The sequence below is a fragment of the Dryobates pubescens genome, chromosome Z (assembly GCF_014839835.1).
Source record: "Dryobates pubescens isolate bDryPub1 chromosome Z, bDryPub1.pri, whole genome shotgun sequence".
NCBI lineage: Eukaryota > Metazoa > Chordata > Aves > Piciformes > Picidae > Dryobates > Dryobates pubescens.
Window position 1 is genome coordinate 54,423,598 of NC_071657.1, and position 72,089 is coordinate 54,495,686.

At 41.2% G+C, this 72,089-nt stretch overlaps 1 protein-coding gene across 3 annotated transcripts; it reads right to left on the reverse strand.

The window, feature by feature from the left end:
- Positions 1 to 3,708: 3,708 nt before the first annotated feature.
- Positions 3,709 to 54,231, reverse strand: RIC1 (RIC1 homolog, RAB6A GEF complex partner 1). 3 transcript variants are annotated; one of them, XM_054178011.1, is made up of 26 exons: positions 53,772 to 54,231; positions 43,217 to 43,324; positions 38,704 to 38,780; positions 24,717 to 24,824; positions 23,819 to 23,961; positions 23,442 to 23,575; positions 22,666 to 22,757; positions 21,352 to 21,440; positions 20,547 to 20,691; positions 19,990 to 20,038; positions 19,272 to 19,421; positions 18,729 to 18,932; positions 18,092 to 18,130; positions 17,716 to 17,826; positions 17,106 to 17,195; positions 16,393 to 16,553; positions 15,253 to 15,391; positions 13,565 to 13,681; positions 11,944 to 12,672; positions 11,467 to 11,625; positions 11,224 to 11,357; positions 9,177 to 9,463; positions 7,421 to 7,615; positions 4,767 to 4,944; positions 4,442 to 4,630; positions 3,709 to 4,087 (listed from the first exon to the last, which is right to left on the reverse strand). In XM_054178011.1, the coding sequence occupies exons 1-26, from the start codon at positions 53,910 to 53,912 to the stop codon at positions 3,802 to 3,804; spliced, it is 4,254 nt and encodes a 1,417-aa protein (XP_054033986.1). In that variant the 5' UTR covers positions 53,913 to 54,231; the 3' UTR covers positions 3,709 to 3,801. The 3 variants fall into 3 exon arrangements, with proteins under 3 accessions (XP_054033986.1, XP_054033987.1, XP_009907276.1); XM_054178012.1 differs by having other exon boundaries at positions 22,666 to 22,754; positions 23,442 to 23,578; XM_009908974.2 differs by having other exon boundaries at positions 23,442 to 23,578.
- Between the last annotated feature and the right edge of the window lie 17,858 nt (positions 54,232 to 72,089).

The window sequence follows — 72,089 nt, forward strand, 5'->3', positions numbered from 1 at the left end:
GCTGCCAGGTACCCACCAAACCACTCTCTCAAGCCCTCTCAAGCAGCCCAGGAGGAGAAAAGAAGATGGAAAAAAAAAAAATCATAGGTTGAGACAGAGAGATTACTCACAGGGGAAACAAACTGACCTTGGGAAAAAATTAACTTGATTTGTGGCCAATTAAAGTAGGACAGAAACAAACAAAGAGAAAAATAACCCACTCCACTTTCGTCCCAGTCTGAACTTCATTATGCTACCTCTTCTTTCACATTGTCCTAAATGGGATCAGGGATGCAGTCAACAGGTCTTTTCTGCTGCACCTTCCTCCTCGGGGAAAGTCCTTTCATGAACTGCTCCAATGTGGATCCTCCTCTTGAGGCATTACTCCAGAAACAGTGCTCCAACATGGCTCCCCATGGGATGCAGTTTATATGAGAAAACTTGCATCTGCCTGAGCTTTCCATGGGCTGCAGCTTCCTTCATGGATCATCCATCATCTCTGCTATGGGGTCCTTTATAGGCTGCTGGGTGGATAACAGCTCCTCTGTGCTCCACAATGGGTTGTGGGCACAGAGCTTGCTTCACCACAGCCTAAAAAAAGATTTAACTGCTAATCAACACAGTAGTAAGATACTAAGAATCTTAGTCCATCAGTTCATATATGCATTTACTAGTACAGTCACACAGGCTGGAGGGGATCCCTGCTCCAGTTCCTGGAGCACTTCCTCCTTTCTGGGCCTGGCTAGCTGTGGGAGTGTTCCTCACCTCTTTTGTTTCTACACTTACCTCTCTCACAGCTGCTGCACTGCATTGTTTTACCTGTCACTAAATATATTACAGAAGGGAGGCAACAGCTTGGCTGGTGGGGCTGTTCAAACTGGCTATGCCTGACACAGGGGCAGCTCCTGGGCTCTGGTCACAGTGGCCACATCATTGCCACCTAAACCCAATACACATCTTTTCAAGACAAGAGATAGATGTAGCTTCAAAGGCACATTCATAAGATAATTTTTAAACTTAGGAGCTTGATACCTTCATCCTGTGAAACAGACCAGAGAGGTGTAAGGTGACAAGCTGTAGCAATCTTAATGTGTGATGGGTGAGAACAACCCCATCACTACAGGATGGGGGCCAAACTGCTGCAGAGCAGCTCTAGGGAAAAGGACCTGGGAGTCCTATTGGACAAGTTCACCAGGAGCCAACAATGTGCCTTTGTGGGCAAGAAGGCCAACAGCATCCTAGGGTACATTAAGAAGAGTGTTTCCAACAGGTCAAGGGAGAGTCTCCTCACCTATTACTCTGCCCTGGTGAGGTCTCATCTGGAATACTGTGTCCAGTTCTGGGCTCCACAGGTCAAGGACCAGGGATATACTGAAGAGTGCAGTGGAGAGCCACTAAGTTGGTTAGGGGACTGGAACATCTACCTTATGAAGAAAGGCTGAGAGAGCTGGGTCTGTTAAGCCTGGTGGAGACAGAGGTGGGATCTGAAGGACAAGTGTCACACTTGTATCAGTGGTATCCAGAGACACAAGGAGCAACAGACACAAACTGGAACTCAGGAGGTTCCATCTAAGCATAAGGAAAAAATTCTTCACCTCTAGGGTGGTAGAGTACTGGAAGAGGCTGCCCAGAGAGGCTGTGGAGTTTCCATCCCTGAAGGCATTCAAAACCTGCCTGAAGTGTTCCTGAATGACTCAAGCTGATCCTGCTCTGGCAGGGCAAGCAGGCTAGATGATCTTCAAAACTCCCTTCCAAACCCTAACATTCTGTGATTCTGTGATTCAGCAGGTAGTTTATTTGAAAGTTTTGTTTCTCAGCAACAACCTACTTGAATTCTGGTAATTTACTGTCAATGGCTTGAAGTCAGAAACTGTTATTTTCCAGAGGAGTAACCTCAAGTAAAGTTGAATACATTTTTAATTGCAGGTATAACAGCAGTGAAATTGAAATACAAAATTAGCACATAAGATTTGCATAGAGATAATTACTACTAAAGTACAAACTTCTAAAATGTCACAACTAAAAAGATTTAACTGCTAAACAACAGTAGCACAGTAGTTAGATACTAAGAATGTCAATATATCATTAATGTATGTTTTCGCTTGTTCAGATCCAAAACCTGAACAGCAGAAAGCTATCAGGTTGTGCTTGGCTTACATCATTACCACAGAACCACAGAAAAGTATTAACTTGAAGCACAGTTTTTATTTAACATAGATTAAGCAGGTTCTTTTTAATCATAAAAAAGCTTTTAAGTATCCCCTTTATAACAATAATGGATTTTGATGTGAGATCACAACAGGCTTGTAGGTATGACAGACATTACCTGTAACCAGTAGCTACAATGCAGACTAATCGCAATGCTGGATCTCTTCAGTGAGATTTCTTTCCTGTAACTTCAGTATTAGCTTCAACTCTTCGATGTAAATGCAAGCTGCATTCACTAAAATCTCCAGCTTTCCAAGTAACACTCACAATTATTGCACTTGTACTGGTTGTATTGGCTTAGTAAAGCCATTCTAGAGCAACATTTTAATATTTGTACATTTTAAAGCACTTTATTTTATCTACAAAGGAAATAAAGATGATAGAACCACAACTTCTTTCAACTTAACTGTGAATAGGCTTAATTTTCAGAGTTAAAATGGATGTGCATTTAGAAACTACATGAGAAAAGCAAGAGATGCTCTAACTACCCTACAATGACTACTTTGGTCCATGTCAGTAATCAAATGATGTTACAAAAAATAAACTAGTTTATTTTGTATAAAATGAGTAATGTTGCATTTTTGTTCAGATTGCACAGTACAAACAAGCTAATATCTAAATTAATACTGTTACAGGTAGTTATTACATAGGGACAGCAGCTAGAAAAAAATAGTACCTCGAAGCAACAGACTTCTGCAGCCAGCTTTCCTTAACATTGTATGAAAGTTAAATATGTCTTAGTTACAAGTATGCATATTATAAAATGTATGAAAAAATGTTTAAGTGTGAGCTGTTAAACTAATTCTCCATAGCAAGAGTATACGATGATTATTTACATTTTAAAAATCAGTTTTTCAGAAAAGAATTTACAATGAAATAAATAACCTTCAGCAATCCCTTAAACCCAACTACAAGATCTGTGAGTGGCAGTAAAAAACACCCAGGTAAGCCACCTTGTGTCAATGTTAGGTCAGTAAAGTATGCCTCATCCAGGAAGAAGTGCAACTCCGCTTTGACTTTACTAGTCGCCTAGGAACATGCACAATACATACAGGCACCTTCAAGTAAGGTACAGTCTTGAGTATTTGTACAAGAGTATTCACAAAACCATACAATATATTTTACAGTCCTTTAATACAAAATACCAATATCAAACCAATCTGAACTGCATTGATCAGACATTTCTTAGGCAGGCAAGCTGCAAAGCATAAATTTAATCCCCTTTTCGCCTTTTAAACTCAAGCAAAAGTTAAGTAGTTTCCTCAAAACATCTGTTGGTGATGCAAAGCTACTGATGCACATTAGCTGAACCTGTCCCCATATGTAGTCAATATCTCTGAACACTATTAAGAATCAAACCCTAAAGCTGCAGTCTGAAGATTGCATCCAAAAAACCCAGTAATCATAATCTTGCCTCCTTTTGAAAGTAATAAATGGAACTGCTGCTTAGTTATCCCCACTAAAGTTTTCAAAGGTTCAAATATTAAAATAAAACTAAATGAAAACAAAACCAAAACCAACCAAAGAGAGTTCAAATCCAAAACATGGAAGCATGTGTAAGAGCTGGTTTGCTTCCTTTCACACCTGATGCTTGGGAAGTTGTCCATCTTCTGTTTAAGACACAACACAGTCATAACTGCCTTCTTGGAAGGAATCCTCATCCTCTGTCTTAGATTTGTCCTCTTCATGCCTGCTTCCACTGCTGTTGCCAGCATCACTCTGAGGATTACTGCCGTGACTAGATGAAGTCCTGCTTTCTTCAGCTCTAGGGCTCACTTGTTCGATAACCTTAGAAGGATTCATAGGTTGAAAAGCTTCTGGCTGTACTTGCTCTTCTACTATTTCACTTAGTTTCTGGATCTGTGGTTTGATGATATTTAGAAATGGCTTGTACCCAGGGCTAGGAAAATAATGGTAAGGAACACCATGAGTGAATTAGAAATTAGTACCTCTGTCATATGCCTGAAAAGCAGCACTTCTTGGGAGATGTTTGATATAAATTAGTACCTTCTATAATCCCTCCTGTACAAAACCTCTTTTTTATTTTTAACAGAAGGGAAAAGGGAAGCACAATCACACAATAAAAGCTGGGACATTGGTGGGTTTGGGTTGGGTTGGCTTCGTTTTTCCCAGTTTGAACACAGTTGTACTTAGTGACTGTCCTGACATCCTCTGCAAACATGCTTTTAAGTAATTATTTCAGGTAGGGCTGAGAGAACTCTAAGTTATTTTTCAGGTAACTAGTACCACTTACCAATCTGTAGAAGCCCACTTGTCAACAGCATATAGGCCAGTCTTGATATTCTGACAGATTTCTCCATCAATATCAGAAGACTGCATTATACTGAAAACCTGGTTGATTACTGAAGGTTCTCTGAGAATAAGGCCTATGACAATACACCAATCCAGGCATCCTGCTTCCATGAAGATATGTAGCAAGTACCTAAATAGAAAAACAGTCTATTTATTTTCTTTTCCACTCTGAATACAAACCCTCCCTGTTACTCTGCAGAGAGTCTTTCTTTCTCCCAAGGCTGCATACGAGCTGTTGTTTCAAATGCAAAGCTCATGTTACTTACCGCAGCTGGACCTGTGACTTGTGCGGTCCTTTACTGGCCAGTTCCAGAGAGAGATGCTCAAGCTCTGACTGAGTTAAACTTAAACTGGAGAGGTTTTCATCCACCATGGTCCAGTCGCCATCTACCATAGAACTTGTTTCAGTCAGGTCTGTTGCTGAACCAATGCTGCATTCATCACCTGTCAGAAACAAACATAAGAGAGAAAAACTGAAGCACTCACTTCAGTAAGGACTTCTGAACTGCTCGCTGTTGGCACCGCTACATCCTGCAGTGCTAAGAAGTTACTTCAGGAACACACCCACCCCACTTCAGCCTTCTTGTTGCACTATAGAGTAGAATGACTACTACAGGAATTAACAGTTTTTCTATCAAGTAAAAATACTTCTGCAGAAAAATATCAATAAAGGAACCTAAAGATGTGTTGGCAGTCACTGCAAGAACACAGTGACAGCTCCCTACATACTGCAGTCCTAGAATGAAGTCTATAGTCAGGGTTGCAGACTGTCTAAAGATACTCCTTTCTTAACCTTTAGCTTTGTTAAAAATATTGCTATGCAATAGCAAGTTCTTTTCTGCATAGAAACCCCCGAAGATTCTGAATGCTTGGCAATGTAAATATTTACCTGCACTAACTACGAGAAGAAATGTCTATCTGTACATGCAGAGTAGATGTAGCCACAGAATTTTCACAGAACAGTGACAGCAAAGCTAGAACTATTGCAGTGGTAAGTCATGAAGGCACCACCTGCCAGAAGAGTTTCCTTATTGAAGTAGATGCATCTTTTCTATGGAAAATATTTAGGAAGTCAGAAACTTGTTTTATTAGCCTCTCGGGTTACTTACTTATGGAATTGCTATTATTAGACTTCAGCTCACACCATTTTCGAGACTATTAATTTAGTTTCAGTCTAGAAATAAAATGCTTCAAAATGTGTATCAAAGTCCATTAAATTCAAATGCCCTCATCTGCGTCAGAAAGCAATGAGGTACTAGTTTATAGAAACAGTGGTAGTGGCAGCCAGCAGCACAATATAGTGCAACAAAAAGGGAAATACCTTTTCCCCATTTAAATTATGTGGGGGTTTTGAGTGTTCTACAATGAACTTACTTAAACCCAATGTATTCTTGCAGTCTCCATAAGTAATAAAAAGACAAGCAGGAGTGAAAACGGAACAAGACAGTACCAAAGGCAAGGGAGAGAACCTGACTCTCTTAATTTTTTAAAGCCTGCCAGTTTGCTAAACAGCAGCAACAAGTGCTTTGACTCTCACAGGAGGTCCTAGAATTTCAGGGAGATTGTAGGTTCTTAGGTCTTTCACCTACTGAAGTTGACATAGACACTGCTAAAAATGCTACTCTATACTTAAGAGAGTAAGAAAAACAGATGAATGGTCAGACAAATATTTCTGGTCTCTGACTGTGGTTAGGAAAATGCATAGAGAATGAAATTCCCCTTTGTATTTTCATGAGTTGATTGTATGTTTGAACTTTTATATTTGAGAGCAGCCCTGAAGAAAAGGACTTGGGGGTGCTGGTGGATGAGAAGCTCAACATGAGCCACCAGTGTGCACTTGAAGCCCAGAAAGCAAATCACATCCTGGGCTGCAACAAGAGAAGCATAGCCAGCAGGTTGAGGGAGGTGATTCTCCCTCTCTACTCAGCTCTGGTGAGACCCCACATGGAGTACTGTGTCTAGTTCTGGAGCTCCTATTACAGGAAGGATCTGGATGTGCTGGAATGTGTCCAGAGAAGGGCCACGAGGATGATCAGAGGGCTGGAGCACCTCTCCTGTGAGGACAGACTGAGGAAGTTGGGGCTGTTCAGTCTGCAGAAGAGAAGGCTCTGAGGAGACCTTATTGTGGCCTTCCAGTATCTTCAAGGGGGCCTACAAGAAAGCTGGTGAAGTTCTGTTTAGGGTGTCAGGTAGTGATAGGGCTAAGGGGGAATGGAGCAGAAATATGAAATGGGTAGATTCAGATTGGCGATTAGGAAGAAATTCTTCACTGTGAGGGTAGTTGTCCAGGGAGGTGGTAGAAGCCTGGAAGTTTTTAAGGCCAGGCTGGATGTGGCTCTGAGCAACCTGATCTAGTGTGAGGTATCCCTGCCCATGGCAGGGGGGTTGGAACTAGATGATCCCTTCCAACCCTGACAATTCTGTGATTTTAGAAAAAATCAAACAATTAGACAAAGCCACAGCAAAAAAAGAAACTATATTGGATTACAATTTCCTCAATTTCTGCAATAAACAATGTCCCTAATATCTTTCTAAACAAATCCAAAACTCTGCCAACCCGTAAAAGAGGCCAACCTGTGCAAGAGACAAGTATAAAATGCTTAGAACACTCCTCCCAGCCAGACTGCAAAAATACTACGTTTCAAGTTACCACCACAGACAGTAAATTCAGCAAGTAACAGTTTCATATTCTGCTTCAAGTACTTAAAGATGTATGGCAGGCGTTATCCTTCCGTCATACAAATTTCAGTTCAATTTTCAACATGACATCTCTTTTTTTCTTTCTTTTTTTCTTTTCACCTCTCTGAATCATGGTTATCAGTAGCTGAGAAGCAACAATGCAGCAGTGACATGTAAATATCAAAGTAGAATGTGTACTTCCAGGTGCATTTTTCCAATGAGCAGATGAAGAGCAACTAACCTTTACTTAGCAGAGGAGAAAGGAATGCATCTTGCATGTGTGGTCCATGGGATGAAACAGTGTCAATCTCTCTCTGAGAGGAGCTGATAGTGCCAAGCCAGCTGCGACTCCTAGGTGTGTTTGAAGCCTCTGTGTCCATTTCCATATTTACAAAGGTATCTGCAGACTGAGATTTTAGCAGCTGCTCCCCTATAGCTAAAAAACAAAGTCATGTAACCATCACAAACTGAATTTGTAAAGTTATCTCCAGGCATCTAAAACTTATATTTAAAAGTAAATACTCATTTGCTGAGGGATCACCAAAAGTGAAGAAATGCAGCAAGTTTAGGTATTTCATGAATTTCTGATCAGCTTATGTCAGAACTAGTACAAAAGAAGTATCAGCTGGCAAGTGTTAGCATCAGTAGAACAAAACAATGGCTCTGTTACTATCAAAAAGATGAAGACTTGGCAGCTAGTATAAACTTTGCTCTAAGGAGATGAACCAGATGAGCTGATAAATTAATAATACCGAAGGGGTTTACAGCATGTCCCCCAAATTCTTAACTTTTAACACAAAGCACGTTTCAAATATTAGGAACATTGCTTTTTTAATGCAAAAAAGTATCAAAGCAAAACCTCATCTACAGACTACATATAAATGTTGATTCTAGTGATGTTCTGTAGCAGAACTTGCATCAAAAAAGCAGTATCGACATTCAACTCAACACCCACACAAGTGACATCCCACTCAGTGCACCTGAGAAAGCAACAAACCTCAACAGAAAGGGGAGACTACACAAGAGATGCTGTCTCTGGCAAACCAAATGGCATGGCGTTTAACAAGTCCAAGCACCGGGTGCTGCACTTTGGCCACAGCAACCCCATGCAGAGCTACAGGCTGGGGTCAGAGTGGCTGGAGAGCTGCCAAACAGAGAGGGACCTGGGGGTGCTGATTGACACCCGCCTAAACATGAGCCAGCAGTGTGCCCAGGTGGCCAAGAAGGCCAATGGCATCCTGGCCTGTATTAGGAATAGTGTGGCCAGCAGGAGCAGGGAAGTCATTGTGCCCCTGTACACTGCACTGGTTAGGCCACACCTTGAGTACCGTGTTCAGTTCAGTTCTGGGCCCCTCAATTTAGGAAGGACACTGAGACACTTGAACGTGTCCAGAGAAGGGCAACAAGGCTGGTGAGAGGCCTTGAGCACAAGCCCTATGGGGAGAGCCTGAGAGAGCTGGGATTGTTTAGCCTGGAGAGCAGAAGGCTCGGGGTGACCTCATTGCTCTCTACAACTACCTGAAAGGTGGTTGTACACAGGAAGGGGTTGGTCTCTTCTCCCAGGCAACCAGCACCAGAACAAGGGGACACAGTCTCAAGCTGCGCCAGGGGAGGTTTAGACTCGAGGTGAGGAAAAAGTTCTTCACTGAGCGAGTCATTCGTCATTGGAATGTGCTGCCCAGGGAGGTGGTGGAGTCACCGTCCCTGGAGGTGTTCAAGGGGAGATTGGACGTGACACTTGGTGCCATGGTCTAGTTGTGAGGTCTGTTGGGACAGGTTGGACTTGATGATCCTTGGGGTCTCTTCCAGCCTTAGTTATACTGTGATACTGTGAAATCCCTTTGAAACACTACACCCTATGTGAAAAAGCTGTGCAGGTGGCCAGCTTCAGCCTGTTCTTTGGTTGGCTGAACTGAGGAAGGACAGCCTCAGACTGAGGGGTTTTAGAACTGCTGGAGTGAAAAACCTAGGACAAATCAATGCAGATGTTACAGCACCTGTCTTGCACTTTCCATTCTTGAAAGGTGAATTAATGGATGGAGCTGGTATGACTGGAAATGGCCAGAGGAAATCCTCGTGCAACTTTTTCAGAGCAAACACAAAGTCCTCCACGCGGGCAGCTCTGGCTCGCTCCTTGCACAGCCAGCCGATCAGCTCAAAGCCCAGCTGTGCTGCAAAGCAGCCCAGGTCTTTCAGCTTGATTTCTTCCAGCAGGTGCCGAGCATGCCGCCAGAGCATCATGTCAATGTACATGTTCTCTGCACAGTCACTGTCCTTGCTCCACCTATAGACAGACCAGAGAACAGCGACATTCAGGCTGACAGTAAAGCTCAACTGGAAAGGCTTCTGGCTGAAACCACGGTGTATCAAGTGACCAGAGCAGTAGTGGGAGCTTACTATACAGCAACAAAAGCTGTTTCCACCATTCCTTGCTATTTATGTTGACTGCCTTGACAGGTAAGTGAAATAAGGGCAGGAAGTTGCAACAGCAGTAGTCTCCAAAGAGTACTACACTATTAACAATGCAGGAAAAAAAGGAGAGAGAAAAAGCAGATGCCACTGAGAAGTGACTTCTGATAAAGAAAAGTATTAAGTCTAGGACCCTTCCTATCAAAACTCTTAAGATAGTACTCTCTATGGAAGATTACTATACAAAAGCATCTGAATTTGTACTAAGATTGCTTTGAAGGTCTTATGTGCAGAGAAAAACAAACAAACCCAAGATCATACTGAATCTCAACTCGATGCTGCCTCTGAGCATTAATACTGATCAATATGAATTGTGCATATACAGCAGTTTAACAAAGGGATTCAATCCAAGATGTAAAAGGCTCTATTTATGTCTTGGCAACACACTGCTAGATCAAGATGTACAGTTTCACAGTGCAATACACAGTATGACACTGCAGTAGGGTGAGCTATTCAAGAGGCATCTTTCACCAAAACAGATCCTTCAAATGGAAAGCATGCAGCCTTACTAGCTATTCAAACCCCAGCCTGTAGAACTGCACATTGGCCACAACAACCCCATGCAGAGCTACAGGCTGGGGTCAGAGTGGCTGGAGAGCGGCCAGGCAGAGGGGGACCTGGGGGTGCTGGTTGATGGTAGGCTGAACATGAGCCTGCAGTGTGCCCAGGCAGCCAGGAGGGCCAATGGCATCCTGGCCTGCATCAGGAACAGTGTGGCCAGCAGGAGCAGGGAGGTCATTCTGCCCCTGTACTCAGCACTGGTTAGGCCGCACCTCGAGCCCTGTGTCCAGTTCTGGGCTCCTCAGTTTAGGAAGGATGTTGACTTGCTGGAGCATGTCCAGAGAAGGGCAACAAAGTTGGTGAGGGGCTTGGAACACAAGCCCTATGAGGAGAGGCTGAGGGAGCTGGGGTTGCTTAGCCTGGAGAAGAGGAGACTCAGGGGTGACCTTCTTGCTCTCTACAACTACCTGAAGGGTGGTTGTAGACAGGCAGAGGTTGGTCTCTTCTCCCAGGCAACCAGCACCAGAACAAGAGGACACAATCTCAGGCTGCACCAGGGGAGGTTTAGGCTGGAGGTTAGGAGGACATTTTACACAGAGAGAGTGATTGTCCATTGGAATGGGCTGCCCAAAGAGGTGGTGGAGTCACCATCACTGGAGATGTTCAGGAGACTTGACAGGGTGCTTGGTTGCATGGTTTAGTTGATTAGGTGGTGTTGGATAATAGCTTGGACACGATGATCTTGAAGGTCTCTTCCAGCCTGGTCTATTCTATTCTAAATTACTACATATGCATCCAGTGGATTCAGAGGCTTTTGGTTAGCAATATCCTTTTAATAGCCTGTGTGTATATACACACAAATACACACCCATGTGTTTACATGTGTGAGAAAAAATTCTCCCATGAATTTTAGAGAGACACAGACATTACAGAAATCAGGAAAAGGCAAATGCAGAAGGATGTGGAGGAAGAGTACGACAAATCTATCATGTAATGTACCTCTAACTTCAATTGGTAACAGAGTAAGTACAGCACCTAACAAAGCGTGAAAGGGAGGACATTAGTAGCAGTTACCTTTTTCCAGATGGGCCAGAGGGCATACTTAGTGTTTTTGTCAAGTTAAATTTGCTATGGAGATTCTCTGCCGACTGGGATAAACTAATGCTGCGGTGTCTGAAGAACTCAAAGCCACTACTTGAACTAGGTTCCTAAAAACAAGAAAACCCAAACATACAGTCAAAGGAGTGAGCATGCTTTGCAGGAGCAAAGCTAATCATACAAGGTTTGGTGCACAGTGTTTACTGTTTTCTCACAAACCTGAGTTGTTGGTGTAGCTGGGGGGGTCTCTGTTTCTCCAGAGCCAATGGCTTTAAGAAATCTAATCATATGACGACAAAGATCCCACTTTCCCTGCTCCAAGGCAGTATTAAATAGCAGAGTAGCATGCTGTCTGCTAACTGCTGGAACTTCCATATTCTGCAAGTAACAAAGCATAATTAAGTCACTTACTTTTGCCATTGAGCAACAAAAGTCCTATTGAATCAAACCACATCATGTCACATTGAAGTATACCAGAGATGAGAAGCAGCAAATTTCATGCTATTATTCCTCTTGTAACAGTAAACTAGCTAGTTCCATTGCATTACATTCCCCTCTTTGTAACTGGACATCATCTCAACAGAATACTGTTAAAATTAATTTTGTTTAACACATGTAACTGGGGCATGACAGCATTTTTAAATGCTACACCCTTAGCCAGTACTACCTCTCTTGCAATACATGAGGCACCATTACCTGTAGGATAATAAGGTAGGAGGCAGCTGTGTCCAAGTCCTGCGCCATTAAGCACTCCTCAAATAAGTCTTTTGGGTTTCCAACAGCAGCAAAAAGGTAATTCCACAGGGCATATTCTGTCTTCCTAGCACAATGAACAACTGTCTGCAGGAATAGGGGGAACTCTGTAATGAACTTTGCCACAGTGGGAAGCAGAGGGTCGGGAATGGGTTCCCGCGAGGTAGCTTCTTCTTCCAGCACTTCGTGAAGCATCAGTTCTAGTACATGAGGAAAGTATGGTAATGTGGCACAGGAGTGGGCCAAAAGCAAGGCTTGTTCACCAAGGTTCCTCACCAACAGCTGGCGTAAAATGTGATGGAGGTAGATCTGAGAGGTTCTTTCAACAATGGAGAAAGGAAAGAGAACCTCTAACTGTTCTCTAGCACTGGTTTGAGTATATAAACAGTCATAGAGCACAGTGTCATTAACAGCACCAAGAACCAAGGCATCTTCAAACAAAACAGCCAATGGGTATATGTTGATGTGGAAAGGCAGCATGATCCGTCTTGACAAAAACGAATGCGGCTTTCGATGGTCTCTGGGGAACAGGGGAAGCCAGACCTTCATGCCTGCCCCACCGCAGCTGAGCCACAGAGCCTCCAGTAGGTGGCGTTTCTGTTTGTTGATCCTGCAAGTCGTCCACACATTTTCAACAGACTGGGCTAGGACGACTGGAGCACAAAAAGGCAACTAGTTAAGGGAAAAGGGCAAGGAACAGGGGGGAAAAGGGCAAGGAAAAACCAAGGAAAAAGAGAAAGAAAAGAAAAGAAAAGAAAAGAAGAGGTCAGAATTCATTATTCCTTTTCACCCTCTTCAGAAGAACTCTTTTTTTCAACTAAGAACTACTCTCTTCAGATCTGCTATTCTTCTAAGTGGAAAGGAACTGCTTATCTCTTCAGTGTACTCCAGCACTTGGGAAAACACCTCTTAGTACTTACATAAATCAAAAGGCATGTCTTTGACTTTTTAACCTCCTTGTACTTAGCTAGAAAGCCAGAGGGGTGAAAATAAGGAAAATAAAACCTGGCTCTCTACTTATTCAGTTAGCCTGAACACCCAACTTAGAACTGACAAAATCACTACAACCACCAAATCTGCTGAAATGTGATTTAGCTGCAAGCTCTTCATCTAAACTTTTCAGATTCCACTTTCTCAAAGTGCTTCTTTCATGCAGAAATGTTTCCCTCAGTACAGAAAACTTCTGAAGTCACTGATGTCTACTGTTGGTTTCAGGAATTTTGCAAACATTCCTCAGAAAGTGGTGATGTTCCATAAAGATACACAGTAGTTTCACATAGTGATTTTATGTCATTAGTGCACACTAAATTCTGTGCAGGACCTTTACGCTTAAAAACTCATCACTTTCTCTGCAGTGCAAGTCGTACATTCTTCAGTCAGACATTCACACAGTTAGGTAGTAAATTTTCACAGATTCTCAGAGAAGAAAAAATTATAACAAATGTTAGATGCTGCCTTGAATTACAGACCTCTCTTTTTCATGCCTGGACCATTCCCATCCAGAACTTCAGACAATGACAACATGTTTGGAGTCATATGCAATATTCAACATGTATTTACTCACATGTTTCCTTTGATTAGGATTATTGTCCTTATCTCGTATCTGGGGTCCAGATCGATCCCTCTGCAACATGATGAGTTGTCCTGCTAAGTTTAGCATAATACTTTCAGCTTCACAAGCCTAAGGATAAAAGTGTATTTGCAAATTATTTAAGCTTTTTGAATACATCGTTTTACCTATAACCACAATACAAGAAGACTACAGTAACTGCACTGCTATACAGAGATGACCAACAACCAAATACAATGCAGAAAAATCAAGCAGGCACTAAGTACTCACAGATAAATTCATTTATGTGTTTTTTGTGCAAAGGAGTAAACACTGGAGTTTTCTTGACCACTAGATTCATTCCACGTGTTTATTTGATATGGGCTTTTTGCCATTATGCCTCTTGGCATCAGCAAACCATCAGTATTTAAAGAAAAGTAAAGCTCTGTGCTCTTATCAGTATCACCACTATGTGACTGCCAGCATCTGACTGCAAAGACTAACACTGGTACACAAACCAGAAAGAATTGAGCTAAATTGTTTGGCCACACTTGAACAGCACCTTTAACTTTTACATGCTGCAGTAACAAAAGAATGTCTCTAGTCATGTATGTCAAGAAAGCAAGGTATTACTTCCAAAGACTAATCTCTGAATTGTTTCATGCGAATTTCAAACCAAATCACTGGAGCCAATACCATGCTGTGCATGAGGTTCAGTTTCAAAATACATCGGTGGAGGTCTTGTGTGGCAATTTGGCAGCATCAGGGTTTAAGGTCACTAATGGTTACAGCATTGGAAAACTGACACACTTCACTATGTCATAGAATCAATAAGGTTGGAAAAGACCTCTATGACCATGAAGTCAGACACATTGTTTTGTCTACAGTGCAGTGTCATATTCAGTGCTAGCAGTAACACTTTCACAGTATCACACAGTATAACTAAGGTTGGAAGAGACCCCAAGGATCATCAAGTCCAACCTGTCCCAACAGACCTCACAACTAGACCATGGCACCAAGTGCCACGTCCAATCTCCCCTTGAACACCTCCAGGGATGGTGACTCCACCACCTCCCTGGGCAGCCCATTCCAATGACAAATGACTCGCTCAGTGAAGAACTTTCTCCTCACTTCGAGTCTAAACCTCCCCTGGCACAGCTTGAGACTGTGTCCCCTTGTTCTGGTGCTGGTTACCAACCCCTTCCTGTCTACAACCACCTTTCAGGTAGCTGTAGAGGGCAATGAGGTCACCCCTGATTCTTCTCTTCTGACAAAGTTTCAAGATATGGACTCTTGGGGAAAAAAAAGGAGTAGTATTTCTTCAATCTGAAGCTAAGTTTAAAAATATTTCTACTGCTCTAAAAAAATTCAGTAGCTATTTCTCAAAATTGGGAAACACCATCAGTCAGAGAGTTCAGGAATAAGAACACCATCTCACAGCAGGACTACAGAACCATAAGCATGTGGCTTTTTATGCCCTTGTCTAAGATCTTATCAAAGTCTCAGGACATAAGTACAGCATTGTGAGAAGTAGAATGAACTGAAGGAAGCAATCAACCAGATTTTTACATCTCTGCCACTCCCTTCAAGTCCACCAGCAGCTTTGGTACATGGGAAAAAAAACAGCCAAGTAACCTTTGAGGACTAAGCTAAAAAATCCAGACACCACACCTTTTAAATTTTGAGCACCATACACCTGTTACCTGCTGAGGCATCTTCAACGTGATGCCGGTCTCTGTCCTCACTGATGTCAATGTAACAGACACTACAAGAAAAGGATGAGGAATATAGCGAGACATGGACACTTCTTGAAGAACTTGGATACTGGCAGTAGAGTTAAGACTGAAAGGGAAGATAAACATTATTTCAAAATTGCTGAATGTAGTTGACATAAAATCAGTATCTTGAAATAAACCTAATGAAAATAGACAGCCTGGCCTCAGCAAACAGTTTACTCTACACACCAATAGGCCTTCCCTTTAACCAGGAATCCCACAGGCCCACCCATCTGTTCCACGTTACCACACAAATCTGGGCAAATAAACCTGGCAATAGTTCTTTGGGGAAATGCAGCTAAGAGTGGATAGAAGACAACATAATATACTTCAGAATAAGACTCTATTCAACCATCAATGAGACAATTCTAGGGTCTGGATTTTGTTGGGAGTTTTCTTTGAAAAGCACTGAAAATATTTTACTCTAACATGGATCTACAGCCTGCTTTCTGCTAAATATAAAAAATATTAAAATCAACAAGGTCCCTTCTTGCTGAAACCAAGATGCCACAACTGTTGAAGAAAAATCAGCCACTTAGGCAGTTCAAAAAATTAACTGGGAAACTTTATTTCCTCTTTAGGTTCACTAATCTTAACTATCTGAAAGTATGTGGCTCTTACACTGCTACCTCTTTTGCACCAAAATAGCTGCCTTCAACCACACGACAGACCACACTTTCTATCTTCACTGTTCTACTGGACCCTTCACCAATCCTACTTCTAGTATTAACAACGCTTTTTATTAAAAATATTCCAATATGTCCATGCCTTTTAGCACCTTTTTCTTCCATTTGCCTTCAGTTTTCAATTTCCTATCAGCTGGAACAGCCTTGTGCAGCAGCTGGAAATGTCCATATCTCAGTTGCTATCTCCAGATCTTATGCGCTTATCTGCACGCGTGCGAGTGACACCACCTATGAGCTATCACCGGTGCATACAGATAATTGATCCCTCTCTGTATATTAAAAAAAGTCTCTGACTCCACAAGTTATTGAACAGCTTTGTATCATCGTAACAATTTACTCAGACAAGTATGTTACCCCAAAAGAATTAAATACTGAACCTCACCCTTCAGACCTTCTCTCGATACTGTAAAGGCAAATGGAACAATCTGCTCTGAACAGTATCACAAAGTCCCGGAAGACACTCAGTAGTAACGTGTCTGCTTGCACTTTGGTGATGTGCGCAAATGCATTGTCAAGATTTGATGTTCGCAGGTAGATTCTCAGCTACAGGGAGAACAAGAAGAGGAGTAGTTTGAACACAGGTGCAGTTTACCAACAAACTAACAGTAATTTCACCTTCAATTATTTTCCTTTTCATGGAATTACTGCCAAGGATTTCTAGCAAGACAAATATTACTGGCTTTATACTTCAAATGTTTTATCTGTGGCATTATATTATTTCATCCCAAGTGGTTAACAAACAGTATGGTCAAATCTGAACTAATGAAAAACGAAAGTAAGGAAGGGGTTTTACTCACTGGTTTAAAAGCAAAGCTCTTTGCCCCTCTAAAGTCTTCCAAAAGTTAACTCAAAATACAGGAACTAAATATCTCAAACCAGACTTCATGCTAACATGCAAGAATGTCAGAAAGTTTTCAGAACAATCAGTAGACTTATGGCAGTCAACAGAAAATAGTTTTCAATAGCAGTAATACTTTTCTGCCAAAAGGGCCAAAAGACACCTATGTATCAAGCTTTTCGTATTTTTAACACTACTTTAGAACAGATCAGATACTCTAAACATGATTTATTTACTCTGAAGAAAAATTACCTCACCTCTTCTTGATGATCATTTAAATTATAACATGCAAGAACAATGAAGTCATTCCACCACGCTAAGCCACCTGTTACCATCATATTTTGCTCCTGAAAAAAAAAACCAAGCAAATGAGAAATAGTATTTAATTTTATATACTACTTTACTCATAGCGGCAAGACAAGCTGTATATATATGAAGTTTTCTGTTGCCTAACAAAACCTAAAGTACTAAAGAACAGTATGTGGCAGACAACAGCCATTTTACAGTTCCACCATCCCTACTGTAATCCCTGAACTCTGTGAAACTAGCTTTCTTTGTCTTCCACATTTGGCATCCAAAGATACGTCTCACACAAACTTTCAGTTGCAACACTTGAGAGTGTCTGAAGATATGCACACAAATTTGGAAATCTTTCAATAATCAGACACAAATTATTGTGTCAAAGCCACAAAATAAGTGTTTCTGCCATTTTTATGATATACACAGGTGAAACCAGCATCCCTGATCCCAATTACATCTAACAGATAATTTATTTGAAAAACACTTTTTTTTCATGTTCTCCAAGAGTCACATTCCAACAAACACAACCTCCCCAGAACATCCAAATAAAGTTCTGTAACTTCTCACCTGGGTAATGTTTCCAAACAGCTTCCATTTTTTGGTGAGTAAAGAATAATGTGCAAAACCAAACTTGCCAACAACAGCTACATTCTGTCCAAGCTTGTCAATAGCTGAAAACTGTTCAAAGAGAAAAACTGGAGAATCTTAAGAAGAAACTTATTTATATTCTACATCCTACCTGAGCATATAACTCAAGATGTTACAATGTCAGAGTCAAAAATTTTAAGTATCTTCATGTTTTCTACTTTACTGCCCACACATACTGTTTTTTCTTTAATTTAGGACAGTTATTTCATCTTAGAGAGCTCATCCAATTCTAAAGGACAGTTATAGAACCCCAGCAATTTCAATGAAGAACGAACACATTCTGAAAATAACTTACCCTTATTGGCCAGTTGCTCTCTAGATATGTACTATGGATCTAAAACACCAGAGAAACAAAATCACATAACTATATTAAGCACCATCAAATCAGTGATTAGTTATAACACTCTAAAGGAATTTTTAGAATGTCTGTTTTTTGAACTGACTTAAAGTTTTATGAAGTTGGGATTTCTTTTTGTGAAATACAATTGCGTCCCATCAACACAAGAAAGTTACTCAACCCTAAATATTAGTCTGTTTCGGCTGCTTGAAAATACAGCCAAAATCCAAAGGATGATTAATCAGTTGAATGTTCTTAAACCAGTTTGCCCAAATAACAGAACAAATCCCTAAAAGTATTTCTTGCATGTTGTACATATTCTTTCAAAGCATAAAAAAGTAATGTAACTATTCTTCCCTGCACTCAAGGACATGTAGTTTTTTTCACTAGCTAGGATGCAAACTCAGCTCTGACAGCCAGCAAATCTTTATCATCTGGCATTAAGAAAAAGCTGCAGCAGAGAAACTTAAGAAGATATTAGAGAAAATCATCTCATACTGAATTAAAAGGGTAGGGCAAAGAGTGATAAGATCACCTATAAGTCCTATAAGCTCTTGAAATCACAGAGCATATATGAGCAACTGCCACCAATTACCTGTACAACATGCCAATGCCTGTGTCCTAGTAAAGTGCTTAAACCCTGAGAATCTAAACTGCCATCTGAAAATGGGCCTCGTTCCCTTGTAGGCTTATGTTCAGAGTGTGGTGAAGTACTTCGGGGACTCTGAGCCTGTGTTGCATCTCCACAATTCAAATACAAGCGATCTTCTCCTTGAAGGAGGACTTGTTCCTGGTTACTCTACATTAAAAACAGAACAACAGAATAAGAAAAGCAACTTTGAACTCCACGTACAGAAAATGAAGGCAAACACAACCAATAAATTAACAGGTTCTATGCAAAATATATGAAAAATAAATATTAAGGCAGTTCTCAGGTTTTGTACCACTGTTCACTACCAGGCTTTATGTTACAGTAATGCACAGCAATATTTCCAAACTACCATTTCAACGACTCTATGACAAAAAATCGAAGACCAGTCTAATGGCTTCAAAACTGACTTAAGAAAATAACTCAGAGGTTACCTGAATACTAGAAATATCCTCTAAAGTAAGAATATATTTATCAGCAAGAACTTACCATACATGGATTAGTAGTGAGTGCACTCTTGATGAAATGAAATTGCAGAATACCAAACTGGCGAGGTTCATTATTTGCATCTCTTTCAGGTTTCATGTTTGAAGAATTCCCATCAATAACCCACAGATGATACCCTTCTGATCCCCAGGTCTGAATGTAAAAGAATAACAATAATAACCCCCCAACACCAACACTATATCTTTTCAGAAAACAAGAATTACAGAAATGTGCTGTAACTGACCTTATAATTGACATGAGTCTGGTGAAAAACCAACCAACCAAAAATCCCCCACCAAAACAGTTTGGTGTTCTAAAATGTATCATCATAGGAATCGTAAGTGACCATAGCAGTAAAATCCACAAGGAGGAGTAAGAAGCCATCTCAAGTTAATTTATTTTTGTGGAAAAATATTAATTAAATGCAAAGCACCTGTGCAAGACATCCATGTAAGTAATGAAGACTTTCTAGTTTGCAGCACAAAGCAACTAACAGAAACTCCACAAACAGAATCAGGTACGAAAAAATACTGATCCTCAAAAAAATAAAGTAAAATTGTCTGTCCTATTTTCTCTCTTCCCTCAATACAACATTGGTGTCGGGAAGTGTAGTAAGGGTATCTTCTTCTTCAAAGACAGAACAGATTTTCAGAAAATAAAGCTAATAATTAAAAAAAAATTAATAGCCATCCTCTTACAGTATTTTTACAATCATACTTACCATAGAACTGATCTTTAGAGGATCCTTTTTGGCACCATCAGACTGATACCTTAAAAACAGAACAAAACCCAGTGTGAATCTGAGAATAACTTCAAAATGAGAAATTGTCTTCCTATCTTTGTACTGTCATATGGTTTCATAGTGAGTCCCATCTCAAACTACATAGCCTCTTTTATCCATGGCAACCCCTAAAAAGCAATGCATTTGTCAGATACCTAGCATAAACCGGCTGAACCGGCTTTACGGATGTTAGCACATTCTCAGCAAATACATTCTGTCACTGAGGGAATTCTAATATTTGCCTACTAATGTCTAACTTCAGGGTAATTTTTATTTTTTGCCAAAAAGATCAATACAACCCCCAATATATTTTCATTTACACTCAAAATTCTCTCCTCCTAAATATGATTAAATTATTCCAATGTCCAAAGGCTATAACAGAAAAATATTTTTAAAGGCTAATTTTATTAGTTTCTAATTAAATGCTTTTAATTAGCAAAACAAAGGAAATAACAGTTTCCAATAAAACACTTTACAATTTCATTAAAGATACTCACGCAAAATCACCTCCTAAAGTACAAATAAGCTGAGCACCAAAAACACTCCATAAGGAGAAGCCTCCACAATCCCAGGTCACCATCACAACACAGCTATCAGGTGACCATCTGATTAATTTAACAGGTCCTGTTTTATTCCAAATATCTGTTTAAAAACAGACAGTAAAATACCATGTTAAAAACATCAAGTGTTTTTCAACTCACTTCACCAAAAGAAACAAAGCTACATGGAAAGAAACACTTGATTTTCTTCTTTTTTTTTTTCTTTTGCTATTTGGTTTCATAGGGCACTACGAATGCAAGAAAACAGACCAGAAATAAACTGTGCTAAGGCACAAGAATAGAACTGCAGTTCTGGAGAAGTGGACAAAAGAAGATTTTATGTTCACCCTTGAAAACTCTTCTTTTGGAAGTCTGCACAACTGTAAAACCTGTTATTCCAAGATTTGATTATTTTTTTTCCAATGTAACCCAGCAGGCACACACTTTCAGTTGAGGATGCAATTTAACTGCTTTTTGTGTTCGTCACTCTCAAGCCTGCAATACTCATCACTACAACATGAAAATTTCCACTAAGCTTTTATTCACTGCAGTTCAGACAGGGTGCTGGATTATTCAGGTTTGCTTTTTCATCCTGTACCCTCCACATCGGTTGTTTCAAGGTGTTGACTCCTCTGTTATATCCAGTATTGTTTTGACAACAATATTTCATTCTTGAGTGACTAATAATTCCAAGACCACATGTGGACAAAATCATTCTTTAGTACTCTAAAAACAGTCAGAAAATTCTAATAAAGTAGCTCACCAGGATATTGTTTTGGTGTCAGCTCCAATTTATGAGAAAACTGCATGGCGCCAGTGGTGGTATCTATTGTATAAACCTGCACAGAGCCGCTGGAAGAGATTGCACATGCTTTAGGCTACAAACCATTTGGATTTCTCATCAGTCTCAAGAAACTGTGAAAGTTCCTTGAAACTGCAGAAAAGCAGCATTCTTCTCAGCAATACCAAATTTATCCAGAGCAGAAACATTGTGTCAAGTAACACTCAAAGAACTTTATGGAACAGATTTATAAGTTACTTGCCAGAAGGCAGTGGAGGACTGAAAACACCAGCCCTATAACTATCAATGAACTATTTCCATCTCTGAAAATACCCATGCACAGACAATCCACATGGATTTCTGGCCTCCACCTGCAAGACCATCCATATTCACTCAGTGCTAAAAATTCATCACTTGTGCACTGATGCTTACCAAGATCAATGAACTATAGTACATACACCTGTTCAGAGGCAAAACCAAACACAACGCATCGTTATCACATCCAAGAATACTATTTCTTAAGAAAACAGTTGATGAGTAAACTACCCAGATCTTTTGAAATGCTCTAAAAAAACCCAAATACGATGGAATTAGGGTGGAAAAAAAAGAAGTTGCACTCCAGACCAGCTAAGGCACTATTACACAAGAGGAACTGTCTTGAAAGAGCAGTAAGCATACCACCCCAGCTACTGGAAGAGGCTGCCCCGAGTGGTTGTGGAGTCTCTTTCTCTGGATGCATTCAAAACCCATTCAGATGCATTCCTGTGCAGACTATCCTAGGTGATCCTGCTTTGGCAGGGGTTGGACTTGATATCTGGAGGTCCCTTCCAACCTCTAACATACTGTGGTACAACTAAAAGCACTTTTGCAACATTTAATTTATAAATATTTACAGTTAGTCCAACAAGCAACATTCTTCCTAACCAAATCAACACTACACAGAACATTTTCTCAGTTGGGTGCCAAGCACTGATTCTTGTCCAATATTATGAGCTGCTGAAAAATCACTTTATAATTCTTCTTTGAGACTAACCAGGACAGCAGCACTTTCCAATCCTTGCTACTGGTCCAACTACCTTTTTAATTTTTTTTTCAGAGCAGAAAACCAAGCATCCATTTCATCTGCAGTTCATTCCTTTACTCTTCCCTACCTTCTTGACAGAACGGATTATGCAGTCTAAGAAAACTAACCATATGTACCTATACTGCTTTTGCAACACAACTTAGTAAGAAGAAATTAATTACTTTGTAATGAAATAACTTCCCCCCTCAGTGAATCAGCCTTACAAAACTTACTTGGCACATCCAAATGCCATAAGCCTGTATTTGTTATTTACTGCCACACAGGTTCCATCAATCACATCTTGTGCCCAAATGCCATGGAGCTGCTGTAAAGAAAGGAATTCACAGAGTTTTTGTTTAAAAGGTGGTTATATTCATTGCAGTCAGGTTCTACCTATTTGTTACCCATATACACCCTATCACAGATCTGTCAGCTAACCTTCATCACCTCAAGGAATTTCCATTGCAAATGTCAAGATTAATTGACATGCCTCAAATAAACAAAATCCAGTATATGTAAAACTCATTTCATTGTTCTTGATAAAATTTATGGCAAAATGCCAGTATGTAAGGAAACCATAAGAACCCTGAAAAAATCAAAGGAAGTCACTACCTGTAAGGCAGGAATATCCCTGATACTGCATTACATACATAGAATACACCAGGTTGGAAGAGACCTTCAAGATCATCGCGTCCAACCCATCAACCAATCCAACACCACCCCACTTATAACTAGCAACAAGAAGTCTGTCACAGAGACAATATGAAGACCTCAGAACTATAATGACATTTTGAGGCAATAAACAAAAAATTAAATCTACTATCAATTATGCTCTCCCATAGACAGCTATGAGCCCCACCTAGACTTCCATTAGTTCCTAAGCAGTGCTAAATTTCAATTTCTCTGCAGTTGAACAGAATTTAAAAAGAAGAAAGATAAATGAAATGCAGAGATCAAAGAAAACACATGTATTGTAGAGTGCATGCTAGAAATACTAAATTGAATGTACCTCAGCAGTGAATCTACTTGACATTGGCGTAATGAAACCAACTCTGCCGTCATTGAAAACAACAGCAAAACCATCCAGCGTGGCACAGTATTCCATATCTCTTATGTAAACATCTTCAAAGCCCAAAAATGAGCCTGCTGAGAAAATATCAGTAATTTAAACATACGTGAACAGTGGCATTGCAAGACAACAGACATTTCATTTTTCAACTTCTTACTTCACAGAAAAACCACTAATTTAAAAATAGTATTTTGTTCCCTTTTACAGAGGGCACTTTTGTAAATGCTTGAAACTTTGCTTGGAACTAGAGATATATTTTATATTAGACATTATTTTGGCAACAACTATTATAAGCTACAGAAAAACCAAAAACCTACCACGAGAAGATTGTAAATCCACAGAGAATGGAACTGTACACAGGTTGATGGCCTTCCTTCCGTTGGTCATACCATCCCAGTGAACAAGATGGAGAAATCCATCAGCAGTAGCAACAAGTAGATCCTCTAACATGGACTGCAAACTAACAAATGTATTTGTCATTCTCTAAAAGACTGCAAATCTCTCAGATCAATGTCACAGAGAAATCAATTAATGTAACAAAGACTGTATTACTTCTCTTGTATCAGCAAACATTTTGAGAAGTTACATCAAGTACGTGCCTAAGTCCTCTAGGTAGTAAAGGTTCCAAGCCAACAAAATATGGTAGATGTGTCTATTTTCTCTCCAGGAATCCAAGTTCATGAACAATTCTGTATTGTTAATTATTTAACTGGCATATGAACTGCTGAAGATCATTTTAATACTTTTGACTAAACAGAAGATGTTGTTCCAAACAATCAATTATTCAGCTATCCTAAAAACTACCAATATTGCCTAGGCTGTAAATAATCCACAACACTTTCTAACCTGGCATCTTAACTAATTCACACAAAGCACAAATTAAACTTCTAAATTCTTTCCTCTGAACCTTCCAGAATTCTGGCAACTATTTTTAATCTATTTGCATAGAAATAACAACCTGCAGTGTGACAGGAAAGCTTTTATCCAGCACATAATGCATTTCTTCCAACATCCAGTTTATCCCATGGGGCCTCTTCCCTAAATGCACTTTGTTGTCTTTTCACATTATCCCAATGCCACATGTTGCATCACCTTTTCACACACATTTATGTAGTAAGCTAAAAGCTCATTTTACAGAGAAGATAATTGCTGCAAAAAAATGGAACAGGTACACAAAAAATGGCTTTGAGGACAGATAGGGATTAGTGAGCATACCTTGTGATAGAGGCTTGCAAGTCCAGCACTTTCTTCATTGCTAGATTCAATGAAGGAGCACACTGTTCTTCCTTATAATGCGGGCTTCCCTTCATGTGTGGGCTTCCTCTAACGTAAAAGAGAAATACTACAATTGAAACAAAATGTCCCTCAATAAATAGAAGAGTTACTGAGTTACATTGCTTGAGGGCTATTTGCTCAGCAGGGGATGAAGAACAGCAAAGATGGAATTAGGTAAAAGTGAGGGAGGGGTGAGGACTCCCTTTAGCTCCAAACACTCTCAAGTGATGCAAATCTCCACATTAGAACCTTCCGAGTTCTGTCAAGAAATTAAACTTTCAAAAACAGTGGTCCCCAATGAGGGATGAGGGTAAAACTGAACTGCAAACAGCACTGGTGGGACATCAGGCCATGTGCTCCTATACACTAGGCATTTCATCAGGGCTAATGCTAGAACCTGGACTGGTGATACCTATTTAAATGCAGTACATCAACACAGAGAAGCTTTTGTGGAAAACCAAAAATGTAGATGATAGGACCTTCAGTGCTTTGTGCATTGTATTCCACCTGAGGGAATCAGCAAATCTGAGTCACTCAGGTTGACAGGAATGTGACATTTAACCATCATCACAGACAGGACTCCCTTGTGAGTGGAAGGTACTTGGGGATACCAGTGCTTCTCCTCAACAAAGCAGGAATGAAGCACTGGGAAGCAGCAAGCCACAATACGTCCGAGCAGCATCGAGCCAGGACAGCCTGGGCAACACCAGTGCTTGGCTGCTAAGACTTGGGAGAAACCAAAGCAGCTGCAGTTTCTACATTAAGTTTGATTCGACAAAGACACCACAATCTCTTTCCTGTCTTGGTTATCTTAGTTTGTACCAGGTGCCCTAATTCCATTATGAGTTTACAGCAAACCAAAAAACTTCCTATCTGTTGTTCTTCAATGAATACTACACTTGGATGGATATGCTAGCAAAGGTCAGGCCAAGACAACCTTTGACATTCTGGAATTAGTGGACAGACCTACTCTTTCCAGAAGAGAACCATGATGACCATGAAGCATTACATCAAAAAATGAGAAAAGAAAATTATAAGGTTACACTGCCACCCACAGATGATAACTTGTATAAGGTTTAAATTATTAATATGTTTGTCTTGCATTTAAGAAGAAAATTAATTGTGAAATACAGCTCCCTCAGGAAATAATAGCCCATTGTGTAAACTAGCTATCATGGACTGACTTTTAAACAGTAAATGAGACTCCATTTCTTCAAGTTCCAGGAAGCCAATGATTTGGCCTGGCTATCTTTGAGAGTCATGGATTTCACAGATTAAAACATACAGGACTAGTTCCTCCAAATCTCTGTGTCACTGCCTGCAAAGCAGCACCTGGGAGTTGAAGAAACGCATATAAAACCCCCAGTATTAAGAGATGTGTCTTTTAACCCATATGGACATACAGATCCAGACAGTATACTCCCAAGCAAGGTGAAATGACTTTGGGCTATCAGAAACCAGTGTTACAACTGAATCTTGTAAGCAAACAATCAAATCTGAGAGAAAACGGTTCGGTAATGTATAAACACCTATTCTAACTGACTAAGGTACATAACCATGTGTCTGTAGCTTGGCTAAGATAGGCTTCTGGTTTTATCTTTTCACTGTTCATGTTTGGGGTTTTGTTTTGTGTTGTGTTGCTTTGTTTTCCTTCACAAGAAGCTAGAAAAGGGCATAGCCAAGGCAGCCAATGGGTATCTGACACCATGCTGACAGTTAGGCCCACTATGCAAGGCAAAAGCAACAGGGAGAACTTGAGCTTGTGACTGCTAAGAGGCAATTTCTCATCTTCCACATCAGAAGTCAGGGCCAGGCAGGTCATGGCATCTCTTTGAGTTGTTCTATTGAACTCTCTCTCTATCTCAACCCACTGGGCTTCGCTTTATTTTCCTCCCAGTTCTCCTCCTCATTCCATCACAGGATGGAGGGCAACTGTGTGAATACCTGAGTGAGGCTTGGCTGCCAGCTGGGCCTGAACCAAACTGTAAAGACGGAATGGAAATAACATGGTTTGAAATAGCTCTTTTGCAGGAAGAGAAATTTCAAGTGTCCATGGGGGCAAACTTCTTTTTCTTTATATATCTTTGATAAAGATATTTTGCAAGAATATTTGAACATTTTCAGTTCCATAAGACAGTTTCAGTAAATTTGTTACCATCTGTGAAGTATGTATTTTTCCACTCAGGCACTATTACGACTGAAACTCCAATATGTCACTATTTCATTTAATTCTCTGTGATTATACCAAATTAATTGATTCAAAAAGGAATCCTTATGATGGTGCCAAAAGCATGCAATCAAAAGCACACTGTGTTCATATAGTCCACATCTGCCTGAGTCAGCCTTACTAGGAAAGTTACTTTGACCTTTAAACAAAGAATCTGCACTGCCAATGGAAGCAGGAAAAAATGTTTCATCTGTGTTGCCACATCAGCATCTGCTACCCTTGTAGCCAAGCTTCAAGTAACTCTTGTGCAAGAATTGTGACAATACAATTACTTCACTCCTAACAGTACAGAATCTGTTAATGTAACTAAACCTGTAAATAAAAACTCTTAACACTGAGAATTTAGATAAATCTCCCACTGTCTCTGCCATCCAAGAAAGCCCCAAACATGGAAAGATTAGCAATGGCAGGTTTTTTCCTTCTAATAGGTAGCACACAAGGTACCTGAGGAAGTTGCAGTTCAGAAGAAGAAAGTGTATTTTTGATTTAATGTCTTTCAGATGCTAAAAGCCTACCTAACTGTATTTCATGAAACACCTTTAAATAAGGCTTAGGAGGAGTAGTAAATGTAAGCCTACCTTAAGGGATTGCCCTCTTCCTCCCACCTCAAATTCTCTTAGCTTTCCCAACATTAAGCTTCTCCTGCTGTTCAGTTCTAACCTGACTCCCCCATAATGAAAGAGCAACTTTTAAGTGAATTGCTAGAATTTTCAGCATGAAGCCGTAATTCTTTGAATACATTTGAGCTTCTTACAGGGAAAGACCTGGCTCTGAAAGTAACACTTTGCGTTAGAAGAAAAAAAATTAGGCTCCAAATACAGTGCAAGATGCAACAACGGGAAAATGGAAAAGTGTATTTAACCATCCCCATTTCCTGCTATTCCTTGGGAAGCAATTAAATACTCTATAGACTTTTTCCCATTAATTAAGTATCTTTAGAACAAATAACTGATACACACAAGGTAAAGTGTTTTTACACAGCTTTGGGGCTGTATTTTTTAATCGTTGCTACTTAAATGGTTTCTTCAGTAGTGCTTTTTGGAAACTAAAGGAACAAAACCTTCAACATCTTCATGATTCAGCTATTGAGAGCATTATACATGTGCAAAAAACACAGCAAACTATGTTTCTAAATTAATTTACAGCACTAAGAACTCAAAAGCAGCTCTAAGGCACAGAAGCAGAAACCTTGACAACAGCTATTACTGTTGCTTTAGTAAATATGGTCAATTAGTGTTTTAAAATGGTTGATGTAAAGACTTCAGTTAGTGAATTGTCCATACAGGTGAAGACTTCACTGTTTTTACACCTGATTTAAAGCGCCTGAATCATCAAACATGATTCCACACTAACGGTCTACACCCACCATGCTTTTTAGGAATGGTTCTAAAGCAAGTTATGAAACTTTGACTTCTGCACAACCAGTGTATGCTCACCCCCATATGTGCTATCTCCCCCACAGACAGCAGGCAGCCACCTGCTGAAGGTTAAATGTGTCTGGCTGGATCCAGAGCTATATGCACACAGATTGGCAAGAGCTGGACAAACAAAAATTTACAGAGTGTCTGGAAACAACGATAATGAATGAATAGCAGTTTAGAAAAGCAATTCTTAGCACAGCCTTTTCTACCCATCTGGGTAAGGGAAACAGCTAGCTAGCATATCAATCCACTATTCATGTTAAAAAGCCAAATAGTTTACCAAATTCCAGTTAAGAAGATTTCTTGATGACATTTAAAACTTCTCAAATCATATGAAGCACTAGCAAGTACCACAATTGCTAATAAAAACACCAAAATGGTTAATAGAAGTAACAAAATGATTAATAAAAACAAATTAGATGTAGAATTTGCTAAAAATATACTGTCTAACCAATGCCAAAAACTTATGGGTAAAAACAGACTGTTAAAGATTTGCATAAACTTAATTCTGAACAAAAATCATTTAGTAAGTTAATTAACAGTCTACCTCGTCAGTTACCTTTGCAGAGTCTAAAGTCCAAAACCTTTCCATACACTAATCTTGAGTCCATTGAATAAGGAAAAAAATCCTCACTAGCAAGGTAATGTATGGCACATATAAAACATCTTCCTACACAAAAGTAATAAGCTTTGAAAAGCGGCAGAAAGAGCACAACATTAACACAGTCACCGGATGTATAAGCAGACACACAGCATCATTAACCAGGAAATAAACATTGCCTTGTTCAAATCCCAACACTGGTTAGAAGACAACTTCATGTTTCAAAGCATTTTCAGATATTTCATCTATAGCAGTGAGGTTACATTCTAAATTTACACAGCATTTGTATCACTCCCAAGCAACAAATGCAGGCCCTACTTGAGGATGTGAAGAAATCAGAGGAAAAAGAATTACATTTAGTTTACTAGCCAAGTCATGTTTTTAGGTTTTGCCTTTTTTGAAAGGCAAAAAAATCCTCAGCATTGAGGCGCTGCACTCTGTCTCTTCAAGTGACAAATCTTCAGCCACTCTTCTTACCAAAATTCCAAACAGAAAAAGAAAAAACACAAACAAAAAAACCCCCAAACAACACAAACCAACCATCAGTTCAGCACAGGGAAGTCTCTGCTGCGGTGGTGCAAACATTGCTTCACTGGGAAACAAAGAAACATTTGCACAAACTTCTTTGGAAACTCCTCTGAAAAATACCACTTTACCTTGCCACAGTTTACAAAGACACAAATTTTCCTGTGTGCACTGACACTTTTCTTAAGTATACCGCACGTAGCAATTGATTTTATTCTACCACTCTCACTCTACCCTGTATACATGGTTTTATCCTGCAATGACTTTAGCAATACGGTCCTAAAATTAGACTGAACTAATTGAAGCAGGACTTTGTACTTGGGCTCACTGCAAGGAAGTATCTCAGAATGTGGGCTAATGGCCAACACTCATTCTCTTCCAAGTCTGCTCTTAACTGGAGCAAAGTTTCTAAAAGCTGGAGTGAATCTACAGACTATTTGGCTCAATTTAAAAAGCAAAAGAACCATACAATTACTCCATTCCCCCCTCGCCTTGGTTTTAGTCTAACATTTGTTAGCTGGATACTTCAGGTTTTCACTGTTCACTCCAAGAACAGACTAGCATTCCTAGCAAAGTACAACAGAGCCAGAAATAGTTCCATCAATAGACCAATTGCAATTCATAACATTCCTAAAATATTAGAAATTGACAGAAATTCTATCACTTGCCTCCAGGAAATCAAAATAAAATTAAAAGGCTTCATTTTTCTACTAATACTCACAATTCATGACAGAATGCCGTGGTTATGATGTGCTCACTCTAAAAATCACATTAATCCAATATCAGACTTTATAGGCAGTGTGAATAATGCCGGACAAGTAAATTACCACACCTACATATTGCAAACTGATGAAAGCTCTAAAGGTATAAAACGGTAGCATTCAGTCATCCTAACATATCCTGTACATTCTTAATTTCGTAGTACCTATGCCCTCAGATATTGATAGAACAAACTTTCAAGGTTTTGAGGGTTCCAGACACAAATGTTGATAATCTTGAATCCCAGCATTTCCATTAAAGCACTGAATTTCAGAATGTGAAAATGATATAAACAAGATATAAAAGGAGGAATTAATGCCTACTGGGCATTTTTGAACAGAAAATCCATCTTCCTAGACTCTGAACTGCTCTTCAACAAATAATGGCAGAGAGAGAGAGAGTTCATTCAAACCTAATTTCCAAAATCTGATTATTTCCTAAAAGGAAACAGATTCTTGCATTCAAACACGAGAGCTTAAACCTCCACTCACACCTTAGCTCTTCTACCAAACTTCTGTTGATCAGATTGGGAGAGAAGAGAGAATTTGCCTTTGAAAAAAAATAAGATTTAAAAAATTGTTCTGTGATTAGACATACTAATGTTATAAACAGCAAAATTATTTCTGTCACTTCCCATGCAGTTATGGGCTTGGTTTTTTTAATCTTTAAGTATTTTATTTAAACAGTATCAGCAAAAGTTTACAGTTTACAAAATATTTGCTAGAAAAGTGCTGTTAACACATCAAATATAGACAGGCTCTTCTAAATCATCTTGCTGAACAGCCATATTTATTAACAACTCCACGTAATGACAACTATGAACTAAAAGGACTGTACTTTTTCTGCACAAGCATCCCTCTCTCATATGGACAAATGATTGATTTTTGTTTTCAGTAACTTTTCTTGGTCCTTTTCTTCAAATCAAGACTAAATAATGCTCTTTAACATCTTTATTGATGATCTGGATGAGGGGACTGAGTCCATCGTCAGTAAATTTGCTGACGACACCAAGCTGGGGGCAGGAGTTGATCTGCTGGAGGGTAGGAGAGGCTCTGCAGAGGGACCTCGACAGGCTGGACAGATGGGCAGAGTCCAACGGCATGAGATTTAACACATCCAAGTGCCGGGTTCTGCACATTGGCCACAACAACCCCATGCAGAGCTACAAGCTGGGGTCAGAGTGGCTGGAGAGCAGTCAGGTGGAGAGGGACCTGGGGGTGCTGGTTGATGGCAGGCTGAACATGAGCCTGCAGTGCCCAGGCAGCCAGGAGGGCCAATGGCATCCTGGCCTGCATCAGGAACAGTGTGGCCAGCAGGAGCAGGGAGGTCATTCTGCCCCTGTACACTGCACTGGTTAGGCCGCACCTCAAGTCCTGTGTCCAGTTCTGGGCCCCTCAGTTTAGGAAGGATGTTGACTTGCTGGAGTGAGTCCAGAAAAGGGCAACAAGGTTGGTGAGGGGCTTGGAGCACAAGCCCTATGAGGAGAGATTGAGGGAGCTGGGGTTGCTTAGTCTGGAGAGGAGGAGACTCAGGGGTGACCTTCTTGCTCTCTACAACTACCTGAAGGGGGGTTGTAGTGAGGCGGAGGTTGGTCTCTTCTCCCAGGCAACCAGTACCAGAACAAGAGGGCACAGTCTCAGGCTGCATCAGGGGAGGTTTAGGCTGGAGGTTAGGAGGAAGTTTTACACAGAGAGAGTGATTGCCCACTGGAATGGGCTGCCCGAGGAGGTGGTGGGGTCGCCGTCGCTGGGGGTGTTCAGGGCGAGGCTTGACAGGATGCTTGGTTGCATGGTTTAGTTGATTGGGTGGTGTTGGATGGTAGGTTGGACACGATCTCGAAGGTCTCTTCCAACCTGGTTTATTCTATTCTATTCTAAGAGGACACAGTCTCAAGCTGCACCAGGGGAGGTTTAGGCTGGATGTTAGGAAGAATTTCTTCACAGAAAGAGTGATTTGCCATTGGAATGTGCTGCCCAGGGAGGTGGTGGAGTCACCATCACTGGATGTGTTTAAGAAGAGATTGGATGAGGCACGAGGTACCATGGTTAGTTGATTAAATGGTGTTGTGTGATAGGTTGTACTCGATCTTGACGGTCTTTTCCAACCTGGTGAATTCAATTCAACTCCTATTTAAGAACCACCAATGTCACATAAACTTGTAACTTTACTGTAGTTACTAGTGTCCCAATCTAGAAGACTGCAAAAATAACTACAGCCAAGGAAGTGGCTGTCTGTCACAGAGCTTACTACCCACTTTTCTGATGTACTTTTCTAATAATAGTACACACATTTCTTCTAAATAAGACAGAAGAAGCTGACAGAAGAATTTAAACACAATCTTTCTTAATGTTTTCACTTGTATGGGATCAAACCTAACTGCAGGTTCAACTTCAAGACTACACTAGAAAATCTTGCACCACAACTTCGATGCAGAGGAGGATATTAAAGGTGTGTACTCCTAATGCACAACTACCTCATTATGTTGACCTCCACTTTGTAAGAATCCTGCTTAAGCTGACGCTGTATTAAAAGTCTTCCCTTCTTCTTGCAGGCACTGCATTGAAATATTATGTTTCTGACAGAACTGGCAATTGTTATGTAAAGAAAAGCCATTAGAGAACAGGTATCATTCTCCTCACAAGAAAGTTAGTAGATATGGACAGTTTATCAACATTAAGAATTATCTGTAGTTTTAAAAAATATAGTAAGACTAAACTTTTAGAAGCACTAACACAAGTCTGCTCACGTGGTAAAAACAAAACAAAACAGTATCACAGTATAACTAAGGTTGGAAGAGACCCCAAGGATCATTGAGTCCAACCTGTCTCCACAGACCTCATAACTAGACCATGGCACCAAGTGCCACATCCAATCTCCTCTTGAACACCTCCAGGGACGGTGACTCCACCACCTCCCTGGGCAGCCCATTCCAATGACGAATGACTCGCTCAGTGAAGAACTTTCTCCTCACCTCGAGTCTAAACCTCCCCTGGTGCAGCTTGAGAGTGTGTCCCCTTGTTCTGGTGCTGGTTGCCTGGGAGAAGAAACCAAACCCTTCCTGGCTACAACCACCTTTCAGGTAGTTGTAGAGGGCAACCCAGCACAGAGTGTTGTCGTCCAAGCCACGAGCTGACAGCTTAGCCAGCAGTTTACTGTGGGGGACGGTGTCAAAGGCCTTGCTGAAGTCCAGGTAGACCACATCCACAGGCCTCCCCATGTCCACCAGATGGGTCACCTGATCATAGAAGGAGATCAGGTTGGAGAGGCAGGACCTGCCCTTCCTAAATCCATGTTGGCTGGACCTGATCCCTTGGCCATCCTTCAGGTGCGCAGTTATTGCCACCAGGATAATCTGCTCCATCACTTTCCCTGGCACTGAGGTCAGGCTGACTGGTCTGTAGTTTCCAGGTTCCTCCATCCGACCCTTCTTGTGGATGGGCACCACATTGGCCAGTTTCCAGTCATCTGGGACCTCTCCAGTGAGCCAGGACTGGAGGAAAATGATGGAGAGCGGCTTGGCCAGCTCATCTGCCAGCTCTCTCAGCACCCTAGGATGGATCCCATCCGGTCCCATGGACTTGTGAGTGTCCAAGTGGCTCAGCATGTCCCAAACTAATTCCTCATGGATTTCCAGGGCATCACACTGCTCCCTGACCCTATTACCCAGCTCAGGAGGCGACTCGTCCTGAACTCCTGCCTTGCTGTTAAACATTGAGGCACAGAAGGTGTTCAGGACCTCAGCCTTTTCCTCATCTTCGGTCACCGTGTTCCCCTCCAGGTCCAATAAGGAGTGGAGATTCTTCTTGCCCTTCTTTTTAGTGTTGATATGTTTGTAAAAATGCTTTTTATTGTCTTTCACAGAGGTGGCCAGCTTCAGTTCCAGCTGGGCCTTTGCCTCTCTAATTTTATTCCTACATAATCTAACAATATATATAATAAAAGAAAACACCACAGCTGACAGTATTCTACAACACAACTTTCAAATACAAACTTTTACCTCAAATATGTGAAATGAGGAGACCTACATACGAACATGTGGTCCACCTATTTCAGTTTATACTGACTTGTTTCCAGTAGCTGCCCTATCACATCACTAATGGAAGGAAAGACATCTTTATGTTCTGCAAAAATAGGATAGAGTAGAATTAACCAGATTGGAAAAGACCTTCGAGATCATCGTGTCCAACCTATCACCCAACACCATCCAATAAACTAAACCACAGCACTGGCCCCATCCAGTCTCTTCTTACACGCCTCCAGTGATGGTGACTCCACCACCTCCCTGGGCAGCACATTCCAATGGCCAATCACTCTTTCTGTGAAAAACTTCTTCCTAACATCCAGCCTAAACCTCCCCTGGTGCAGCTTGAGACTGTGTCCTCTTGTTCTGGTGCTGGTTGCCTGGGAGAAGAGATCAACCCCCACCTAGCTACAACCTCCCTTCAGGTAGTTGTAGACAGCAATAAGGTCTCCTCTGAGCCTCCTCTTCTCCAGGCTAAGCAACCCCGGCTCCCTCAGCCTCTCCTGAAAGGGCTTGTGCTCCAAACCCCGCCTCAGCTTTGTTGCCCTTCTCTGGACACATTCCAGCAACTCAACATCTTTCCTAAACTGAGGGGCCCAGAACTGGACATAGAACTCCAGAGTAGAGGTTTTGTTGCTGCCCCTCTTAGCTTGACTGCAAATTGAAAACTCAATTATTTCATGGTCACTGGACCCCAGACAGCCTCAAACCACCACATCTCCCAACAGACCCTCGCTATTGGTCAAAAGGTGAAGCATAGCCTTACTCCTGGTAGGCTCACACAGCAGCTGGGATAAGAAGCTATCCTCCATACTCTCTAAGAACCCTCTAGACTGCCTCCTCTCTGTTGAGTTCCCAGCAGGTATCATGCAGGTTACAATCTCCCATAAGAACAAGGTCTGGTGATCTTGAAACAGCCTATAGCTGCCTATAAAATAATTCATCAACCGCTTCATCCTGGTTAGGTGGTCTATAACAGACTCCAACCAGGATGTCAGCCTTGTTGGCCTTCCCTCTAATTCTTGCCCACAGGCACTCAACCTGATCATCCTTAATCTCTAGTTCCATGGTGTCCAGTGCCTCCCTGATGCACAGGGCCACCCCTCCACCCCTTCTCCCTCACCTGTCTCTCCTGAAGAGCCTGTAGCCATCAATTACAGTGCTCCAGTCATGTGAGTCATCCCACCACGCTTCTGTGATGGCAACTACATCATAAATTTCCTGCTGTAACAAGGCTTCCAGCTCCTCTTGTTTGTGACCCATGCTGCGTGCATTATTATCCATGCACTTCAGCTGGGCTGCTGATTTCACCCCTGGCTCCAGCTTACCACCCCCAGACTCCTGTCTGGGGGGACTGGTTTCAGCCCCTTCCCCCCTTTTTGATCCCCAAGATAAAAAAAAAAACAAATTCTGTTGGTGGCACCAGCCTCTGAGCCACTTGTTAATTACAGCTGCTTTCCTGTTCCTTTCAGTATTGCTTCCTGCAGCTAAGGGTATTGATGAAAAAATTACCTGCAGCCCTCAACCAGTTTTCGCAGAGCCTTGAAATCTTTTTTGATTGCCTTTGGACCTCTGGTTTCAACCTCATGGCTCCCCACCTGCATAGCTATCAAGGGATAGTAATCAGAGGACTCCCACTCACTTTGCCTAACACAAGTAGATAATCGCATAAGACACAGCTGGGACAAGTTGTAATTAACATTTGCATGAGAGTTAAAACGTTGCAAGAAATTGCTTTATCATCAGCTGTCATGTAAGTATCACTTAGTAACCACTCTGGTTTTGAACTTTCCAGGGCTGCCACTCAATGCTATTTCAAGGTCACCATTTCATAATACCACCCTTCTGTTATATTCAACTTGCAAGCTAAGCTACTGGAATCTGGGGGAGGGGACAGGAGGAGGTAAAGAAGTGAGAGAGGAAGGCTTAGTTTCTCTATAAGGTCAGCAACCCAACTTTACTTAAGGCACAGATGCATAATCAGTGCTGTGAATATATAGGAGGGAGCCAAGAACACACTGCTACAGTGGGAGAAAACACAAAGATGTCCCCATTCAAGCACAAGGCAAGTTATACACAAGGCCTTTTTTTCGGTGGCTTCAGAGTTAAGAAAATTAATTTAATATTGTTCAATCCAGCAGAAATGAAATCCAAGCTTTTCACAAAAATAGTGTCTTTGGAAAATGAATGTATGTCAGAAAAAAAATGTTAAAAGTATCAAGTCTGGGCTTTTGGTTTACTTGATCTCTTCACCTTGGGTTGGAGTTTGTATTTGGCTTTTGATCCATTTGGATTTTAATATTTGATCTACAAAACAATGGTGAAATTGGCCAGAGGCAGCACACTAACTGCACCAAAAAAAGTTCATCCCATTGTTAATAGCTTACAGAATACCTTGACGTTAGTCACAGCAGGAATTATTCACATACAAATACTTCTCTCTTTCTTTTGATGTAATATAATCAGAACAGCAGTAATTTTACGTACATTTTCTAAACTGAGGGCTAAAGAAAGACAGATCAGTAATCCCAGTAAATTTAGTCAGATCATTCATCTTCTTAAAGTTAAGCACATGCATTAGTCTTAGGAGACTTTGAGCAACCTCTCGTGAACACTCCAGGGACAAACACGCTATCTCACTCATCCACAGAATAAACATTATGCCCCTTCAGGCTATGCAAATAGATCTTACAATCCTGACCATTAAACACACAGTTAATTTTTTGTTTTTCATAAAACACATGCTTTTAGGCTAACTATGGAAATCAATCACCAGTGTTTTAGACAGACGTTAGATTGGTTAGTCATGGACTGCTTTATCGATGTTTTCAAACCTTCCTACATACAGAAGGTCTTAAAAGGAACTTTCCAAAGCTTTTTCTTTTAAGTTTTTGCACTGAATTTGCAGATTTTGCCACTAAAACCCCCCAGATTCCCAAACACACCAAGAATAACATAGTATAAACTATTGTTTTGTCTTTTGCATTATGCACTTCTACATATACAGATACACTACCTCTTCATTTATCTACATAAGCTGCACCAACGTTACCTGCCCCTTTTTTTTTCCTGATGACAGTAGTTCAGATGTGAAGAATCAGTTCAAAAAATGCTATTTGGCTCTCAGGAGAAAAAAAAAAAAAAAGTAATGCAACTTGTCTATATTAGACTCAAGTTTTTGGAAAACAGACAAGTGAGCTGCAACACTAAATTGCATTTAATTAAAGAGCATTGAGGGCCTTTTCAGTAGCCAAAAGATGCATTACAGTAGTAATATGCTAGCTGCCCAGTCATTTCTTCCTACACACGTTTGTAAAAGAAAGGATATTTAAAATCCAAATGCTCATGAAAACCTGGTTTATTTTTTAATAGTCATGGTTTAACATCAAAATGTGTTCCTCTGATCTGACATCACAGGTGTCTCGGTCCAGAGAGGGAAAGAGTCTCAGTTCTTTTGACTATTCCCATGTTATGAAATTAGAGGCAGGTTATCCAATATTCTTCATAGATACATACTTGGAGACACCCACTAATCAACTTTAACTTGTTTTATGAATATGAAAAAAAAAGTAGCATTATCATAATGATGTACAAAAAAACAACAACAACAAAAAAGGCAGTTTCTAGGCAATGAGAAAACAAGTGTGTTTCATTAGTCCTGTGGACAAATTTGATCCAAGCAATGCCTACAGGTTCTGCATATCTAAACGCACACAGACTTACATAAACACACCACTTGAGATTTTCATTTTCCCCAAATATTTCCCAATTTTGCCAAATCCAAAGTCAACTCAGTCAACCACAAATATGTGCAACATGCAGTCACATTTTAACGCATCAAATGTATTCCATCATTCACAATAAGGAAAATAAGATGATAACATAGCACTGCAGCTAGAACACTTGTGTATTCTTACTAAAAATTATTCATATTCTTTCCTGAATACTGAGAATTCATTCCCCATTTGCTTCAAAAAAAGTTATTACAAACTTAGGGGAAGAGATGAATCTATTTTAAAAAAGGCATCCTAATATTTCCTAAGAAACATAACTTACTCAACTGAGTTACTCAAAAAAATTTATGGAAGATTTTTATGGGTCATAAATTCCACAGACTACCTCAAATTATAAAATTAGACAATTTTTAGCCCGTTATTTAGGATTTTGTGAGCTTGTAAGATGTACCTAAATAATCTTACCAGTGCACAGAAAGCTAATTTGACCAAATTCCCTGAACTGACTTTAACTCTTAGGAATGACATTCTGTGTACTCAACAAGTATTAAAATGTACTCTGGAAGGAAATTATGTTTTAATAATAAATTTGACTTTTTTTAAACACCAATGGGATGCAAAGATTTTTAAAATACTTACTTGGGATACACTGGCTCATAAAGATACTTGTCTCTTGCTGGTGGGATTTCAAAAAATAAGATGAATCCATTTGCAGTCTGAAAGAGAAACACTGGTATGATATCTATCTAGTTTATCTTCATGAGTAAAATCTATACTGACTTGTAATTTCTATATATGCCTCAAATATTGAGCACAAATATACACTCATATCAAGTTTCAGATATATTAAAAACCATGCATTGAGATTCATTCCAGGTAAAATCCATACTAGCCCTTAAATGCCACTGAACAGATCAAGCAGTACATAGGGAAGCAGATGCAGGCATCTAAAAAAAAATTTTCCTCTAATTCACATAAATACAAAAGCCCAGAGAGCTACACCAGATATTTAGAACCCAAGCATCTAATTCCCTTCAATGACAAAGATTAATGCAGTAAGCATGTAGTAGAGGGTAGCAAGCCTTCAGAATAAGACCTCCAGACGTCAGAACGCGTATGGACACAGAGCGCAGAGCACCTAGGCACTGTCCAGATGGTTATTCAGAAAGTATTTAAAAAAAAAATCCTCATTTAATGTAGACTCTTTAGATGCTTCTACATCCTTCCAGAATCTTCCAGTGTGTAAAAAAAAAAAAATATTTTACTATAATTCAATCCCAAGCCCTATTCTGTTATCCTGGAAAACCAACTTCAAACTAAACACTATTCAGAGAACAAATATAAATTATTTAGTTATCAGGTTGTTCCAGTCGTGACTAGAAGTGGATCCAGTTTTTGTGTAAGCACAGGAGAGGCAGATGTCCAATTAGACTAGTTGTTCAAAGAAGCATGATTTATTTAAAGCACAAACGTATCCTTGAGGTAAATCAGCAAATGTATTTTGTTTAAACAATGTTTCCAGCCAATCATTTTAATATGGGCTGGGCATATACCCAAAGTACTGTTTCTGGAGACAAGAAGCACTGAAACAAATGGTTTCAAGCTGCTTTGTAAGGTTGGTTTCCTTCTCTTTGAATAAAGGAAAAAGTAACACTCTTTGTCAGCTTAGTTTATCAGTTTAGAGATGCCATGTTTTCCCTCAAGACAAATGTTCTGCTTTGCCATGAAAGAAATTTGTATTTCTGTTTCAACATCCAAGAAACACAATTATTCTCAAAGTGTCTATCTTTCCCATGCAAGAATGGTGATCTTGAGACAGGCCAAAAATAAATGGAAGCTTTTTAATGTGCATTAATATCATGTTCAGGTATCATGTAGTAAAGAAACGTGCTCATTTATGAATTCTCTACAGGTTCTTTCCATTACATCATTAAATATTTAACCTGTAAGTTATCTCATCCTGGAAGGAAAAGTAAAACAATACTGTGAAGTATCTCTATACTGATATTACAGTACAAAGGCCCCTTACTTTGGGCCTTTGTGCCATTCAAAGCACAAAGTTTCTATTGTTACAGGTTCATTTCTAAAGAGAACCTCGAGTTCCACAAAGAGCTGGATGAAATGCAGATGCTTTCAACCATATGCTTCCTGCAAACTGATCATATTCATTCACACAGGTTTCCACACTGCTATGAAAGTGCCTGTGTTGCAGTGAAACTTCCAAAAGTAACCATCACTGTCATCCATTGCTTGATCATTCTCATCTTTGACAGTCAAAAGCATAAACATACAGCAATTTTAAAGAGATTTCATTACATATGCTATGATTTTTAATCAAGTTCTGCTTTAGCTATGGGAATGTGCACTAAAGAGCAGTTTATACCAGAGGACTGCCTGTAGCAGGGGAAGGACCAAAATTCCTTCTGTATTTCTCTACACTGAGGAATCTTGACCAGATTCACAAGTCTTTTTTAAGATTTAGCTACCTTAAGTGTATATACTGATCTAGTCAAGAAACAAAATAATTCCCCAAAACACTGGAAAAACTACAGATGCAGCAATCAAATAGAGAAGAAACTGCAAAAAGGAAAAAAGAAAGCAAAACCAAATCAACCAACAAAAATCTAAAAATGGGGAAAAAATAACAGCTTAGAAAATGTGCCAACAGTTTAGCAATAGAATATAATAGTAGTAAAAGACGATGGAATTGCTAGGGGATGATACAAACGTGTGAATTGCTTAAACTTGTTTAGCTGCATACCATGAAAGCTACTTCAGATATTTTACAAAGCCTTAAATGCTAGACCACAGCCTGCCTTCTATACAAACAATAATTACCTCAAAGCATATGCTACAGCAATTTGCATTCATGGAGGTGCTCTTGAACATAGTCAGAAAAATACTTACAATTCTGTTCTAGAAGGCATTAAATCCCAACTACATGCTTTATCATTATGTCATTAAAAACAACAAAGAAAAAGTTAATGTACCACATGGCTAATACATACACATGAAGCCTTCTGTTTACCTTCTTAAAAACAAAGCACAACATGATTTTAATATTGCATCAAACTACCATCAAGAAACCCAAGAGCATGTGTAATAGCAGGTGAGAAGTTTGATCACGTAACTCAGCTTTCAAACTAGTATTTTTACCTATTTCACAGGACTTCAGTAAGTAACTGAATTCAGTTCAACAAAACTAGTAGTACAAACTATTCCTTTTTTAATTAATAAATTCTTTTGCTACTGTTCACTTGTACTCATTAATTTTCCTCTTAAGTCACAAAGACAGAGAAAATGTTTATTCTCTTGGAAAGAAGTTCACCATTTTACTTAAGGATAAAAGTTAACATGTATCATCAGCAAGGATTATCTCCTTCACTAAGCTCCACAATCCAACTTCACTGCCCCGTGTCTCTGAAACAAAAATATCGATATTTGTAAATGTGGTCAGCAAAAAACTCATTAGCTCTTCCAAATTAAATGCAGTATGTTTCAAAAGCATACTAAAAAAGCTTGCAAACCAGAACTGGTATCAAACCTACTGTGATGAACATGCTTGACTCATTCATACATGTACACCCAGGAGATGGAATATAAGTGTAAGAAACAGCTGGAGTATTAGAAATCTCATGACATTATTTTAGAAATGGTTTGGCTATTCTAAAACTAAAGTTTATAACCAGAGACTTTACTGGCAGTTACATTCTGACATCATCTGCCAAAAAGAACACTATACATTTAGGTGCGGAAAAACTCTAAAGTACTGTAATTGAACTGGCAGAAATTATAGCTAGTCTGACTGGCAGCTGAACCACAAGGGCTCTTGAGAACATGGATCCAAACATAACAGAAAAAAAAACCCACAATATGCACAGTAATTAAATATAACAATTTAACTTTCTTCTAAACTAATCCATAAAGGCATAATTAAAATGTCATGGGATCATTTACTTGTGATTATATGCTATATTATAGAATTGACAAATTATTTTTTATTCATAGTAAATGTTACAGAAGTCTCCTTTCTGCTGAAAATGTAATGAGACATTAACAAAAATTGCTCAAAAAAATTCCACCCCGAACACATAGAACTGGAACACAGGAAATTCAGTTGATTTACTCGTGATGATATCGGCAGAGACAGGAACTATTCCATAAACCATCTAATAATTTCCACTAAGATAACAGTACCTCATTGGTTTAAACACTACAAAGCATTATGCACATCATTGCAAGCATAAAGGACGGTTTATATTAGGAGATTAAGTCAGTGTACCAAAGAACATAAATAGTTGCTACCCAGTTTCTAATTCGACATGACCACCTTCTGATGGGTAATTTTAATGATTTCATTCTTATCTTTTGCACCTTCTCCAAGAAAATGTTAAATAAAATATCCTTGACTTTAAAAGCCAGAAAAAGAAACATGCTAATTTAAGACCTGGTCATTACATGTGACTTGACCAAAGGTCACCAATAGCATTATCCCATTTCCTGATTCCTACAAACTCTGCTCCCACTCTCGCTGCATCTACCCTGCACACTGAATTTTTTTATGCTGGTGACAAAACAGTCCACTTTGCCGTGAGCACAGCAATAGCCACAAAACAAAATTTTATTTCCATGTGAGAAAAGATTTCATATTTAAGACTCTCCACAGAAGAATCTATATATCACCTATCACTGCCTACATTTCTGTGTTCTCTATTTTTTTAATCACCAAAAGATACCACACCTTAACAAAGCCACAATTCAATCTTGTTACAAGACTCATATTTCTGAAACATCTGTCAACATATTTATCAAATTAAATATGCTTGTATCACCTAACTCCTCAATTCTTTCTTTCATTCTCATGTCTTTAAACTCCCTTACTCTTTGTTACCAGACTACTAAAATAATGAGATGCTGGATGAGCCCTTGCCAATACATCTAAACATCATTTCAGTATAAATAACAGCAGTTTGTTCTGCAAGGGAAAAAAAGAATGCTACTAGAGGAATTTTCTGGTATCCAAAAAAAACCTTGGTATTACATATTTTAACAGGATAAATATCCATTAAGTACTTGTACAAGCACAGAAATTGGTAATATCAAACTCTCTTTGCAATGTTTTAGCCACAGCAAGAAGTAAAAACCTACTTACTGAAACAGCTACCATGGTACTGTCAGGCCGCCATTCCACTTGTTTATATGGTCCAAATTGAGAAGCCGCTTTTGGTAGTTCCTTGTAGCTTACAATTAATACACTGGGCTAGAGCAAAAACAAAGAAAATTATTACACCTCATACCTAGAAAGAATGTGGTGTTTGCTTTATTGGTACATAGCCATAAACAACAATGCCTTCTTAACAGCAGTAACTTTAAAAATCAGTGCATTTTTGGCAACGCTCTACAAAATGATGCTTTCAAAAGGAGTTGTCGTACCACACTGTCATTCCTCCTCTCACTCTCAAACCCAAGACACTAAAATATTTCAATTGCCCTGAGAGTCTTACAAAATACAGAAGCAGTTTCAAGTTACGGCAAAGGGTGACTGATGCTTTAGATGAACAGAAGCATCTCAAGCAGGTTCTTATAATGAGAACTGTTGAATCAACTAGGATGGAATTCTCTGTAAGAGTATTTAGTACAACCCATTTGCTTAGCTTCTATTAAATGAACAGGCTATTGCATTAGAAACAATCAAGAAATATGCTCTATATCTCTTCAAGAATAGGTTGCCAGAAATTCTGCAGAACACATCTACAGTTTGTTGATAATATTGTGCATATGATGGGATGCACCAACCTGCATCTCTCCTCCTGACAACAGCTGGGACCTATGACACAAAAACCTAACGGAAAGTGACTCCTCATTGTTCTAGTGCTTAGAAACATTCTTCCTCCTTATATACATTTGAAAACTCTTTGTATATTTTTGCTCTTGAACCACTAATAGCCTTCAGCTTAGATAGTTATTCCTCATTCTGCTACCCTACACTACTGGGAGGTGGGGATGGATAAATATAGAATCATAGAATGACTTGAGTTGGAAAGGAATTAAAGATCATCTAGTTGCAACCCCCATTAGTTAGATAGCAACTGTATTTCCTCAGCCTTTTGTTAAATTATACAAACCATACTTTTTTTTTTTTGTAAGAGAAATTTCTCTTCATCTTCACAAATGATGCTCTCCCTAACTTTGTCAATGCCAATTTTTGTTCAGCATTGTAGCAGCAAACTCTTACCAAAGAGAGAATACTTCTCCAGCTCCTGGAAGAGAATTAAGAGTCTAAACAGTAACCACTATTTTGCTGAAACTGCTTCATAAAGCTTGTCATCCATCACTAGGACCACAGGTGATGTCATCTTATTAGTTTTGTTGGTTTACTTGCTTAAATGGCAGAAGCTGGTACAACAAATCTAAACCACATTTCTACGCAGAAACCATGCGAGTGTTTGCTACCTTGGCATTTGGTGGGTATCCACAACCTTCATGTTTGACATCTGTTGCTACAGTTTCCCTTAAGAAAAAGTAGGATTAAATCACTTTTAAAGGAAATGTAGTATCAAAGAACCACAGAATGTTAGAAGGGACCTATAAAGATCGAGCGCATGTCCCCTGGGAAAGGAGGATGACCTAGGGTATGGCCCAAAGCAACACAGCCAAGCAGGTACTGAAAAGTCTCCACAGGAGACTCCACTACTTCTCTGGGCAGCCTGTTCCAGTGCTCTGTCACCCTCACCATAAAGAAGTGTCTCCTTGTGTTGAGATCAAATCTCCTGTGTTCTACCTTCTATCCACTGCTCCTAGTCCTATCACTGGGCACCACCGAAACCAGACCACCACCTTTAGCTTGACACCCACCTTTCAGATATTTATAGACATTGATAAGACCCCCTCCCAGCCTTCTCAAGACTAAACAGCCCCAGTTCTCTCAGCCTTTCTTCATAGGAGAGGTGTTCAAATCCCACAATAATCCTCATAGCTCTTTGTTGGACTCTCTCCAGCAGATCCCTGTCACTCTTTAATTGGGTAGCCAAAACTGGACACATTATTCCAGGTGTGGTCTCATCAGAGAAGAGTAGAGGGGAAGAACAACATATGCCTAGACCTGCTGGACAGTTTCTTAATGCACTCCAGGATGTCTGGCCTTCTTGGCCACAAGGGTATATTGGGGTCTTTCTCCATGAAGTTTGAAGTTAAGTAATCAAATGTTTTCACCAAGCATATAAACAAGGAGATGAACTGATGTCACTCATGTGGTCTGAGCTTTGATAAATTCACAGTATGATTCTGACCCTGTAAACAGCATTATTAAATTTTGCATGCACATAGAAGCGAATTATCAAAAATAACATTATTTATAAAGTTAAAGCATAACAGGCAAACTAATCTTTACCCTAGGAATTATTTATGCCATTTTTTCAATTAATGTGACTTCTTTTGCAGATATTTGCAAATCAAATAACCTAACATTAAGCAGATAGTTAAATTATTAACAGATCTATATTGATTGTTCCCATGAACTACACTGCCCTTCACTGCTTGCCTTAGACCCATCTTAACTGCCTTACACATACACAAATAAGTGTCCTATGATAGGACAAGCTTGTAATCTGCATCATGACTGCAGATCTGGAGATCAATCTTGAAGTAATTCTGTGCTTCACATGTTTTAGCAGCAGGCAAAAAAAAAGTTCTAGAAACTCACTAATGCACAACAGTTTTCTTTCTATATTGCTACTTTTACAGAACATAATGACAGCATTTATCCTGTAATGTTCTTGTGGGATTTATTCATGAGAAAGATGCTATTACAGTTTAGAACCTGGAAGAAAACTCTGCATACACAGCAGCTATGAAATTTATACAGATTGATTTCTAGACTGATCTATTTTTATGCCTTAGAGATAGGAACTAAAGGCATTACCATTAAGAGCACAAGCAATCATTTTTGTATTTTTTCAGTTATTAAATAACTTACCAGAATGCACAATAAATTTCTAATTTAATAGTTCACAAAGGCTACCTAGCTAATGGTTAAACCACAAAGAGTTCACTGATATAATTCCACATACTCCGTAACTCTAAATCATTATTTCGTATGTGAAGGAAACTCAAACAAACAAACTTCAGCCCCCTGTCTACAAGCTTCCAACAAAAGTTTTAATAGCTACAAGGTTAAGGCTGGAAGGGAAGCTCCATATCCTGCTCTGATCATGCAAGAGAAACAAACAGTCATTTTACATCTGAAGCGATCAAAGATGTGTAAGGGCACAAGAGCATGTTCTATAAACAGGAGCCTATCATCCTGATTTTGTTTACTTGCACGAAACAGACAGAGCCATTAAACATATTTTAACAAAAATGAGGGCCTAGTTAGTACAATGCTTTTCTCTGGATAGTTTTAGATATTTAACTCATAGCCTAGACACACTTTTCCCTAAACCTTTACATTTGTTTCAGTTGGAAGGAACAACTCTCCCTGTCAGCATCACAAAAATTTCACTGTTTTCCCCCTTCACACTTCTGCATGCAGCTACTAAAATTACAAAGAAATATAGTTAAGCACAACTAATGAAAGATGCATATTTTCTCAAGTAAGCCAAGATATTTGTTCTCCTTCACAGTGCTTAAAATCTAGTTGTTAAAGTACTAATGGTAGAGCCACAGCTTCTGGAAAAAAATGTTGATTGCAGAAACACAGGAAGTGACCTAATAGTTTTGTTTTATTAAAAAAATTGTCTACAGAACAAAAGCAAAGAACAGACAACAAAGGAAAAACAAACTGAAAAAATAAGTCTTTACTCAAATTGCAACTTAAAACTAGCAAAAGCTTACAAATAATTAGGAAGCATGTCCAGCATTTTACAATCTGCTCCAGAGAAAATCTAGCATGTTGATACAGTCTATTTTGCTTCATAGAAGGAAAGTAAGCTGCCACTTATGAACAGAACAGTGGAAGAGGATGCTCACAGAACAGCAAAAATGGTGAGAAGGAAAGAAAAGGGGAAAGTAAACTTAGAGAATATATAGTATATCACTACAAAAGAGTAAACAAATTTTCCAGTGCTCCCAGCAAAGCTACTGAAAAGAGAGAAACAGACCTTCTTGTTCTCATCTAATTTGTCTCCAGTTAGCTACCCTAGCTATCTTTTCACAAGAGCAGATTGGAATTGTAGAAGTTATAAAACAGTAAGCTAATAAGCTAGCTTCATGAGCAAAGACAGCTAAACTACTCTAAAGTTCACTTTAGTTTCATTATCAGTTACTGTTGTACACTAGGAAGTCCTTTGGACTTTCCACTACAAAAGATGAGCTGTGCAGGAACATCAGGACAAAATACCTAAGCAAACAATTTAAAAACCCCCACCACAAAACAACACACAAAACCAAAATCAAGGTGAAATAATTTTAAATTGTTACCATTTTACTTAATTCTACTTGACCAAAAACATTTTCATTTCCCTTTTTTTTTGGGGGAGGGGGGGAAGGGGGGAGAGTGGCAATTACCTATGAACAGCACAAGTACTCTCAGAACACTGAACCACACACAGTCGTTTTTATGAAGTAATCTATCAAGATATAAAAACCCTGCAGCAAATTCTCCCAGCAAGCTTAGACATGGGATATTACCACTTCACTTCTCTGAACACAAACATTCTACCACATTTGATGTAAATGCAAATCAAGTAGACATTTAAACCATAAACTAAGACATGAATCTTGCTCTGGACAGGATGTCTGTAAACAGGCCTGACTTGAACAGCAGCCCTCGTAGCAGTTAAGTGTCTGTCGTAACTGAAACATTTGAAGGACTCTGAAAAAAAGGGAACATTAACTGGAGAGAGGTATCATCATCGTTTCACAGAATACAAAATACAGTGATAAATATGGTTTTCCTTGATTTGGATTCTGTGGTTTGACTGCTGCAGGTTAATGACAAACTGTGCTTCCAGTGGATTTAACACGTTAATTAGGTCAGTAAACACAACAGAAAATTACCAGACTAAGCCTGAAAAGTAAATACCTAACAGCATATATGCATTCAGACATTGAAACTTCCTCTGCTCCTTTAATTTTAGTTGCTCCCTTACCATTAATTCACTTGAAGCCAGAAGGAAAGAGATTAAAACAGGAAGACTGCTATTTATACACAACCAAAAATTACTAAAAAAAATTACAAAATGGTGGGAGCACTGTGCACTTTATTTCATTATTAGATTAGATGGAAGAAAATAAAAGCATGCATGCATCATGAAGAGAACAATGAAAAAAACCAACAAACCACAAAAGAGACACAAGGTGGTGACAAAATAATTTATAAAAGCAAGGTCAAAAATAAGAACATAACTCCTTTAATTTAGTTTTAAAAGCTGCTGGAATGCTTCAAGCCAGTAGAATACCCATCCAACAAACACAGCAAATACAGCTCCCAAAACTGCTTCAAGTAATGTGCTGTGAAGGAGTTAAAAAAAAAAAAATAAAAATCCCAGTGCACTAGAACTGCCAATCACTACAACTCTCAAGGAAAAGTTTTCAGTTAATCTCAGAAATATTGGCCAGTAAGAAAGGTCATATTCTATATCTCTTTGCTATCTATATCCACAGCCCCATAAATAGCCAATTCATTAAATTTCAGCTAAATGGAATTGTGTGTGATGAAGAACAGACTAATCTCATTTCTGATCTCATACTGGCAAATTACTGTAATGTGGCACTAACTGGACAGTTCAAATTCATAACCGAGAATACCTTTCTCTGCATCTAAGTAATTCTGGTAAGTCCTTCAGGGATCATCTGTTTTATAGTAATACAGGAAGTCAGGAAAACCTGGTAAGATCTACTGAATACACACATGAAAATTTCATATTTCACATGATAAATCCATCAGTCTAATAAACAAGTGCTTCTAATTCCTTTAATTATGTAAACACAAGCTTCTCTATAATAGAAACAACATCACAACTGTCACTGCTATTGAAAGGCCTTCTCAGACACGTGTCTGATGGGTATCAGTAAGAGGTTATCATTTCAGGGGTTAAATTACTAAGAAAAAAGCACAGCAGAAAAGGCAATACATCTTAGTCTGCACTGATGCTATCTGTGTCATATCGTTCACAATACACAAGACTTACATAATTATCAAGATGTCTGTTGTCCATTTTGTGAAAAAGTCCCACATAAAAACACTACAGTGACTGTATCTAGGAAAATGACACACACAATAATTCAGCAGATTATTCTTCTCATGGTTTTGTTATGAAAACAATGTTGATAGCATGGTGATTTTTTTTTCTTTAAATGGCCACCTCAAAAAAAATTCAGCAGATTATTCTTCTCATGGTTTTGTTATGAAAACAATGTTGATAGCATGGTGGGTTTTTTTTCTTTAAATGGCCACCTCAAAAAAAAAAAGCAACTATAAAAGCAACTGCATATTTTTAAATATATGTACTCATATATCATATGACCTATAAACACTGGTGCTCTAAGTACTTACATAGCTCCTTTTATAGTGTGCCAAAATTCCAGGTTGCAGATAATTTTTCTAACGGTAGCAGAGTTCCCTGTTCTGTTTGTTTAAATAACACATGCACTTTAATTTAAAGCATGCAAGAGTGAGTTATGAGAGCTGTCTGAATATACTTACTCAGCACTTGGAATGAATACACATTACTTGACAATCTGAATCTGACATGCATGCTTTCCCACAAGCTTATAGTTCATTTGGGTGATCTGATTTCACATCAGACCATCAGATAAAAAAAAAAATCTCAAACGCTAGAAGTTTAGGAACAAGGGTAGATGAAAATCATAAGCTGACAAGCACCTAGGTAATTAAGAAATGCTTCTCAAAATTATTAAATGGGGCAAGCTACTCTTGGCTTCAAAGAACTTACAAAACAGGTTTTTACTGGCAGAGTCATACCAGATAGCCCAACAAACAACCTTCAGGAGCTTTCATTAAATAATGAAGGCCAAAACCTAGTCCTGTCATTGACACAAGGTTAAGATTAAGGAAAGGAAATGTCAAGGTGTATTTCTACTCGTAGCTATGTCACCAGACTATTATTGATGCACACAATTCAACCTTCAACACTTATGGGGGAACTCCACTCATACGCAACAGAGGCATGAAATGTGATAGACATCTTCTCTTAATATCTACAGCCCTGCGAATATCAAGAATTCCTCATACTGACTAAAACTCTTATTCCATAAGATAACCAAATCAATATAAAATTAAAAGCCACCACTGACAAAGAATTAAATCTTTCAACAGGCCAAATACAATGCTCCTTTGATCCCTTCAAGAATCAAAAATGCAACAAAAAACAACAAACTTTTATTTGTTTGGCAAGTTGAACAAACTGGTAAAAGCTATCATTAGTCCACTAAGCGAACCACTAATGTTCAGGTGCAGGCAAAAAAAAATACTGCCACGCTTTGGACTGTATAGTTGCCATGTGAAACCTGGATTTTAGTACCCAAGCCAATTTATTAAACATCAGAAAGTTTCTTATGAATGCTTGAAATGAAAAACATCATTTCAAGTACTTTAATTACCAGAATGAAAACATAGACAAGCTTTCCAATGCTGTCAACAAACCCTGTTTCAGTGGCTCTTCGTGTTAAGGAATATTCTGAAGTACCTAAGCCAAAAAAATTAATCTAAGAAAAATACTTGGAACAGCAGTCTCCAAAGTGGGATGCATTAAATGCAATCCATTTTGGTCTAAGAAGAAAACACTTTTTTGTACTATTAATAAACAAAAAAGTAAACATTTTAAAATTGTAATTTTTTTTTCAGCTTCACCTCATTTACCTCTTTTCAAACACTGGAACAGCCTTCCTAGAAAGGCGGCCAATTCTCCAAGTCTGCCAGTGTTTAAAAGACATTTGACTTGGACAGTGCCCTAAATAATATGTTTTAAGTTTCAGTCAGCCCTGAAGTGGTCAGGCAGTCGGACTAGACAACTGTGGTAGGTTCCTTCCAACTGAAATAGTCTAGTCTCTTCTACTCTGTGCTGTGCAGGCTTCGTAATGCGTATACAACATAGTAGCATCTGCACATAATTCGCAAATAAACACACAATACTGGCACGTGGTCAAAAATGATCACCACTAATAGGTGGTCTTTTCTGTCCACAATCCAATCTCTCCCTGAAAAACAGCATGTAAATAGTCAAGGACTTTTTTGGCCCAAAAGCATTAACAGAACTCCATCTGGTTTTACCTACATCATTTATCTCTGTTGCTAATCTTAATACCACCATTGTTTCCAAACGAGAAAACAATCCACACTTTGGGATAAAGCTTCCCTACTTCCCTTAGTTCTCAGCACACAACTGGTGAAAAAGAGCTTTAAACGTTACCACCTCGCTTGAAAACCACACATATTAAAAGTAAATTCACATTCCTGGAACTATTTCAAAGGATCCTCTGTTTTGTTGTAGTGAAGTTCTCTACTGAAGCTAGCCTCATCACTTCATTTTTACACGAAGCCTTTCATACATAGTTGAGATAGTTACAAGTCCTAACAGGAACATTAGCCTGAAGGCTTTTCTACTTCAAGAAACTAGTTCAACCCAATAATAAATTATGTCTTGGTCCGAAGAAGACACTTCTGACAACTTCAAACATTTTGTAGAATGCAAGAATTTATTTTGGTCTGTAGAAGTCCAATAAATTATTTTAAGCTTCTGCTTCAAAGACAAAGAAGCAAACAAAATCCAAAACCCAACAACAAAGAACCACTCAAGACCCCGGATATATGCATTAAAATAATGCAAGAGATTCTCTTAAAAAAAATTTTTGTCTCAGAATTTTGCTGATGGCTGGATGTCCACTGAGGTGGTGAGATTTTAAAATACTTTTTAGTCTATGATCAGTCAGTGATCAAGCCCAGCAAAGCCACCAACACCCTCAAAAGTGCCCACTGCATACTGAAAAAATGTATTAAAAAAACCCGTCAACAACCTGTAAGTTTGCACAAGTTTTCTGCATCGAGTGAACTCTTTTAGTGCTCTGTTAGTAGCCAGCTGTGCAACCTCTAACATTTCAAAATAAGCCTAAGCACAGAAGTTAATAAAAGTTGTTCTCAGACACTACTTTCAAGACAACAGGGCACATCTTGAAAAGTATACATCCATACGTTCATAAAATGGTTTGGGCTGGAAGCAACCTTAAAGATCATTGAATTGCAACTTCCCCACCATGGGCAAGGACACCTCCCCCCAGATCAGGCTGCTCAAGGCTCCATCCAACCTGGCCTTGAACACCTCCAGGGAGGTGACATTCATGACCTCCCTGGGCAACCTGTTCCACTGTTTCACAACCTTCCACTGTTTCACAACCTTCAATGTAAAGAATTGCTTCCTTAATACCCAGTCTAAATCTACCCTACTCAAGCTCAAAGCCATTCCCCCTCATCCTATCACTCTAAGCCCTTGTAAAAAGTCCCTGTCCAGCTGCTTTGTTGCCATCTTAGTACCTCCTTTTAGGAGCCAAGCCACTTCCCACCCTCCCAAAAAAGGGGCATCGGCCTTAACTTTCAAGACTAATTACGTTTAAAGAAATAAAAAGCATAGACTTACATTCTACAAGCCTGATCTTTTTAACGTATTTTCCTGTAAAAGAAGATCAGTTGTACTCTGTTAAGACTACAACGACAGGTTTTACAGGCAAAAGCTGCAAGAGCATACATCTTATCTACGCTGTGTGCCACAAACCTGCGAAAACAGAGGCCACATGATGGTGTTCACACAGCACAGTTACTGGGCTGACATGCCCTAGTTGAACATTTGTACAGGTTAAAAAAACCTGCATCACCAACCAGGAATAGCCATAAAGAGTGCAGCACAAGGCAAACTGGTAACATTTCAGCATAATATAAGAATTTTAAGGCTTTAACTGTCACTTGGTATCTTTCAAGTATCAGCTTTCTAAAATTGTACTGTTCTCTCCTGTAAGCTGAGATGAACTCTGCAGAATTTGTTGGAGATATTTATAAACAGATTTAGGGCACATCTAGGCAGTGTTTAATAGGATCCAGCATCCATATTTGAAGTCCATATAACAGCTGTTTCTTTGAATACATCAAACCAAACTGACAAATTTAAATTTTTTTACCACACTAATTCAGAGTGAAAAGCAAGGCCTTGAATGTCAACTATTCCTCAACTGCATGTTGCCAGAGCAGCAGCTTTGATTCAAAAGCCACAACAATTCTTCTGTTTAGGACTGCAAAACTTTTCAGAAAACTGTTTGTGAACTACAGAGAATGTTAAATCTGTTCTGTGTTTTACAAAAAACGTTTCATATCTCCTACATTTATATATTCTTTTGCATAAAATGCAGTACATATAAAGGCAGAAGACACTCAGCATAACTGCAAAACCCCCCATTGCTACAAATACTTTGTATTAAGTGCTATTTAAAGTTAAAAAAAAAAAAAGTAAGTTGGTTACAAGTCTTATTTCAGGAATAACAGGTGTTAACTCTACTTAACTTAGGTATTTTCTTAACATCACATTGTTATCACTAAACATCGTGGCTTAACCACTCTGAGTAACAATTAATGAAGCATTCTGTAAGCTTTAGTCCCAAATTTTAGAACCCCTCCTGGAACAGAAACGAAAAAACCCCAAAGCTTTACAACTTTTCAGTTGGAAGTGCAGGGTCTGAGAGCTAACAGGAAGCTGGATACTCACTCTGCAATACCAGATGCTTAGCTGAGACGGGGATAACACTGCGAAGAAAACTCTCTGGGGATCTGTTCGGATATGAAGAGGTTGCTCCAGGGACTCCAGAGGACACAGCAGCCTCTTGGGCCAGCCACTGAGAAAATACATGGCTGTAGATTTCCCTCTTCCCGAGAAGCGGGCTCCCAGCTCACTCTAGCCTAGGCGGGGGACGGCGGAGACATTAGCCGAATGAGAGATGCAGAGGGCTCACTGTTCACTCGACGGCCTCTGGACGAAGGGCTCTGACCACCGACCTGAGACCGACCATACATAATCCCCAGCAGAGAGACAAGATTCCCTCGGCTCACCACCACCGCCCGCGCCCAGAAGAAGGGTGGCTAAGGCCTTCTCGTCGCCGAGGGCCGCAGGCTGTCACCCCCAGCCGGCGCTGGGGCCGGTGCTTCCGAGCGGGCGTGGGGGCAGGGAGCCACCGAGGGTTGAGGGGGAGGTGAGTCCGGCGAGTGGCGAGAACCAAGCGGGCCGCAGCCTAAGGGAAACGACGGGGAAGGTGGCCAGTCACTGCTCCGAGCAGGCCCACGGAAACTGCGGCGGCTGCAGCGGCGGCTCCTCCGTCCTGCGGGTGTCTCGCCCGCCTGCTCTCTGTATGGCTATAGTCGTTGCAGACGCCAAAGTCCACGCCGCCATCTCCCTCTCCCTCTTCCTCCTCTCCCTCCGCTACGGCGTCCGAACGCCGCGGCCCCGAGCGCGACGGCGGCCCCGCGGCAGAAGGAGGGGAGGGCGGGGGAGGGCGGGGCTCGGTGTGAAGGTCTCCATTGGCCCAGGCTACATGACCACGCGGAAATGACGTCAGTGGCGTCTGACGCTCCCTCCCCCGGCCTCTAGGGACTCGGTGTCAAGGTTCCGGGCGAAAGGGCGCACGCCGGCGTCTGGGGCGGGGAGGAGGCCGTGGCCGCGGGGGTGCGTTCTGCTCAAGCGCGCGGCGGAGCTGTCCCCTACCTTGCCCGTGGGGAGTGGGATGGGGGCGGCGGTTCCAGTGAGTGTGCGTATGCGCTGGCGGGAAGGCTGGCAGGCTGGCGGTGGGGGCCGCGTCTAGCTGTGGGGCTTATCCCTACAGCGGCTCAGCGCCCTCGACGCCGCACTCCGGGTGGACAGCGGGGAGCTGGAGCGCCCCTCTACTGGCCTGCTGTTCTCAGGGCTCCTAACAGGCAAGCTCTGAGATGGGTCGCACCTGCATGGGGCGTTGGTGCCGTCGAGAAGCAGGTCCCTTTCGCAGCAAGCCTGCTGTTTAGGAGATGAAGAGTGTAGTGACAGAGGTGGCAGGGAGGGCTGATGTAAGTGATAAAGACAAGTCTGTGTGAGAAAGATCTGTGAGTCGTGAGCCATGGACGTTTCCTTTGAGATTGTGTGTTGTAAAGTTGCTCATGCAGTGCATTTTACAGCATCATGGTTTTGGCGTCAGGTGTCTGCCAGGTGCTAGCACAAACATTTCTCCCAAGGGATGAGTTGGATCAAGGACTCTAATTCAACAACAACAAGCCTGCATCAACCAACCTTTTCTTCCTTTCACTTTCCCCCCCCCTGTTTTTCCCACTGAGTTACTTTTCATACAAAACCTGCCCCTTAATCATGTTCCCATGATTGCCCAACTGCTCTTATTCACACATTGAGGAAAGAGCAGGAGCACGTCGTATGAAGGATGAAAAGCAGAAACTATAGCTATAGCTTTAGATGTAGTCAGTGAGGCTTATTAGTCACTTACAACTGGAAATTAAAAAGAAATGCAAGAGAACTCAATATAGGTGACCACGCCATTACAAGGGCAGCACCAGTGTTGGAAATTGCTACTGGTAGAAATAATCAGGAAAGTTTACTGAACTAGTCCCCCAGCAATGCTTGTTGGAGGCATTGCTCCAGACGGAGTTGTCTGGAAACAGGTTTCACTGTATGCAATTAGCTTCTTTCAAGGAATGTGATCTCTCGCCACACCAAATGCCTTCTCTCTCTTAACATCCTCCTGTTGATACTTTACAGTTGTTTCCATATGCATACTGCATTCCAACTGAAATATTTCCATCACCACAAAACATAAGTGAGTTACAAGCAGGTGTATATTGGAATCTAGACAAAACCATAATACACCTTGAAAATGAAAAGGGGCAAAAACTACGATACTTTGTACCTAAACTCAAAAGTGGGCAACTTGGAAATGCCTTGCTATCAAAATCCCTGTTCTGTGATAGATGCTACTCAGTGCTTCTGCTGCAATCTCGACTTGAACCCTTTTTTGGCCTGATTTTTTTTTGGTCATTAGCCTGAGGAAGTGGAAGTAATATTCAGGAGTATAGTAGCATCTCATTTATTAACTCTTCTATTCCTAGTATACATCCTGAAGAGCAGGTATGACTTAGAATCACCCTTGTAGAACAATTACATTTTGCCCAGTTCATCCTGATGAACAGGAATTTCTCAAAATCCATGAAACAATTAGTAAGGGACCTGCATGTATTTTATACTGTTTGTAGATTCCTTAGTTAATGCCACAGGACCCTGAGATGTATGCACATGTAGGCAACGTCTTTACAGCACATGCTCCTGTAGAACAATGACAGGTTGTGTACTGAGAGCAGCATTAATGAAGGAAATGGCTACTGCTGTTGGTAGCAACTACACTGCAGGGGTTTGTTGCAACTGTACACTGCAAAACATAGAGACTAAAGTCTTTGTAGTGTTTGCATTGGCAGTATTGTTGGTTTCTTGTGGAGAGGCATGAGGCACATAATCAGAATAATAATGGTGCAGTGTTTCATTAAGAAAGTGTGACTATCAAAACCCTCACATCAGTTATATACATATATATATATATATACACACATACATACATATATACGATCTAAACCATGTTGGTTTTGGTACATTTTTGTGGGATGAGTCAAGAAGATGGATGACAATTTAGTAATAATAGACTTTTTCTAATTATAGGCTGTTTGTACTGCAGTGCAAAAACATAAGCACATTTCTCACTGTTGTGGTATGGGAAATCTCATAATACCCTGGGATGCAAAAGGTGTATAGAAATGAAGTGCATGCAGAGGATCAAGCTTACAGAGTTTCTTAAAGAGATCTAGCAGTGCTACTAAGGCACAGTCACAGAATATAGCAGCAACACTATGATAACAAAGCTTGACAGGATTGTGAAAGCCCTTTATACATAGAAGTCTAGTTGTCATTTGTCATCAAGTTCACCTAGCTGAAGGTAAGACTTGCTTGCAGCTGCCTACTCAGTGGCAGTCATGTTGTTTTGGAAACTGCACTCAAGATAGCTGTGTCCTGAAAAGGAAGAGCTCATGCAGAGCTGTGGGAACATTCAGGGAGACTGAAATATCATAGTCCTAGATGACATGAATCTTGGTATTAGCAGCTAGTGAAAGGAAGGAGTGAATGCTGCTGGTGGCAAAAGTAGATCCAGAATGAAAACGTTGCAGGAGGGCAGGTATTCTGCACAGTTGCCACTGTTAAGACTCCTGACACTGTTTTGGAGCTGTTGCCTTGACCTGGCATTTAAATTGCATAGCTAGTTTTCACCTATTGTATCCACAGCTGTTGCATGAAGAGTTATGGAGGGTTGGTCTTTGTATGTGAAAATCTTTTTTTAAATCACCACCCCCACCCCTCAATATTACCAATACCAGCAATATAGCTGAAAGATAAGAAAAAACAAAACAAAACCTTACAGAAAGACTGTTTGTGAGGCATGGTCTTAGTCAATGGCATGAAAATTTTTTGCCATGCTGCTTACAAGTGCAGTCATTATGTCATAAATCATGGAAGAAGATGTGTGGCAGTGAATGAGTATCTCTGTTACATACATCGAAATACCGCTTTTAAATAATCTTCTTAATGCTGGTTATGGAACATAGGAGTCCCTTGCCTTGCATATTTCTGCTGCTGAAATGTGAGGATTGCCATAGATTAGCCTGTGATTTAAACTGCCTTTTTTATTAGTCATCCTTTGACCCACCAAAAATAGACTTTTTTTTTTATTGAGAACAGAACAAAGTAAGACAAATGCTCAACTCATTTTCCTATAGACCTCGCACAGAAATTATTTCAGAGGATTAATTATAGTGGTTGCTACCATCCTTAAAGACTAAATCTGAAGAAATATAAAAAATATTAATACCTGAAACTAAAAACAAACAAACAAACAAAGAAGATGATCAAAGGGAAGTTAAATAACACCACAGGAAAATCTGAGCTATATTAAGAGCAAAAAGGAAAATACTAGATTAAATAGAAAAACTGGTTGTCTACAAAGCCATGAGTTTTAATGAAGCAGAGAAAAATAATTCTGATTATTGCAGGCCTGAATTCAGCCAGGAGAGATGGAAGGAGTATTCCTATGAAGAGACTTAGAAAGAAGAGGAAGAGAAGTATATTGCTACAGCTGTTGGTGTTTACATACAATATATGACCTGAAATACTAGGACAATAGTAATTTATAATAGCTAGACTCAAATCATTTTACCCGGCAAAATTTGTCTATTCGTTCTGGAACAGACCAAGAGAGTTCTTGATTATTATAGTTATACCTTTTGTAAAATTATTTTCTATTTTTATACCCAGCTGCAGTTATGCAAAACAAAAAGAGAATTCTGAGTAAAGAAGCTGCAAGCAATAAAATTAATTGTATACATGCCACCAGTTTTTCCTAGCAATCAGTTACTCATGGATGGTCACAAAACTATTTTGTAACACTGTTCACCATTTCATCATTAAGAACCATGCACAATATATAAAGCCAAATATGAAGAAAGAGACAGACTCAAAAGTTCTGAATGCAACCCATATCACTGAATGGATTAGTCATTGTCAGTGTTAATAAATTTATGTGTCAAAACCACAGGCTAGTGGATTTAGAACAGAACAGAACAGAATAGAATAGAATAGAATAGAATAGAATAGAATAGAATAGAATAGAATAGAATAGAATAGAATAGACCAGGTTGGAAGAGACCTTTGAGATCATCGAGTCCAACCTATCATCCAACACTATCTAATCAATTAACCATGGCACCAAGTGTCTCATCTAGGCTCTTCCTAAACACCTCCGGTGATGGTGACTTCACCACCTCCCTGGGCAGCACATTCCAATGGCCGATCACTCTCTTTGTGAAGAACTTCTTCCTAACATCCAGCCTAAACCTCCCCTGGCACAGCTTGAGACTGTGTCCTCTTGTTCTGGTGCTGGCTGCCCGGGAGAAGATACCAACCCCCACCTGGCTACAGCCTCCCTCCAGGTAGTTGTAGACCTCTGAGCCTCCTCCAGGCTAAGCAGCCCCAGCTCCCTCAGCCTCTCCTTACAGGGCTTGTGCTCCAAACCCCTCCCCAGCTTTGTTACCCTTCTCTGGACATGTTCCAGCAAGTCAACCTTTTTTCCTAAACTGAGGGGCCCAGAACTGGACACAGGACTCAAGGTGTGGCCTAACCAGTGCTGAGTACAGGGGCAATCACATCTTGCAAAAGAAATCAGTTTCAGAAATACTATTTCCAAGTTACTGCAGTTGTTAAACAGTGTGACTCATCTTTCACAGATAATCACAGCTATTAACACTGACTTATACCATATGTTTTTTCACTAAATAATAATGACTGGAAGTCCTAAAAAGAGTTAAAAGTAACAATGGAAATATAACAACTGTACAATTTTTATGGGAAATTCAACACAACAGTTCAATCACAACAGTTCAGTCACAACAGTTGCATAAAGTCTAGGTTCTTTGCAATCAGCTCCATATAGAAATAATCCTGAGGACTTCAGTTTGGTTTTCATAACTACTATAAATTAAACAGAAAGTTATTTTAAGAAATACACTTGTACATCAGTGAAAATATCCTTAGAAATATGTTCTCTTCTTTCAGTCTCAAGCTGCGCCAGGGGAGGTTTAGGTTGCATGTTAGGAAGGAGTTCTTCACAAAGAGAGTGATTGGCCATTGGAATGGGCTGCCCAGGGAGGTGGTGGAGTCCCCATCACTGGAGGTGTTTAGGAAGGGACTGGATGGGGCACTTGGTGCCATGGTTTAGTTGATTAGATAGTGTTGGATGATAGGTTGGACTCGATGATCTCAAAGGTCTTTTCCAACCTGGTTAATTCTATTCTATTCTATTCTATTCTATTCTATTCTATTCTATTCTATTCTATTCTATTCTATTCTATTCTATTCTATTCTACTCCTATTATATTCTATTCTATTCTACTCTAAATTGGTATTCAGTGACTGACAAATATGCTCTTAATTTCTTGAGCAGCCTACCATTAAAATATTTGCTCTGTGCACACGATTATTTTGCCAGAAGCCATTGCGGTTTCTGAATATGTCTCTGGAGAATTATGTTCATTGAATGTATTTGATACTAGGAAGCTGAAACTTAAAGAATCTGAGATCATTTTTCAAGTCTTGCAATGCATATTAAACAACCTCTCTGTTTTAATGCACCTACAGCATTAGCAGTGCCCTCCGCAGGGTTTTATTTGGTAAGCAAAGAGAGCTGTAGCAACTCCACTTTGTTTTGATTATGTATTTTTACTGGTTGAGCTAGTTCTTTTAAAATACTTTGCTACCAGAGCAGCATCTGAACTTTGGAATTTTATTCCCAAGCTGCCTGGAAACACAGAGTGCTGTAAATGAACATTCACAAAGTGCTATGCAAACAAATTACATGCTCATTTCAGAAGCCTGGTTTCCTATCAGTTTGTGTTAGAACTATACAGCATCCTGAGCAACAGGAATTCCAGTTTCCATCTATTCTCCCTGTAGGAGCTTGTCTCTGTCTATACCTACTTGGCTGTGTCTGAAAGAAATGGGTGTTCAATTCAATTTTTAGTTCTTGGTGACCAGTCACTACACTGAAAAAAAGACAAACAAAGAAACAGACAAACAACAAATCAGCTTTCCTATAAGAGCCTTATGCCAGATTCAGCAAAGCTGAAACTGGGGTGGAGCTGCCTGAACAGCCCAAAGTTACAGCTGCAAGTACAGCTGAAACAGACACTGTCAGAGAAGGCATCATATTTTGAGCTGTGTCCTGTTTGAGTCAGTGTAAAAGAAATTACTTTTCAAACTCTGTGGTTTTGTTCTGCTTCTTAATGATCAATCTACTGTGGGTTAAAATATCATCCAGTTGCAGGGCAAATAACTTATTGCTTGGTAAATTACTTTAAAACTGATTGCTCATTCCAAATCCTCATCCCATTCAATGCATGTAATGAGCCCTGCCAACTCTAGTGCTAGGACTCTCTAGAAGGGGCAAGAGAGTCCTAGCACTAGAGTTGGCAGGGCTCATTAGGAAGGCTTTAAACTAGGTCTGAAGGGGGTGGGTGAAGACATCGGTCCCTCTGCAGAGGTAAGAGTAGAGCACAAGGTAGGGTCAATTGAGAGGTCAGGAGCCCAGCTGCAGTGCATGTACACCAATGCACGCAGCCTAGGCAATAAGCAAGATGAGCTGGAGGTCCTAATCCACCAGGGCAACTATGATATAGTTGCCATCTCAGAAACATGGTGGTACAACAGGCACGATTGGAGTGCTACACTGGGGGGCTACAGGCTCTTTAGGAGGGATAGGCGAGGGAGGAGAGGAGGAGGGGTGGCTTTGTATATTAGGGAGACACTTTCTGCCTCAGAACTTGAGGTGGAAGATGAGGGAATTGAGAGCCTGTGGGTTAAAATCAGAGGGCAGCCCAACAAATCTGACATCCTGGTTGGAGTCTGTTATAGACCACCCAAACAGGATGAGGAGGCTGATGAATTATTCTATAAACAACTGGAGGCTGTTTCAAGATCATCAGATCTTGTCCTCGTGGGGGACTTCAACCTGCCGGATATCTGCTGGGAACTTAATTCAGCAGAGAGAAGGCAGTCCAGAAGATTCCTGGAGCGGATAGAGGATTGCTTCCTGACGCAGCTGTTAAGTGAGCCTACCAGGGGACAGGCTCTGCTTGACTTGCTGCTCTCCAATAGGGAAGGGCTAGTGGGAGATGTGACCGTGGGAGGCTGCCTAGGGTGCAGTGACCACGAGATAGTGAAGTTTTCAATATGCAGGGAGATAGGGAGGAGCACCAACAGAACCTTCACCTTGGACTTCCGGAGGGCAAACTTCATCCTCTTTAAGAAACTTATTTGTAAAGTTCCCTGGGTACCAACCCTCATGAACCGAGGGGTCCAGGAGGGATGGACCTACTTCAAACAGGAGCTCTTGAAGGCACAGGAACTGGCGGTCCCCATGTGCCGAAAGATGAGCCGGCGGGGAAGGCGACCGGCCTGGATGGACAAGCAGCTCCTGAAGGATTTAAGGGAAAAAAAGAGGCTGTATCACCTTTGGAAGGAGGGGAAGTTCTTCTCGAGGTATGTTTAAGGAAGTGGTTAGACTATGTAGGAATAAAATTAGAGAGGCAAAGGCCCAGCTGGAACTGAACCTGGCCACCTCTGTGAAAGATAATAAAAAGCAATTTTACAAATATACCAATGCTAAAAAGAAGGGCAAGAAGAACCTCCACTCCTTACTGGACCTGGAGGGGAACACGGTGACCGAAGATGAGGAAAAGGCTGAGGTCCTGAACGCCTTCTTTGCCTCAATGTTTAACAGCAAGGTGGGAGTCCAGGATGAGTGGCCTCCTGAGCTGGGTAATAGGGTCGGGGAGCAGTGTAATGCCCCAGAAATCCATGAGGAATTAGTTTGGGACCTGCTGAGCCACTTGGACACCCATAAGTCCGTGGGACCGGATGGGATCCATCCTAGGGTGCTGAGAGAGCTGGCAGATGAGCTGGCCAAGCCGCTCTCCATCATTTTCCTCCAGTCCTGGCTCACTGGAGAGGTCCCAGATGACTGGAAACTGGCCAATGTGGTCCCCATCCACAAGAAGGGACGGATGGAGGAACCTGGAAACTACAGACCAGTCAGCCTGACCTCAGTGCCAGGGAAAGTGATGGAGCAGATTATCCTGGTGGCAATAACTGCGCACCTGAAGGATGGCCAAGGGCTCAGGTCCAGCCAACATGGATTTAGGAAGGGCAGGTCCTGCCTCTCCAACCTGATCTCCTTCTATGATCAGGTGACCCGTCTGGTGGATGTGGGGAGGCCTGTGGATGTAGTCTATCTGGACTTCAGCAAGGCCTTTGACACCATCCCCCACAGTAAACTGCTGGCTAAGCTGTCAGCTCGTGGTTTGGACCACAACACTCTGTGCTGGGTTAGGAACTGGCTGGAGGGCCGAGCCCAGAGAGTGGTGGTGAATGGTGCCACATCCAGCTGGCAGCCAGTCATCAGTGGCGTCCCCCAGGGATCAGTGCTGGGTCCCATCCTCTTTAACATCTTCATTGATGATATGGATGAGGGGGTTGAGTCAGTCATCAGCAAGTTTGCAGATGACACCAAGTTAGGAACAGATGTTGGTCAGTTAGAGGGTAGAAAGGCTCTGCAGAGGGACCTTGACCGACTGGACAGATGGGCAGAGTCCAATGGGATGGCATTTAACAAGTCCAAGTGCCGGGTGCTGCACTTTGGCCACGGCAACCCCATGCAGAGCTACAGGCTGGGGTCAGAGTGGCTGGAGAGCTGCCAAACGGAGAGGGACCTGGGGGTGCTGATTGACACCCGCCTAAACATGAGCCAGCAGTGTGCCCAGGTGGCCAAGAAGGCCAATGGCATCCTGGCCTGTATTAGGAATAGTGTGGCCAGCAGGAGCAGGGAGGTCATTGTGCCCCTGTACTCTGCATTGGTTAGGCCACACCTTGAGTACTGTGTCCAGTTCTGGGCCCCTCAGTTTAGGAAGGACATCGAGACACTTGAACGTGTCCAGGGAAGGGCAACAAGGCTGGTGAGAGGCCTTGAGCACAAGCCCTATGAGGAGAGGCTGAGGGAGCTGGGATTGTTTAGCCTGGAGAAGAGAAGGATCAGAGGCGACCTCATTGCCCTCTACAACTACCTGAAGGGTGGTTGTAGACAGGAGGGGGTTGGTCTCTTCTCCCAGGCAACCAGCACCAGAACAAGGGGACACAGTCTCAAGTTGTGTCAGGGGAGGTTTAGACTCGAGGTGAGGAAAAAGTTCTTCACTGAGCGAGTCATTTGTCATTGGAATGGGCTGCCCAGGGAGGTGGTGGAGTCGCCATCCCTGGAGGTGTTCAAGGGGAGATTGGACGTGGCGCTTGGTGCTATGATCTAGTTGTGAGGTCTGTTGGAACAGGTTGGACTTGATGATCCTTGGGGTCTCTTCCAACCTTAGTTACTGTGATACTGTGATACTGTGATACTGTGATCTATATTACCTGTTGCCTGCACATCAAACAAAGTATCTTTTCCAATCAGGAATTTGGAGCAATGAGGACAATTAAATGTCAAGAATTCTGACTTCTGGTCTGGATGGGGAGGAGAATTGGGAGATAGAGGTAAATCCCTGTGGTTGAGATAAGGGGAGTTTACTAGAACAGCACAGATTGATTGATTGTTGATACTGCAACAGCCTAGCTCACCCTATCCACCTGTCTCTGCCCTGTCACAACCCTTGCCATGTCAGAGTCACAAGCTCAAAGCACCTCTCCCTTGCCAAGCCAGCCTTTCCCTTATATAATGGGCATGCCTTCAGTATGGTATCCACTATCCAGTGGCTGGTTCAGATGAATGTGTTTGCTGCGTGAAAAGAGGCACGCAGGAAAAGGGGCACGAAAAGACCCATGCATAAATATATGCTGGGGGCCACTCAGCTGGAAAGCAGGTTGGCAGAAAAGGACTTAAGGGTCCTGGTGGACACCAAATTGACCATTAGCCAGCAACATGCCCTTGCTTTAAAGAAGACAATAGGCATCCAGGGATACATTAAACACAGGACTGCCAGCAAGTGGAAGAAAGTGATAATTTCTCTCTACTCAGCACAGATGAAGCCATATCTGGAATCCTATCTCCAGTTCTAGGCTTTTCAGTACAAGAGAGACATTGCTGTATTGAAGAGTCCAGTGTAGGGCTACAAAGATGATGAGGGAACCAAATGATCCCATAAGAGGAGAGGCTGACAGAGCTAGGACTGTTCAGCCTGGAGAAAAACAGGCTCGTGGGGATCATGTTAAAGTTTGTTAATACCTTGTAAATTACAGGTTTGTAAACCTGAAGGGAGAATGCAAAGAAGGCAAACCCAGGCTCTTTCTAGTAATGCCCTGGGACTGCACCAGAGGTGGCAAGCACAAACTGAAACCTGGTTAGGTTCTCCCTGAACACCAGGAAATAACATTTCCTGTTGAAGGTGACTAAGCACTGGCACAGGTTGCCCAGCAAAATGATGAAGTATTCATCTCTGAAGACTCAAAAACTGTCTGGACATAGACCTGGGCAACTGACACTAGGGAGCCCCTCTTAAGCAAGTGAATTGGGCAAGGTGATCTCCAGAGGTCCCTTCCAAAGTCAACATCTGTGATTCTGTGATTGCAATAGAAAGGTTGGGGGAGTAATTATTTGAAACTGGAATGTCAATGATATGACACATTACAATGTAAAAGAATATACCTGCCTGTAGCTTCCTGCCTTTAAAGGGTACAAATTCCTTTGAGTATTATTCTACATGGGACAATGTCCTGGTTTGAAGATGGACAGATCCTATCATTGACAGGGCTTTAAACTCGATTCGAAGGGGGAAGGGGCTGAAACCAGTTCCCCCCAGACAGGAGTCTGAGGGTGGTAAGCTGGAGTCAGGGGTGAAACCAGCAGCCCAGCTGAAGTGCATGGACACTAATGCATGCAGCATGGGTAACAAACAAGAGGAGCTGGAAGCCTTGTTACAGCAGGAAAGTTATGATGTAGTTGCCATCACAGAAACATGGTGGGAAAACTCACATGACTGGAGCACTGTAATTGATGGCTACAGGCTCTTCAGGAGAGACTGGTGAGGGAGAAGGGATGGAGGGGTGGCCCTCTGCATCAGGGAGGCACTAGACACCATGGAACTAGAGATGAAGGATGATCAAGTTGAGTGCCTGTGGGTGAGAATCAGAGAGAAGGCCAACAAGGCTGACATCCTGTTGGAGTCTGCTGTAGACCACACAACCAGGATGAAGAGGTTGATGAATTATTTTATAGGCAACTTAAGGCTGTCTCAGGATTGCCAGACCTTGTTCTTATGGGAGATTTTAACCTGCTGCCCAGAGAGGTTATGGAGTCTCCTTCTCTGGTGACATTCAAAACCTGCCTGGATGCTTTCTTGTGCAGACTACCCTAGGTGATCCTGCTTTGGCAGTGGGGTGGACTCAATGATCTCTGGAGGTCCCTTCCAACCTCTAATGTTCTGTGATTCTGCAGCTAAGTGCTTATCACCAGCAATCATAAAGCATCTGTATATATGTTTCAAGTGTAAATAAATCATGTTATTCCTGTATCTGACTGCTTAAATGTAACTGGACCTACAGCAAACTGGGCCGTCTGTGTGTCTGGTGTCAGACCTATAGTCACAGGAAATGGTGTTGTTATTTGTGTATCCATCTATTAATTTTGAAGGAAACTGGCCCTACAGCAGAGTGTGTCTGGTTTCAAACCTAGAGCAACCCATCCTAAATGGTGCCCCTCTTAAGAGATAAGTCCAGCTGCCACTAGCTCCTCTAAGGATTTGGCTAGAACACAAGAGAACTCGTCTCTTACCAAATCTACCGTTCATTTCACACAACACCTATACCCTATCGGGCACTCTAGGGGTCCCTGTAATAGTGTGCAATCAAGTCTTTATTCTCCATCTGGACACCCACTTACATGCCTTATAACCAAATACCATTGGAAAGCATTTCCTGACCTACAGATAGGTATGTACTTCAGTCATGCCTTAACAAATCCCAGGGGTCTTGTTCTGAACTCACCAGACCAGGGGATCAGAGGATGTACACTAATGCACGAAGTATGGGCAACAAACAAGAGAAGTTGGTAGCCTTGTTGCAGCAGGAAAGTTATGATGTAGTTGCCATCACAGAGACATAGTGGGACAACTCACATGACTGGAGCACTGCAGTTGATGGCCACAAGCTCTTCAGAAGACACAGGCAAGGGAGAAGGGGTGGAGGGGTGGCCCTGTACATCAGGGAGGCACTAGATGCCATTGAGCTGGAGATCAGGGATGATCGGGTTGAGTGCTTGTGGGTGAGAATTAGAGGGCAGACCAACAGGGCAGACATCCTGGTTGAAGTCTGTTAGAGACCACCCAACCAGGATGAAGTAGTTGATGAAGCATTCTATAGGCAGCTTAAGGCTGTCTCAAGATTGCCTGACCTTGTTCTCATGGGCGACTTCAACCTGCCTGACATCTGATCTCAACACAGCAGAGAGGAGGCAGTCTAGGAGGTTCGTAGAGTGTGTGGAGGATAGCTTTTTATCCAGGTGCTGTGTCAGCCTACCAGGGGTAAGGCTCTGCTTGACCTCCTCTTCGCAAATAGGGAAGGGCTGGTGGGTGATGTGGTGGTTGGAGGCTGTCTGGGGTCCAGCAATCATGAAATAATTGAATTTTCAGTACTGAGTCAATCTAAGAGGGGCAGCAACAAAACCTCCTCTCTGGACTTCCAGAAGGCTGACTTCAGGTTACTCGAGGAACTAACTCAGAAGGTTCCTTGGGAAAAAGCTCTTACAAACAAAGGGGTCCAGGAGGGCTGGACCTACTCCAAGGAAGAACTCTTGAGGGCTCAGGAACAGGCTGTGTCAATGTGCTGGAAGATGAGCTGCTGGGGCAGACGGCCAGCCTGGATGGGCAATGAACTTCTAAAGGAACTAAGGGAAAAAAAGAGGGTGTATCATCTTTGGAAGAAAGGTGAGGAAACCCACAGAATGATTAAGGATGTTGCTAGGTCTTGTAGGAAAAGTATTACAGAGGAAAAAGGCCATTTAGAGCTTAAGCTGGCCACTGCTGTGAAGGACAACAAAAAATCCTTCTATAAATATATTAATAGCAAGAGGAGGGGCAAGGACAACCTCCACTCCTTGGTGGACATGGAGGGGACCATAGTAACAAAAGATGAGGAAAAGGCAGAGGAACTTAACACCTTCTTTGCCTGAATTTTAATAGCAGGACAGGTTGTCTTCCAGACAGCTGGCCTGCAGAGCTGGCAGATGGAGGCAGGGAGCAGTATAGTTCCCCTGTCATCCAGGAGGAAGTACTTAGAGATCTTCTTAGCCACTTGGATCCCCACAAATCCATGGGACCGGATGGGATCCATCCTAGGGTGCTGAGAGAGCTGGCAGATGAGGTGGCCAAGCTGCTCTCCATCATTTTTCAACAGTCCTGGCTCACTGGAGAAGTCCCAGATGACTGAAAGCTGGCCAACGTGATGCCCATCCACAAGAAGGGCCAGAAAGAGGAGCCAGGGAATTCCAGGCCTGTCAGCCTGACCTCAGTGCCAGGCAAGATTATGGAACAGGTCATCTTGAGTGCAATCACACAGCACTTACAGGATGGCCAAGGGATCAGACCCAGCCAGCATGGATTTAGGAGGGGCAGGTCCTGCCTGACCAACCTGATCTCCTTCTAGGATCCCACCTGGTGGATGTGGGGCAGGCTGTGGATGTAGTCTACCTGGACTTCAGCAAGGCCTTTGACACCATCCCCCACAGCAAACTCCTGGCCAAGCTGTCAGCCCATGGCTTGGACAGCAGCACTCTGTGCTGGGTTAGGAACTGGCTGGAGGGCAGAGCCCAGAGAGTGGTGGTGAATGGTGCCACATCCAGCTGGCAGCCAGTCACCAGTGGTGTCCCCCAGGGATCAGTGCTGGGCCCCATCCTGTTGAATATCTGATCTGGATGAGAGGACTGAGTCCATCATCACTAAATTTGCAGATGACACCAAGCTGGGGGCAGGAGTTGATCTGCTGGAGGGTAGAGAGGCTCTGCAGAGGGACCTCGACAGGCTGGACAGGTGGGCAGAGTCCAACGGCATGAGATTGAACACATCCAAGTGCTGGGTTCTGCACATTGGCCACAGCAACCCCAGGCTGGGGTCAGAGTGGCTGGAGAGCAGCCAGGTGGAGAGGGACCTGGGGGTACTGGTCAATGGTAGGCTGAACATGAGCCTGCAGTGTGCCCAGGCAGCCAGGAGGAACAGTATGGCCAGCAGGAGTAGGGAGGTCATTGTGCCTCTGTACACTGCACTGGTTAGGCCACACCTTGAGTATTGTTTCCAGTTCTGGGCCCCTCAGTTTAGGAAAGATGTTGACTTGCTGGAACAAGTCCAGAGAAGGGCAACGAAGTTGGTGAGGGGTTTGGAACACAAGCCCTATGAGGAGAGGCTGAGGGAGCTGGGGTTGCTTAGCGTGAAGAAAAGGAGGCTCAGGGGAGACCTCTTTGCTCTCTACAACTACCTGAAGGGAGCCTGTAGCCAGGTGGCGGCTGGTCTCTTCTCCCAGGCAACCAGCACCAGAACAAGAGGACACAGTCTCAAGCTGTGCCAGGGGAGGTTCAGACTGGATGTTAGGAAGAAATTCTTCATAGAGAGAGTGATTTGCCATTGGAGTGTGCTGCCCAGGGAGGGGGTGGAGTCACCATCACTGGAGGTGTTCAGGAGACTTGATAGGACGCTTGGTTGCATGGTTTAGTTGATTAGGTGGTGTTGGATGATAGGTTGGACGTGATGATCTTGGAGGTCTCTTCCAACCAGGTTTATTCTATTCTATTCTATTCTATTCTATTCTATTCTATTCTATTCTATTCTATTCTATTCTATTCTATCTCCACTAAAAAGCTTTGGTGGTGCCAAAGTCCTCAGGATCTCCTGAATCTATGGAGCATCATAAGTAGAGTCCCACCCAGGTCACCAAAACTGTCACTGAAATAGGGAATAAAAGCCTTTAACACTGCACATTAATGAGCAGGCATTACTTTGTTGCAGAGTTGCACCTTTGGGTCCTAGGGGCATTCTCACAAAGCTAGCACACCAGTTGAAATTTGCACAGGTATTCATACAGCAAAATGTAGTAGTTGTGCCTTATGTCAACACTTACTAACCATCCATTGGTCAGTGTCTTTCTGGCTTCATAGCAAAGGTCCAGCTTCTCTTAAATTCACTATGCATGTGCATAAGGTGAAGGGTTTAATTCTAGTCAGGACTCTTCCAGCTAGGAGGTGTGGTCTGTAGCGGTCTTTGATGTTCTTAAGAGAAAGTTTTCTTGAACTTTGTTTGAACCTTTGAATTATTTTTCCTTACATGGTCATAAATTAGGTCATCACTTTGTTTGTCAAATCCTGGACCATGTCAGCTGGTTCTTGCTGGTCTTGAAGGACACTTTTTTAGTTAAGGGAAGATATATTTGGAAGCCTTGACCATAAGGATGCAAAGACTCTTTGTTAGTTATAGGTGATAAGGATGTGATTTAATTACTGGGATGGCAGAAACTGCATAAGATAATTAAATCTGTAACCATTTTTTCAACACTGTGCTAAACACAGCTGGTCCCAACTAACTCGACAAACTGTGCCACAACTTGTCCAGAGCACCCACTACTACCTACTGTCACTCTTCCATGTGGGCATGAATGGTGCTGTAATCAGCACCTGAGCAGAATCAAGGAAGACCATAAGGCCCTAGGGCCACAAGTGAAAAAACTCTGCTGCCCAAGTGTATTTTTAACTCCATTCTACCAGTTAGAGAAAAGGGGGTAGCCAGAAACAGATGAATAATGAATAAAAACTCCAATCTAAATGTAGGGTTTGGGGGGTTTTGACAATAAGACAGTCTTTGATGCAATGTGGGCAATGTGCAAGGTAGTGCAAACAGAAAAAGCTCATCTGCCAGCTCATCAGGACCCAGGTAACTACAGACCAGTCAGCTTCATCTCTATCCCTGGAAAGGTGGTGGAGCAACTTATCCTCAGTGCTGACCTTAGGCATATCTAGGACAAGATGGTTATTAGGAGGAGCAGTCAACATGGTTTTACCAAGGGGAAGTCATGTTTGACCAACCTGATATCCTTTTATGAGGACATAACCAGGTGGATAGATGATGGTAAAGCAGTGGATGTGGTTTACCTTGATTTCAGTGAAGCATTTGACACTGTCTCCCCAGTATTCTTGCAGCTAAACTGAGGCAGTGTGGTAGCCTGGAGAAGAGGAGACTCAGGGGTGACCTTATTACTCTCTACAACTACTTGAAGGGAGGTTGTAGACAGACGGATGTTGGTCTCTTCTCCCAGGTGGCCAGTACCAGAACAAGAGGACACAGTCTCAGGCTGCGCCAGGGGAGGTTCAGGCTAGATGTTAGGAAAAAGTTCTATACAGAAAGAGTGATTGCCCATTGGAATGGGCTGCCTGGGGAAGTAGTGGAGTCGCCATCACTGGAGGTTTTCAGGAGAAGACTTGATGGGGTGCTTGGTGCTGTGGGTTAGTTGTTTGGGTGGTGTTGGATTGGTTGTTGGATTGGACGCGATGATCTTGAAGGTCTCTTCCAACCTGGTTTATTCTATGTATTCTATGTATTCTATGGATGATCAGGTAGTGAGGTGGATTGGGAAGTGGTTGAAGGAAAGAAGTCAGAGAGTTATGGTTAATGGGACAGAGTCTAGTTGAAAGCCTGTAAGTAGTGGAGTCCCTCAGGAGTCAGCACTGGGACCAGTACTATTCAATATTTTCATCACCATCCTGGATGAGGGCACAGAGTGCACTGTCAGCAAGTTTGCTGATAACACAAAACTGGGTAGAGTAGCTGACACACCAGAGGGTTCTGCTGCCATTCAGTGAGACTTAGACAGGCTGGAGAGTTGGGCAGGGAGAAAGTTCAACAAGGGCAAGTGTAGAGTCTTGAACCTAAGAAAGAACAATCACATGTATCAGTATAAGTTGGGGACTGACCTGCTGGAGAGCAGTGAAGGGGAAAAAGTTCTGGGGATCCTAATGAGTGTTTGACCATGTTTGACCATGAGCCAGCAAGGTGCTCTTGTGGCCAAGAAGGCCAATGCCATTCTGGGCTGTATTAGAAGGAGTGTGGTCAGGAGGACAAGAGAGGTTCTCCTCCCTCTCTACTCTGCCCTGTTGAGGCCACATCTGGAATATTGTGTCCAGTTCTGGGCCCCTCAGTTCAAGAAGGACAGGGAACTGCCTGAGAGAGTCCAGTGTGGAGCCACAAAGGTGATTAAGGGAGTGGAACAACTTTCTTACGAGGAGAGATTGAGGGAACTGGGGCTCTTTAGTTTAGAGAGAAGGAGACTAAGGGGTGACCTCATTCATGTTTATAAATATGTAAAGGCTGAGTGCCAAGACAATGGAGTCAGACTCTTCTCAGCCATGTCCAATGACAGGACAAGGGGCAATGGGTGCAAGTTGAGCCA

Excerpts from the sequence above, each read along its gene's own strand:
- RIC1 (XM_009908974.2), bottom strand. The coding sequence starts at position 53,912 with ATGTATTTTCTCAGTGGCTGGCCCAAGAGGCTGCTGTGTCCTCTGGAG. Across the intron at positions 13,682-15,252 it reads CGTTGAAGATGCCTCAGCAG|GCTTGTGAAGCTGAAAGTAT; the intron begins GTAACAGGTGTA and ends TTTTATCCTTAG. Across the intron at positions 4,631-4,766 it reads AAGTCACAGGTCCAGCTGCG|GTACTTGCTACATATCTTCA; the intron begins GTAAGTAACATG and ends TTTTCTATTTAG.